Source organism: Rhamphochromis sp. 'chilingali' (assembly GCF_963969265.1).
Source record: "Rhamphochromis sp. 'chilingali' genome assembly, chromosome: 17".
In the NCBI taxonomy this organism is placed as follows: Eukaryota; Metazoa; Chordata; class Actinopteri; order Cichliformes; family Cichlidae; genus Rhamphochromis; species Rhamphochromis sp. 'chilingali'.
Genome location: NC_137944.1, coordinates 12,413,148 through 12,485,236, shown reverse-complemented (window position 1 = coordinate 12,485,236; position 72,089 = coordinate 12,413,148).

Below are 72,089 nucleotides of genomic sequence, written 5' to 3'. Positions count from 1 at the left end.
CACCGCCCTCCGCACGTTATATGACGCGGCTTTGTACGGGTCCATGTCCCCCGTCGTGAGTCCCGTGTTGTAGGCAGCGGTGCGGGATCTCAGAGCGTCGTGGATGGTTTTATCCACCCACGGCTTCTGGTTGGGAAACGTTGTGATAGTCTTTGTCTCCACTGTATCATCTGCTAGTTTCCCGATGAATCCCACAACCGCTTCCGTAAACACGTTGACATCATCATCGCAGCTGTTTCTGAACATGCCCCAGTCTGCGTCATCGAGTGCGTCCTGTAACGCGGCCACCGATTGATCCGTCCAGCGCGCGACCTTCCTCTGAACCGGAACTTCCTGTTTCAGCCTTTGTTTGTATTATGGCATGAGGAAGATGGCGGCATGATCAGATTTGCCAAACAGAGGGCGGGATTGTGCCCTGTAGCCATCCTTGACCGTAGTGTAGCAGTGGTCCAGTGTCCTTTCACCTCTGGTGGGGCAGGTGATGTGTTGATAAAAGTTCGGCGCTGCGCGTTTGAGGTTGGCGCTATTAAAGTCCCCCGTCACAATAAGCGCAGCGTCCCGGTGTTGTGTCTGGTGCTGTGTGAGTGCCTCATGCAGCTCGCATAAGGCGGTGACCATGTCCGCTTGTGGTGGAATATAAACGGCACTTATAATGGCCGATGTAAATTCCCGAGGTAGATAAAAAGGACGACACATGATGGACAGTAGTTCCAGATTTGGTGTTGTCAGAGATTTACAGTTAACAAACAGTCAGGTGAATAAACAACACTGAGACACTTGATAGTTAACGTGCTGCACGGGTGAAACTCAGAGAGCAAACACACCCAGCTGCAGTAATCGTTTACTGCAGGAGCGTGTGAGAGGAACAACGTTCGCACTGTTGCACCAGTTGTTGTTCACCATTAAACACACGCCGCCTCCCCTTGACTTCCCCGAGTCCCGTGTCCTGTCCATGCGGTGAACCGAGAAGAACTCGGCCGGCTGGATGGCGTGGTCCGGCACCGCTGGGTTCAGCCATGTCTCGGTGAAGCAGAGGAGATTGCAGTCCCGAATGTCTCTCTGGAACTTTACCCTGGCCCTGAGGTCGTCAAGCTTGTTCTCCAGTGACTGGACGTTGGCGAGCAGGATGCTAGGCAGAGGTGTGCGGTGTGCACGAGCTCTCAGCCTGTTCCTGACGCCGGCTTGCTTCCCTCTAGGCCGCCGCTGCTTCCCTTTGTTCTCCCTCAAGATCTCACTCGGCCAGCTCGGATCCGGAGTTAAAAACTTCGAATTGTGAGTACATTGTATACCAATAGAAACAAGAGTGTCACTGTCATACCTAATGTACCCAATGGTGATGATTTTGCCGATTTAGAAACGCTGAAAACTAACTTAAAAAACAAAGACAAAGAAAAAGTGGTCGGAGCAGCCGACCTCACCGGCGCCATCTTATCACTTCACTTATTTAAGTTGAAGCATCACTCTGGAGAGACTGGAGAAAGTCCAGTGTGCACACCTAGTACGCAACAGCTATGGACTGTATCAGTTCCAAAAGCATCCCCACTTCTTCACAGTGCTGCATACTGTATCTGCTGTGTCATATCATTGTACAATTCAAATATAACCTCTACCTACCCATCCTCCTTCCACGTAAAATGTATTTATCATGTGCACAGGGAATTATCCAAAAAGTTCAAGAGGTGTCTCAGTCCACAACAAGATGCAGCATCTCCTCAGGTTAGTTTTGGACGTATGTACCAATTAGTGAGGAACAGAAAATCTCCAAAGGAAGTCCAAAGGCAAACATCTCTCTAATGTACAAACGACCTGAACCGAATCTTGTGGATAGGAAAAAAACACAAAATGAAAGTGAGAAAAACCACCACTGCGCAAAATAAAAAAACAAAGTAGCTCCATCAATATAACTTCAAGCTTAATCTTTTGATCACCCACTCATCAATCAACCTGTTTCTAGTAATTTGACACATGCTATAACAGGTTTTCCCAACAAAGGCAGATTGCATGACTCCACCAATAAAATAGGCACCGCATACATATGTATTTTCAACTGATAGTGACACAGTTTCCACTAGGTACCTGTTGATAAGGATGCAACGTGAGAAGTTCCCTTCTCCCTCTTTATTCTTTATTCGTGTATCATGTTACTGTTGCTTGAGTGCACGCACACTTTGAACAAGACAGCTCCATTTCCTCATTGCCGTTTGTGGGGTCCTTCAGTTGAGTGATTAGAAAAAAAAGAAAATCCAGCTTCAGATTACTACTGATTACAGTCTAATTATCACTTGGTAGAAAAAGATACTTCAGCCCATCTTTGCACATAGCATTCGGCGTTGTCGATGCCAAAGTCATCCCATAAATTGAGATACACCTTTCTTAGAGCATGTTGCTTCTCTCTTTACCTTGTGACCAGGTGGCTGTTTTAGTGGAGTGCCTTTTCCAAACTGCATGATTAAAACAAATGGAGAGGGCAAGAGTGATGCAGAAAATGCATCATTCTCTCACTTTCTTTTTCTAAGAGAGAGTGGAGAGTAAGGGTGTTAAGGTGAAAAGCTTAAATGATGGAACCTTTTACTGCCAGGTCCTAAAAATGAGTGGAAAGGAACAAAGAGGCACAGATGAGCTGAAGTTTGATATGGTGCATATAGTACTTGTATGAAAGGAAACTGTAGAAGAGCAGAGTTGGAGTTATTGTGATGCTGAGCCTCAAACCAGTGAGAATGACACATTCTGCATGATGAAACCTTGGAAAAAAAAAAATTAGGAGCAAATGAAAATTTCATGCCCCAGTGCTTCCACAGCAGCCTGGGTTACCTCTTCTATTTCGAGTCCCCATCCTCAAAACATAATGTTCTTAGAGAGGAAAGGGTTTTCTAACATTTTTTTCTCATCCTCTTTTTCTTTGGCTGTAACTCTTTCTCTCTCCTCTTCTGTCGCCACAACACACTGTTACACTCTGATCCTTAATCTCATGCAGAAAAAAGAGAACCATGGCACTCTTACCCCATTTTTCTCTCTACAAGTTTTTGCATGTACTAATTTGTTTCCTGCGCACTAAATCCCTTATAACAGCATTTAAGAGGAATCTAATTTTTTGTTTTGCCACATTTAAATAACTCTGTAAGGAAGCCATTTTAATGCAATTTCATGCTCAAAACAAGAATGTTGAGGGTTGAGTGAATCAGCAATTTGCCGAAAAGTCATGGTTTAACATCAGACTAGAAAGCAGAGAGGTGTCTGAACTGACAAAACAAAGATGGGAGAAAAAGCTGACAGGAACACTAACATGGAAACTACTTTAAAAAAAAGAGTGAACAGGGAAATAAAATCAGCTCACGGGCTTTTTGATGGTAAAAGGATGCATGCTGACACATCACAGTAACAGTGACTTGTTAACTTCCGCTAGTTTCCCAGATTTGCGCTTACAGAAGATGTAAATACCCCAAAACACCCTTAACATTGGCCACAGATAAATTCCTGTTTGTATTTATGAAAAGCATGACCAGTCTTAATTATGTGTATTAAAATAATGAATCATATTTAAAAGACACGATACATATGTTTACATTTCTGACAGTTACAGTAAACCCAGTGATTCCGTAGGAGTGGGCGGGCTTGTACAATCACATTTTCACCCATATATGCAAGGGATTGTATACGCTTAAGCCTCAATGTATGAATGAGTGCACATGGATAAAGCACATATTACAGTACATGTCAGTAGTAAAAGGTCTGAAGCCAGATGAAAGGCTTACAAATCTGCAAGGTCTTTGCTGACAACAGTGGAGGACAATATAGCATGAAAGCACATTGAAAATAAGAGTAACAAGAGAGGACAAACGAGACATCAAATATGTGAACCAAAGCAAACAGGCCACTGCTTAATCCAATCAAAGCCTTGCAAATTGGGGGAAAAAAACCCCACACAGGGATACAGCTTGTATGATTTTGCTGCTTCCTTAAATGCCTGATTTTAAAATGTTCACATTTTAGTAAGGAGTAGGAAACCTTTGGCTAAGAAACACTCCAAATTCAGACTGTCTTTACTCATACCATTCAACAGTGGAATCAGGTCAAGTGCAGCACAGCCACGAGTTTGTCTTTGATTTAACAAGTAAGGCTGGACGATTTTAGTAATGATTGGTCCTTATTGATCACACTGACCTGTTGCCCACCTCAGTTAAGTTCTCTGACCTATTTAGAGCTTTAGCATGCTCTTCCTGTCCGATTCTGTAACTGTTTCTTTGCAAGCAAGAGTGCTATGATTTTAACCAGACAGTGCAACTATTGTATACGTCAGATCCTTTTATGTGTGTTGCTCAGGAGCAGGTCCTCCATTTAGAGGGTTCGTGGTTCCATCTCCAGCTCCTTCAGTCAGTCAGCATGTCAAAGTGTCCTTGGGCAAGATAATGAACCTCAAAACTGCCCATGAAGTGTAGGTGAGTGTGTGGGATAAAAAAAAATGTTTTTTATGTATGTATAAACACACAGTTTTAACAGAGTTTGTGATTGGTGAGTACGGCTTGTAGTGTATTGCGCTTTGAGTGACTGTTTAGACTGCAAAAGTGTTATAAGAGACAGTCCATGCTTTCATTTGAAAGGAAAACTGACAAGACAAAGACGGAGACATGAAATGAAGACTACTGACTGCACAAGAGAAAGTGAAAGGGCTAAAAGACACAATAACAAAAGAGAGAAGCAGAGGAAAAACTGACAGGACGAGACAGACTGCAAGAACAAATCAGTTCAGAGCTCCTCGTTTTCTGTTTAAGGCAAGCAAAATTTCTGCAGTGAGGCAAGCAAGAGACATCAGGGAGTCACACACAGTGATCCACTCAGCTTGAAAATGACCAGTGAGGCAGTCCTGACAGAGCAACACAATGTTGAAAAGAGTGAGTATCAGTCCAAATGCATGTAAGACTGACACAGGGGCACGTGAGAGTCAGAAAAGTACCAAAGAAGCGTTTTTAAAAATGCTGATTTCTCTCACGAGTTGAAAAAAATAATGAAACGAGAGGGTCAACAACTGCAGTTCCTCTAATGGCCACTTGAGGCTCAAGTGAATCAGTCAGCATAATATACACTCCCATTTTCAAATGTGAATGCAACTTTAACAAAAAAGGACACATTTATTTTAGTCATCTTAAGATCACTACAACCAAAGTTATGTTTTTTTATTTATTTATTTTATTGTATTTTCTTCTCTGATTTCCTCACAAAACACAACTGAAGTGTTGGTGGGAAGACGACAGATGAACAGCTGTGAAAGTAGCAAACTATAACAGTAAATAGCAAACATTTATCTACAGTATTAAATGAATTGTGCGATTAAAACACACATTACCCTGCATCTTTTTGTCTCTGATAATACAGAAACAGGAACCCTGGCTTCTTTCACTTCTTTGAAGTGCGTCTCAGTTCAATCCAGCAACTACCCAAAAACACTTCCATGGTGTTGTATTTACTTGCCATTGTGTTTTGTTTCAGCATTTTTCTATTAGCTGGTGCTTTCTTCAGTTGCAGTGTCTTTGAACCTTCAGGACCACTGCTTGACACACCCTAGTGTGCCACACCTGTGTCCAATTGTCTCCCCTCAACCAGTGTATGTTCCATAACTCGTATCCAAATCTAATCCACACTTTGAATATAAAAGTTGCTCTAAACCAGCTGTCCTATGTGGCCCTGCAAACACTGATGTGCTGATGGAAAGCCAATCCTATTCAGTGTTAGACATGGAGGAAACTCTGTACACTTGCAGATATTGCAGAGTTCTGAGTGATTTTTTCAGTGCTGCCTCAGTAATGAAGAGAAACAAAGGGTTTTCATTTGTACATGTTTGGAAGTCAGTTTGTGCATGTGATTGGAAAGTGCCTCCTAATAAATGCTAGTATTAAGAACAAGAAAGAGGAAATAAATGAAAACTCGTGAAGGACATGAGTTTAATCTATCCATCTAATATAGCTAGCAAATCCCCCACCTCCGCCCCACGTAGATTCTGAGTTTGCTTTATCTTGGCCCGCTACTTCTGGATTTGTTTGCGTAGCTGGTCTGAACTGTGCCCAAATCTTGAAACTTTCCAATAAAAGACAAGTGCACAACTGTGGGGATAACGCAAACGTTTTAAAACTTGAGTCGTCAATCATTCCAGTCCAAAAAAAGAAGGACTCACTCTTTCGCACATCACATATAAATCTACTCTGTGGATGATGAAGAAGTGGATTGGGTGCTAAAAAAAAAAAAAAAAAGTTTCTAAGTGTACCGTTCACCATGAAGGAGCAAACTACAAACTCTCATAGCTGCTTTTTAAATCCACAGGGGGTTGAGTGTTTGATGCTCTTCAGATAATTGCTTCAAGATTTCAAGCTTCCTGTAGCTATAAATTAAGCACATTTTGATTAGATGTTTTGGTGGTAAATAATAAGTGGCACAGGGTCCTTAGCTTTCCCAAGAGTTAAGCTATGTGACACCCCTCTGTGAAACAATTTAACAGAAAGAAATAGCTTGGGAAATGTAGATAGATGGAAGGAAACAGAGCATTTCTACAAAGGCAACCAAGCACTGTATCATTACAACATGAAAGGGAGAGTCTTGTTAAAGGTTGCCATCTGCCACATGCCCCAATAGTCTTGTGCTTCTTAATCCCTCCTGCTGGGCTAGTAAATTCCCCTTTAATTAGAATGCAAATACCACTAATAAGGTTAATACACCAAGGCCTGTTTTCCTGTGACCAAGGCATAGACTGAGAAGGAAATTAAATGATCCCAAGAAATTGCCTGTATTTTATTTTATTTTTTTGCAGACGCAGCTGTATGTGTGGATATGTGCGTTCTCTTTACAGCCGTTGTCTACAATCTCCCAAATTGTGTTCTGCCAAAGATTAAAGTGAGATAAAGGTGTAAAGCGAGAGAGCTCAATCAGAGAGAGAGACGGACAGAGAGAGAAAACAAAGCAAATAAGAGGCCAATAGGAAGCAAAGGGAGAATTTGAGCATCAATCATGATTAGAGGCAATAAAACCAACAGTGGCCCATCAGCAATAAAACAGAAGGGGAAGGTTATGCTCATTTTCTTCCCCGTCTGTATATCTGCATACATGTGTGCAAAATAAGCATGTGTGGTTGGGGACTACTTTCTGACATGCCCTCTAATGCTGTTAAAGTTTTCTTGTCTTTGCAGAAAATAAAGCCCATAATAAAGCCCAGGCACCTGAAGTACAATGGGATGCCATATTGGGAGGTAGTGTGTGGGGATGCGGAAGGCTTGGAGAGGAACAGCGTGAACGGTGTTTGATGGGATGAGAGAAAGTTTTTCAGAGATGCTCTAAGGCCCATTAGTGACTGATGAAGGCACAAGTTGCAGCAGAATTGCACCTGTGAAAGTGGTGGCCGGGTAAGCACCAAGGCTGGGCTCACGTAAGGCTCATAGAGTAATTGCAAACAAATTGCTGAAGCAGACTGTAGTGTGCCACAAGGTTACCTTCACCTCCATGAATCTTTAAAGAAGGCATCAATGTTTAAAATATGAGTTCTACAGCGAGTGATTGCCCCTAAATAAATGCAACGCTTTGTCAGCTGAATGTTTTACCAATCAAAACTAATGTCGTCTAGTTGCCAGAGTGCCCCCCGCCTCCCCTTCCTAACCCTCTTGTTTGCTTGACACATTTCACAGATTGATGTGTGTGTTGCGAGATAATACCTTCTAATCGCGGGTCAGATTTATAACCCAGCCAATCTTTTTTTTTTATTTGATATCCCTGTCGTGATTGATAGATATCATCAAAATTAAAGGCTTAACTTTGAGGTCAGGAAGAGTGATTTGCTGTCAGCGCTTCTTTAATACCAAGAAGGGGAGCCGGCAAGTCGTTTCTCTTTGGGGACAGCCAGGAAAAAAAAGATGATGAGGATGAGAAGGAGTAAGAGGAGGAGGAGGAGTGGTAAAGGGGGGAGGGTTGGTGGAGGATGAGAAAGGTGGAGGACTGCATCTTATGAGGTTATTAGGTTTTAATCAATATGGTATATGGCCAGAGGATGATTGGAAAACAAACCTAATCTGGGAAGCAATACATCTCTCATTCATCTCCCAGGCTCTCGCTCTCTCTCTCTGGTGGACCTGCCTGGCTCCTATTGACACTTTATTCCATTCAATACACATCAGAGCGAATGTTGGGTTCCTGTAAATAACAACCACTTAAAAGAGGCAGGCCAACAAGCATCTGTGATATATGAGAATCTTGCAGCTGATGTGAACTTGTGGCCGATGCAAAATATGGAAGCAGCGTTGTGCAGGTAGAGACATTTTAAGCCACATTTTTTGTCATGTTAATAGATTACCAGGTACACACCTATTGCAACAGAGGAGAAAAGACAAGCTGGTTAAAGGTTAATTTTAACACACCACATGATTTACCATGGTCATGCATTTATCCTGTTTTCTTACACATCTGATGCACATATAAGTGTTGCGCATTCCATTTTGACACAATAGCATGTTTTCGAACCCTTTAACCCATTTGTAATGTTTTAAAATCAAATGATGAAATGTATGAGGCACTCTGCTGAAGTACACATCTGGGTATATTGACCTGGCCTGGTACATTATTAGAATATGTGCCAGGCCAGCTTGGGAGACACCCCAGAGCAGATCCAGGGCACACTAAAGGGATTGGGAGCAGCTGGGGTTTCCCCCCAGTAAAAGCTGCAGGAAATTGCAGCTAAAAAAAAGGGAGGGGTACTCATGGCCATTAATGAATTAGGAAAATTATAATAAAGTGGAAGCACAGATTCTAACCCATAGCTTGGAAGATCTATAATTATACCTCCTAAATGAACAGACTCACATAAACACAGAAGCACACATTTGTTGCTATATACCAGTCATAAGCAGTTTTTCAAAGCTGTGGAGTCTGAGACCATACAGGAAACCTCGCTTATTCTTTTACTGTTACTATAGAGATCGGAGAGTGTGGAATAATTGGCTCTTGTCTCGTTAAGGTATCCTGAAGATCATCACAACGCTAAGTTCAAATAACTTCATCAGATTGATTCTCACATTCATTTCAAACCGACAAACACGCACATGCTCATATACACAAATGCCTGAGTGTACAAAGTCACCCATGCATGAAAAAACTGCAGACACTGCTGCATGTACATTAAATCAGTTTTGCAGATGCCATCTTTTAATCAAGAGGCCTTTAGATCACACGGTTGTGTACAAATACATGTACACAACCTGAAAGGGTATCATGTCTGTACTGTACTGTAGATGTCACAGAGAAATTTTGAGTTGAGTGCATAATATACAAGCGACTGCAAGAAATCTGGTGTATGTTTAGGTATGTGTGTTTTTCCTTTTCATACAGTATATTGTTATGTGATTATGAAACACATAGGGACTTTTCCTTCAGTTGTCTGAGTTGACTGTATGTCAAACCTATTCAGACTTGTGTGGTTTTACCATTTACAGCAGTGAAGCAGTATATGTGTGTCCAGTGCCTAAGGGCACCATAGTGAAGGTCACTTAGGTAAGGATGCACATTTTGTAACTTTACCCCTGCTGTTTACCCCCCCCCATACAAAAGTGTGTTACATCAGCTCGATGTTCAGCACAGATGTGGATATGACAGTGCCCTTTCCCTCTCAAACTGCCACCACATCGTGCCTTAGTCTTTCCACATGGTAACAGAACCCAGGAGGGAGATCCTGCAACAGAGCATGACTAAATATTTCAGGATAGCAGATGGTCAGGACTTTGACAGTACTTTTGAAAAAAAAGAAAAAGAAGAATATGTGGACTCTGGATTCATGGCTCCTGGCAAGTTTATTGCAACATTTTTGACCGAGATGATATGCTGAGCAGCCTTGCAGAAGTTACAGAAGATAGCTGACATTTATAGAAAAATTTAGTCCAGTGACATATAATTAAGTTTCACTGAAATGGAAGCCACATACCTGTCAACAATTGAGAGTGCCATTGAGAGCATCCTCACTGGATGCATCACCACCTGGTATGGCAACAGCACCGCCTACAACTGCAAAGCTCTCCAGCGAGTAGTGCGGTGCTCTGAACGGATAATTGGAGGTGAGCTTCCCTCCCTCCAAGACATCTACAGGAAGCGCTGCCTGAGGAAAGCGGGGAGGATCATCAAGGACTCCAGTCACCCCAGCCATAAACTGTTCAGACTGCTTCCATCAGGAAGGAGGTTCTGCAGCATCCGGTCCCGTACCAGCAGACTGAGAGACAGCTTCTTCCATCAGGCCATCAGACTGCTGAACACGTCATAGACACCTCAGCTTCACTACTGGAACTTCAACATTATGCACTCCACACTGTATATAAATGCCACTTGTTTTGCACATATTCAACTCTGTATATTTTATATATTTTATTATTATTATTATTATTATTTTTATTTATTTATTTTTTTTATTTATTTATTTTTTTTACTATTTAATTTGTAAAAATGTGTATACACACACACACACACACACACACACACACACACACACACACACACACACACACACACACACACACACGTAGGAAAATATTTAGTATACACATCCAGAAATGCATACACTATTATATATTGTACATATATTTATTAGTTTCAGGTTGGCCATTCTTGTATTTTGCTCGTTTGTGTTGTTGTGTTTGCACATCTCTGTTGCTTGTGGGGCTCGCACACAAGAATTTCACTCGCATGTGCTGTGCCAGTGTGCCTGCACATGTGATGTGACAATAAAAAGTGATTTGATTTGATTTGAACAATAGGATTTCAAAATAAGGGAAATTTTGCCCTGGGCAGTCCGCCACATATGCCACACTCCATATAAATAAGGTTGCACAGCCCAAATCCCAGTAATCTAATATTCAGTAAGCAATCACTTGCTTTAAAATATTACTTCAACAAGGATTGGGTTAACTAGTTCCATAGCTGGTTTTTTATTCCCTTGTCTCTCAAGCAAAATCCGCTTACAGGCCCTCCAACCCGACCTATGTAAACATTTGGAATACAGTAACACCTGACACCCTTGTTTTCCCACTACAGTGCTCCACATTTTAAAAACAGTGTGCTCCATCTGTTTAAAAAAACATTTTGTTAATTCATTGCTTTTCAATATCAGCAGTCAGGAGATCAGATGCTCAAATTAAAATAAATAATTTAAAAGACAGAAAAAATGGTACAAAAAAGCCACCGAAACATTTGCAGTGTAAAATACAATGAATAATTACATTAGCCAAAAATAGGACTTATTCAATAATAAATTGAGTGTCTATGATGAACGCCATTGTTGCTGGGACTGGTCAAAATAGAGGTTGCTGTTAATAAGCATGAAATTAATTTTGTGTCAAGTTTAGAGTTTATGTGACTGCTCTTCCAAGGCTATACTGAGCCTATTATAATACATGCTCAAGACAGCACTCTTGATCTGCAGTTTAGTGCTTCATTAAATGTAACAATGTAATTTTAATACAGAAAAATCGAAGAGTAAGATTAGACTCAGCTGATTTTTAAATAAGCCTGTTTAGTAGTTTAAGTGGCTTAAATGCTTGAAAAAGCACGTTGTAAGTTATTGTGTATGGCTGCCTTTATTTGTATTATTAGGAAATATTCTTTTTTAACACCAGAAGAGAACCTTTTGGAATAAAATGTAATGTGTTCATTTTTAAAACTTTAAAAAAGGGTAGGATGTACATATATGGAACTTTGGACTGTTGAATCTTGCACAATGAAGATTATTATGAAAAGTTGGGTTTTTACCAATACTCATTTAAGTGTGTGAGTGTTTTAACAAACATGCAACAATAATATGTGATGCTTTTTGGCCTTTGTAAGTTGTAGTCTTGAAGAAAAATGGAAATCATTGCATTTTAGACCAGAAAAGACAACACTGTTGAATTAATTCCTTGTGTTTTGCTCTTGACATGACCTTCCAGCCTTCATAAATGATGTGGGCACTGCTTCACCTTGCAGAAAAATGCAAAGTTTATCCAGTTAACCATGAGTGTTCACCATTCCTAAACTATATTTAGAGTATCACAGACTATTACTGGAGTGGTTTAACTGGATAGTCAATTGTAATGTTTACAGAGCCTTGCCAGACTGCAGTGAGTCATGAGAAAACTGGAGCTAAAATGGGCTCGACTTCCATGACATATGAGGTTTGAATGGAATCACAGCTGGTCAGAAGCATGCAGAGGCATATTACAAACATAAATTAAGTATTCAAATTTAAAAAGGAAAATATTGTTCCATTATGTTTTCATATTTGCCTCTTTGAATTCCAGCTCCTAATCTGGATTGAAGTACACACCCCTACTCGTATTTTGCTGCACTTTGTTGTTCTCTTTATGGGTGCTTAATTTAACTGAAAAATGGAAGCTTTAACAACGACATTGTCTCTTCATATAATCATTATGGAGAAACAAGTAAGAGAGACAATCAGTGTATTAAGGAGCTGGAGCAATGATTTAGAGAAAAAAGAGGAACACAAAAAAGGATGCTTGTACCCAGTCATTGATATGACTCTAAATTACTGAATTTTATCCTTCAGTTCCCTTTCTAGCCCAGTCTGCAGTGACACCAGAACTGGATGTTCAATTGCATTAGAGCCATCAATGGACTATGGATCAGAAGGATAAATTATTAATCAGTTTGTGTCTACTGTTGTGATTGTAAGATTATATCATATATATGTATTGTCTATACATAATCATAAGCATGTTTTTAAGCTATTGATATCAGTGACAAGTGAATTCTTTTTAATTGTATGTCTGGAACTTTAAATGCAAACTCCTTCTCCTCAGAAACAGACACAGACACCAAAGTGGACACCCCAAGAGCTTTCTGTATTTGGAGTAGGCCCAACTCATTAGGGTGATTGTCTGAGATGTGCTTTTGACCACAGATCATGAAGTGCATAATTGGCCCTGGATTTGCAGTGAAGAGGGAGAATATATAGTGAGTGCCTGTCTATGTGTGTGTGTCAGTGTGTGCCTGTTTATGTGGCTGTCTGTCAGAGTAAGTATTTTTGCATGAAAGCAAAAATGAGATGCAAGTAAAAGCAATTTTCAATCATGATCCAAAATTATGTTCCCATATCTGTATAATTTATGGAGCTTAGCTGATAATGTTAGGTCATTTAAAAATTAAAAATAGCCGGGGTCCATGATCTCTACTCTGCATTTTTATTATGAACCAAAGTTTCACATTTGAGCCTGTGAAGAAAATGTTATCATGTATTTGTATGACTAAGTTGCATACTGGGTGCCAAATTTAATGTAAGCTGTATGCTGTGATAGTTTTAGTGGAGAAAATAATGGTTGTATGTGGTTCAGGACAAGAGAAGAATTGCATCGAGTTGTTCAACACTTTTTTCTGTATGATGCTAAAGTTAATAATGCAGTTTCTTCATTGGGAGAGATATATAATGTAGTAGGAGCACACAGGGGGTCAATGAATCATAAATAAGGCTTTGAAGATCAGTAACAGCATGACGGCTTTGTCTGTCAGTTTGCTACTGTATTTTTTCCTCCACCTGCTTTTCCTCATTCCAAAATCCCACACAAACTTAATCTCCATCTTCCACTCGTAAAAAAGAGACTGGATGATGATAGGAGAGGAAAGACGAAGAGATGTGAAAACACTTTGGTTGGTAGGATAGAAGGCGATGCAGAGAGGCAAATGTTTAAGGCTTTGCTTCTCTCTGCACGTTGATACGTTTATGTTCCAATTATCTGCATGAGCGAGGCTAACTGATTGGTCCAATATGACTACAATGGCTAAATAAAAAAACAAAACAATAAGCACTTACATCCTCATTCATAATACTAGAACCTGTGTTTATGTCTCATGTAAAAATCAGTTCCTCCTTAATGCCACTGTTTATGACTGAACATCAATCGCATAAATATCTTAGCACTTACTCTCACTTCACTTTGAACAATGATAAGATTTGTAACAGCAATTAATGCCAATGAGACTATTTATTAGAAGAGCGAGAACTATTTGTGTGTTCTGTTGTGTAGCGTAAAGTGATGTACACATATTGATTCCATTCATTAAGGGGCTGATGGAAAAAAAAATAGGTGACAAGAATCAAAAGCAGATGTTTGCCAGCTGGCAGTGCTGGAGTACCTGAATGCGTTACACATTGCTTGTTATTAAAAATTATTATTCTTTTACTCCCTGTTGAAAGTAATATATTGCACTATAATGTTGAGCCTTATGTTTTCCCAACCCTAATATATTATAAGCATAAATCCCCATCCTTAAAAGAAGACCTGCAAAAGACTCTTTTAATACTTAAGTATTATCATCATCCCCTGATAAAACTGGCTAAGACCCAACCCCCAGTTAGCACATCTAAGAATAATATGATGAAAAGGGAAATATTTCCTCTATTATCTAGTTTTGGCTAGATAGATGGAGGTCACGCAACATACATTCAGCTTGAACATCATTCTGGGTTTGAGGGTCTTTTACTACAAGTTTTGCCCTAACTTGGTGCCTTAGAGATTTGTAGCGCTTCATAGATGTTACTCACACTGTACCTTCACATTATTGTCCCTAGGCACAATTAATTTGAAGTAAGTGGTATATATTCACATTGCAAAAATTTGTAAATTTTAGTTTTCCTCTCTCACGCCATTCTGTATGCATGAAAATGCACATCTGCCCATTATGTTGATAATCAAAGAACTCGTGCAATACAAATAACAACTTAATTGTAAGCAATTACACAAAACAGACAATTAAACTGAAGCAATACAGCTGATTCTGCCAATTGGACATTTTGTTTCCTTCCAGGTAAATATATTCTTTTTGATTCAGGAATGTATTGTCAAACTTCTTTAAACCTGATTTCAGAAAAACAAAAGCACAGTTAAGCACACACATAAACATTGCTGAAGTCACTCTGGACTAAAGTGAATTAGATACTCTGTTTGACCGAGTCCCAGTCACCTGTAGAGAATGAACCACTTTGTAGGCGATCCGCACAATCATAAAACACGATGGTAACGTGTACAGTGACACTAAAACTTTAGTGTAATCACATGAGAGATAATGCATTTAGGACATCGATGTGAAGGGCAACCAGGTCAGCGATTACCTTTAGTAACTAATAAATGTTACATCAACCAAAGCCTATGAAGTCTATTCAGTTGGTACAGCAGCAGCGGATGCTTTGATTCTCCGGTCAAGTAAGATTGATGATGAACATGAAAATATATTTTCAATGATTTTGTAGCCACTAAAACTGCTTTGTGAAAATAAAGCAAAATGCTTGTACAGCAGTTTTTCAGCCTATGGAAAGGGAGGCATTGAATGCCGAGGTCATGTAGTCATGCATGGAGGACTGCCAATATTGGGAGACTTCATTGCTGGAGTGTAAATCATTTAACTGATGCGGATAATCATACTCGAGCTTGTTCATGGACAAGGGGAAAAGAAGAAATGTGAATATGAGAGAGATGGGATAACCAAGATTTTTAACAAAGGGAGTTTGAGGAATTGATTTTGTTAAACATCCACAAAAAAATCAAAACTATAATAAGAATATCTTGAAAAGAAAAAGACATTTTAATCATCGCATATTTGCATATTCTAAGCTGCATTAACCAGTGCATGCAGGAGCATCCAAGACCGTGTAGCCAAAATGACTCATCAATGACAAAACACAACTTTGCCTTCTCAACAGCCCGGTCTTACAAAATATACTCAAATATTGAATCTCTTTATTTCTATGTTCATGGACACCAACTGTCAATGAACTCAAATTTCAATGGGAAAGTATTTCATGGCAGAAGCAGATATTTTTGTAGGAAAATGTCAGTAGGTGCCACCATAGCAACCAGAAAACAAAGTTTTAAAAGATGTGGCAACAACTGTATTTTAACCCAATTTCTTTCATTTGAAAGTAAATATGAGCGCAGAATGATGAAAAATCATATTCAGGGACATGAAATAATGTCGATGAACACACACACACACACACACACATAAAAGTTGTGTCTAGCAACATGAATCAATAGATGTAAAGGTCTTGACTACATCACAAACTGCCGAGACCATGTTGTTCTGACAAACATACCTTATTTCTCTGTACAGCTAAATTAGAAGAGCACACAAGTTATAACCAAATGGGTACTGTACATATACAGTAAGCTTTTCCCCATCTGACAAAATCTTGCATTATAATAGCTGCTTGTAGGGACTATAGTATTACATTTCCTTGATTTTGTGTAGACACTCCCTGCATTTGGGTGCCGTTCAGGGAAAGATTGCAGTGGTATTTAATGCAGAAAATGTCCACTGTGGCTCTGAGGATTAGACTTTCACATTTGATAAAAACATTTTATCCCTAAACGTCAGACTGATTTTGTATCCACACAACACGTCAGTGGAATTCTTTGTCTCCGGTTTGAGACTTGAGAAATGTGGCACAACAACACAGCCTCTTCTGACAACAAGGCTATTGTTTTATTATACAGTGTTGCCTCACCATTTGTATCTTTGTTCACTGTGGATTTAACACTTTTCTTTATTCAGTAAGAAATAGGAATTCCATGGAAATAGAGAGACACTGTCACAGCACATATGAGGCACTGTTTAAAAATGAATTTCTGTAATTTCTTCTTGCTTCTCTAGATCCATGAAGGGAATTCCTAGGACAATAAAAAGGAGCCAGGTAGAAGTCACACACCACATGTTCACATTAGCAACATAAAAGCACATAGTTTAAACGTTTCAGACCGCAGTTAGATAACATGCATATCTTCAGGTCTGAAACCGATTCACTTGCTTTCTTGTGTTGTTTGAGTTCAAAAGCTGACCTTGGTGGTTTGTTTTGAGGCATTTTTAAAGATTATCTTCTTTTTTTTAAAGGGCAGAAATAAAAACAACACACCGACACATGCGCTAATTTTAGCATACACAAGTAACAGCAGATGCAAATACATTCTCCCACGTTGTGATACAATACAGATATCCATGTGGTCAATAAAATGTAAAAAGAAAACACACTTTGGTCTGTTTATACAGTAATGTTTAAGCATTAATTGGTCCTTAATGTTTTATATATTAAGGGCCAAATTAGGTAGTTTTCATAAAAATATTTATTATGCTAACAGAAGGAATCTCTAAGTTCATGTGCAGTCTTGACCTTGAGTTCTTGTCATTGTGGGAAAAGAAAAAGTCAGGAAATCACTAAAGAAATTATGAGATCGTATCAAGAAACCATTAATGTGTGCTATACATTTGGTGTCAAATTCAAGTCCCACATTAAGATACTACACTACTACGTGAAAGTATAACAATGAATGATGAGAGGACGAGTGCAAGGACGTGGCCCAGGGACAACACTCTTGCTGTAAAGCTTTCTAGTTCAGTATGTAAGGTTTTAGTGAATGATGAAACACAGCTTGTCTTCACCTACCCTGAAGTCTTACCAGCTTTCTGTCCGCACTCTAGTGGCTCCTACAAATCATTCATAACCCTGGTGCTAGCCTACAAACTAACCACTGTCTTAATGTCAGATCATGATTCAAACTTGCACTCAGGCCATGCAATCATACACGATAGCTCTGTTGCTCTGCTCTGTCCTGTATTTTCAACCTTGCAGTACTGGAATGATTTTTCTGACCTAAGAACAACCACTTCTTTCTCTGTGTATTAGGGTTGCGCCATTTGCTCCAAAGAAAAAAACTTCATATAGTCTCCCTTCCCGGATTGTAGATGACCGATAGCATCGACACCGGTGCGGGTGGCAGAGGAAGTTAACGTGCAGCCATTATGGTAGTAGTAGTAGTGCTATCCACCCTCCATAAAGCACAGTGTGTAGCCCAAAACTCTGTGTTTCTTTCTTACCTTTGAGCTACTAACAGTGGGAGTTCAATTTTTACTTCCAGAACAAAGAGACTTGCTAATCATGCGTAGTTAACAAAGGTGGAAAGTATCAGCTAAACAGCTTAAACAGTATTAAGTCATTATATTTGCAGACTCTATATTTTTTCCATAGAGCTAGAGTTCCTCTTACTCTTCCGGTATGTTTTTAGATGTTTAAAATGGCGCATCCTGCTCCCCCCCTAAAGTAGTTATCCTTTTTGTGGACTGGTGGAATAAAAATAGTTAAGGCAATTATATAAAAAAAGTCTTTCTCCAAGTACACAGACCCTTTATGCTCCAAAAATCTAACCAAAAGAAAATAAAGAATCAGTCCAGCAATCAAAAATATCCTGATTCCTGTCATTTTATGATGACGGTAGATCAGTCAAATAAATAACTACAATCAAAAATATCATTCCAATAGCTAATAAAGGGATGGAAAGAAGCAGCATTCACTCTTATTCAGCAGACAGCTTCACTGTGGATAGATCAGGTGGACATTGGATGTATTTGTATTCTGCTCTTAGCCAATTTCTTAGCTCATTTAAAAATTTTACAACTACCTGCACAGCAACAAAATTTCAATTCAAAAAGCAACTTACACAAATGCTACTGCAATCTGGCTGGTTGCTCTGGTGGTGTCCTGCAAATGATGTAGGCCACTTAGATTATTTTAGAAATATTTAGTGGAAAAGTCTTTTGTGTTAAGAAGAGATATGATGTGACTCCAAAATTTAGAAATATAGTTTAGTCTGTTAGAAAAAGAGTAGGAAGGAGGAAAAGTTGCAGATTTACAAACTTCTCTGCAGTTTCCTTCCATCTGTCACCCTCCAAAACACCCCAAAGAGACTGTGTCCACTCTCCGACTGCCTAACGTAAAGACACAAAAATCAATAATCAAGAAATCATTAAAAATAAAACACATTTCTATAAAATGTGACTAAAAAATGACATTAACATGGCCTACTAAATATGAAACACCTTCATCCAAATGTCTGTTAAAAAATGATCTAATAACTGATGAACAAACCAATTTTTCTCCATGATACCGGGGTGCCGTCAGTCTAAATAAATCAACCCCCTCCCAGTCATATTAATTGTCATAATACTCGAAGCACAGGTCGAGGAGGAGTGGCAGCAATCTTCCACTCAAGCTCATTAATCAGCACAAGAACTAAACTTTGTTATACCTCCTTTTAAAGCTTTGCTCTTAGCCTGTCATACCTGGTAATGGAAGACACAAAAACCCCACTGCATTTGCTGTTGACTCACCCTTTATTCACCATTTACCTGAATTCAGACGTCTCAAAAACGGACTTATTGGCTGATATGTAGGGGTGCTTGTCTGGATTTAACACCTGGCTCAGATTAACTGCTCGCTCTCTGTCTTCTACTCCAGCTGGCATCCATTTTTAATGTTTGTGTTTTTGTTACTTTATATTTGATTAATTATCTTTTAAGTAAATGTTTTGTGTGAATGCTCCACCTTACCTGGAAGAACATGCAAAATCTCCACACATGCAGGTCCCACTGAAAATGGACTGGGCTGAAAATCTGTGAAAAAGCAATGAGACATGACTCGAAACTTTCACACAATATTGTACATACATGTGTAATACAAGTGTCCCCAGAGTCATAAAAGAATAATGGAAAATTGTTTCTCAATATGCTGCTCCTTTGTCCCAGGAACAGATTATTCTACAGAAAGTTCAAAAATGTACAGAGCTAGTTGCTAAGTGGGAATGTAGGTCAGGATAAAAGACAGTGGACTCTCGTAAATTCCATTCCGATCATTTAAAAACTGCTTTGTCTTTTTATTGCACTTGAACTGGGACATGTGTGTGTGACAGTTTGTATCCTTTTTTTAAATTGTTGTAACAAATCACATCACTCTTAAAAAGACTTTGAATCCTAACGAGTCTTACTTGGCTAAATAAAATATCTAAAATAATTCAAACTAACAAGTGAATAGAGAAATTGTTTGGTTACAATGTAATGTATCCAACATGACTGTTGTGATGTTCCTCCAGCTTTGTAAGCTGGCAAGATTGTTAGTTGTTGATGAGCCAGGCTGGAAAGAGTTGCTGCAGTGATGTTGATTTCAGTTTTTGTGTGCAGAGTTTTTTAACTCTCTTATTTACATTTTTTAAGTTAGCCGGCAGATTTTTTTTGTCACTTTTCTGGCGCTTACTAAACTTGTTTACCCTTAGTGGTGTGTACTAATGAGAAATCTCTCTTTAGCAGCTGCAAGAAAAGAGCTTCTTGCATCAGATCCAAGCAGACAACAAGGGGTCATAGTCCCATCGGTGGGGAATAGAGGCCAAAGCAAGGTCTGGGAACAGCTGACCTGTTCTGCAGGTTAGACCGGGTTGTATTGGGTGATAGTTACAGGAAGTAAGGGACGGATGGTGTGATTGTTTGCCTACAAATTTATCTGGAGTTTGGACTTTATACTTATATACTCATACTGAGGCAATGTGACAATTAGACGTAATTCAAGAGTAATGATACAACATGGCTATTTTTTAGATGCTGTCATTTAAAGAACACACTACACTTAAATGAAATTAAATGAAAAGTAATTCCATCTGTAGTGCAATCACCATAATAACCTTCATGAAGACGATACACACAGCACTGCTATCTAAACACCACATGCATCTGAGAACAATTAATTAATTAATACGATTAATAAAAATTAAGATGAAAGAAGCTACAGAGGTGGTAAAATTTAATGGCAGTAGAATGGAAGTCAAAAATAGAAAAAATAATAGAGTGAAAAGAAATTTACCACCCAGAATATTATGTCTTAAGATCTGGGTTCTACAAAATTGTTTAGACAAACCTGTTTGCCTGGATGGAGGATCAAAATCTATATGAAATTTTGACTTGACTAGCCTGTGCGAGATTTATTTAATTTTATTTATTTATTTGCATAGTTACCAAGGCAGCTCTCTGCTCTATTCTTAAACAGAACAGAGTGTAATATAGCATTTCACTTATTTTGCTTTCTTAGAGGTTTCCACTGAATTTTCACCCGTTAGCTATCGACAGACCAAGAAAGAGTGTGCATGTGTGTGTGTGTGTTTGTGTGTGCAGGTGGGAGTGAGAGAGAGAGAGCGAGCTGCAATCTGTAAAGAGCTGTTTGCGCATCCATTGGTGCTGATTTTGATCAGTTAGTTTGAATACTTTGATTTTAGAGATGCAAATCAAAATGCTTTTTTGTGATTACGGTTTTGTTTGGATTTAAAAGCTAGCATTGGCACCCTCCAGACATGGTATTTTTTTATGTTTTGCATTTCATGTTTTCCAGGACATAATATAGTTCAGTGTATTAACAAAGTCCTGAAGCTGTAGGGAGAGCTAAGCCAAAACTAAAAAGTGTCTTTTTCTCATTGTCATCTTGATTAAGGCTGATGAGCAGTTCCTGTCAATCTGTAACAAAAAAATGCAAAAGCTCTACTGTTGCTGCTTTGCCATCACTTACAGCTACCATGCATTTCTATGTCTGGTTGTAAGACAGAGGCACTAGTTGATACACAAAATTGGTCATCATGTTGATCTAGAATCACAATGAAGATGTATAGATAATCTGAAAAGGATTCACAACACTTAACTAGTTCCACATTTGGCTATGTTATTTACTTTCACCTCAATGTTCCACACAAAATACCCCCAAAGTGAAAAAGTTCACATGAAATCTTTGAAAATGTATCAAAAATGAAGAAAAAAACTATATAATCTACATGACTATTTACAGCCTTTTTCATTACTTTTCTCTGCAATTACAAGTCTTTTTTTAATGTGATGCTACAGGCTTGGTAGCCCTATTATTGGGCAGTTTCTCCCATTCCTCCTTACAAATCCTCCTAAACCTCCATCAGGTTGGATGGAGAACATCGGTGCACAGCCATTTTTATATCTCTCCAGAGATGTGTAGTCATGTTCAAGTCTGGGCTCCACCTGGGCCACTCAAGGACATTCATAGAGTGGTCCCAATGTCTTACCTTTGGTATATTGGCTGTGTTTAGGGTCCTATTGGAAGATGTGCCTTAATCTGATGACTTGCTTCCATCTTGCCACTCTGATTGGTGCAGTGCTGAGGAAATGCTTGTCCTTCTAGAAAGTTCTCTTCTCTCCACAAAACAATCTTGGAGCACTGTCAGAGTGACCATTATGTTCTTGGTCAACTCCCTAACTAAAGACTCTTAATTACAGACTAAGAGTCTGTATGTGAAAAGAGCCCTGTTGGTTTCAAACTTCTTTCATTTACGGATGATGGAGACCACTGTGCTCAATGCGACCTTCGAAGCTTCTGAAATTTTTCTGTACCCTTGTCCAGATCTGTGCCTTGGAGAAACATCTCACAGATGATCAGTGGAAACTGGATGCACCTGAGCTTAACTTTGAGTGTCATATCAAAGTATCTGAATACTTATGTACATGTTATATTTTTGGTGTTTTTTTTTTATTTAAAAAACAAAAATTGCAAGCATTTCAAGCAAACTCTAATCGCTTTGTCATTACAGAGTCATGTGTGTAGAATTTTGAGGTGAAAATAAATTTAATCCAGTTTAGAATAAGACTGTAACATATGGAACAAGTGACTCACTGTGCATACTTTCCAGATGTGCTGTATAAATTGTGAACTTTGAACATGAGCTAGTTCATTTTAATCTGCCTTAACAGAGCTCGCACATATGAAGCCTGAACTTATGGATACTTATATCAGGCAGGCTCTCCACAGCTTAGCACTGCTTCTTATCTTCAAGAGAGGACTGAGTGCTATCTTTATTTGTTGCCTATTTTCCATATAATTTAACACCGTCTCATCTTTTTTTTTTTTTTTTTTTTTTCTGTGTCCCGTTTGGATCTTTAGCCATCAGAATTGTTGTCTTAAGGCCAAGAAAGATGCCAAGCGGATTTATTTTACCAAGTGGATCATCATGGCCTTGCCATATTGGTCCATTTGATTGACCTTTATTATAATTATTTTCAGTTGCTACAAACGGGACAGACATGACTGGGGGATAGGACAGGGAAAAAGAATGAAAGAAAGAGAGGGAGAGAAAGAAAACCAGAGGAGAGAAGAGACAGTGAGAAGGGGGGGAAGAAAGAAAAAACAAAAACAAAAAAACAAACAAAACACCTGGATCACCTGTATGGAGAAAAAAAACAGAAGAGAAAGCAAACAACAAAGAGCAACATAATAAAAAAACAGCACCATCACAATAAACTAGCTAGCAGTAGATAACAGTAGATACTAAATAAAAAACGATATTGTGCAGCACGCAAGATAGACAGCACACAATGTGCTTTGAGGCAGCAGCCAAGAAAGGTGTAGTCCGCGTCTGTGAACACCCGTGTGTACACCTGTGTGCATACCTGTGTGGATCAGCATGCTTGTATTCCAAAGGTTTCTCCATGTAACGATCTGCTAGGGAGTGTGGGGAGCCATAGCCCCGTCCACCAGGGTATGAAGCAGGTATGGAGGAGATCCAGGCCCCAGATATCCAGAGGCCCCAGAGTACAAGGACCTGAGGAGGACCACCAAAGGGGGGGGGACCGTGCCACCCTCCTGGGAAGAGCTGAGTAGAGCCCCAAAGGAGAGGTCACCCCGCAGCTACGGAGCAGAGGCCAGAGGGGGTTGCAGTGGTGTGCCCGCGGGCTCTGCCGGCAGCCAGCTGTGCCAGAGAGGACCGAGCTTCAGGCCCAGAGGCCTGAGGGCATCCCACCCCCCGAAAGAATCCCAGCCGGGCCACAGGTGCCCGGCCCCGCCAAACGGCCACCAGGAGTGAGCCGGTACATACATGAGCGCCCAGCCCCAGACGACAAGGACCACCAACACACCAACGTCTGAGGGCATCAGCCACCGGCAGGGAGTGTGGTGAGGGGAGATAGGCCTCCGTACTTTAGAGGGCCTGAGATGTTCCCAGAGAGCTTGAGTCTAAGACCCAACCTGACATATAGACACAGACGAACAGGCACACGCGGACACAGATGTGCATTCCCACCCCATATGCACAACCAAATACTCGGCACTCACCCAACGTGTAGACAGACACAAATAGACACTGCACAGACAGTCGTACTCCCCAAACATACTCTATATCCCAGGTCCAGGTACCCCCACCCTCAGAGGGGCAAGCCGCACCTAGACCCAGGAGATGGAACCCTTCTCTCTGGGGTGGAGGCAAGCGGACCACCTCCTTATCTGCAGTAGCAGGGAGGCCCCGCATCCCAGACCCCAGTCTGACGGCTAACAGAACCGTGGTGAGTGAAGACCTCAAACCTCCCTACGCCCGCTCATATGTAGTGTTGCTGGGTGCTGTTCTAAAGTGCATTTAAAACTCAGGAGAGCATGGTACTAGCTTACTCTCAGAGAGCAGCATGGCTCTTCCCGAAAACCCTTAGTGTCTAAATGCATTTAAAATTGAAGGTAGGGCACCAGCGCCAGAGGTGGGTTGGAATACACCGACCATCCTCTGGATGCTGTAAAACATGCCCACCCCCAAGGCCCTATATGTATGTGTTATGTGAGAGTGTGAGTAATGTGGATGTCTAGGTTGCAGAATCAAATTGAGGCACAGGCGGCCAGATGGGGACAGAGGGGAGTGCCTCCCCTGCACCCTGATGACATACCTGCACCCCAAGCCCTGTGTGTGTGGGTGGGTGTGGTAGAGCGGGAATAGGGATGCAGCTGAAGATGGGGAGGGAAGAAAGGGAGGGGCAAGCGGCCCCTCCCTGGGGCCAGCTCCCCCGCTGACCCCAGTAGGCACCCCCCACACTCTGGAACCCACCAGGGCAAGGGGGCCCAGGCCCATCCGGACCGGGGCCCGCAGTACCGCCCAGCCCCACAGAGTCCGGGGCAGCCCACCCAACTCCACCCCAGAGAAAACTGCACCCACCCCATCATCCAATCATCTCCCAAACTACACAAGACAATAGACACCCAGGTTGAGTTCATTCTCCACCTCTCCTATATCTCTCCCCCCACCTGCAGAGTGAGCTCCTGTAGTGAGGAGACCACCTGCAAAGATATAACAACCTCCCCACCAGTTAGAGAGCCCCCTAGTTGGGCCGATGCACCAGAGGTCCCCTGCACTGGGGCTGAGCCCCCCTGCACCCACCCGCCCACTGCTCCGGCGACACAACAGCCAGGACCCAAGCCCCCAAGGCCTGGCCAGCACCCCAGACCGGGGGACGGAGCACCCCCAGACTCCTAAGGCTACCAGGCCAGTAACCAACGTCCGCCAGCACAGACCCTCCCCCATCTCCGCTGTACGCAGCCACAAGGAAAACACCATCTAAGAGCCCCAGAGCTCCTAACCAGGTCATGGCCACATCCCCCAGGTTAGGCCCTCTAGGGAAACGTCCCTAGGGACTCCCCAGACGCCCTAAGGCCGTCCCTACCCCCATATCAACCACAATAGCGAAGGCAGGACCAAACCATGACCCCCCACCCCCACTAGGTGATGAAGCCGATCAAAGGAGCCCAAAGGGATTGATCAAATGTGATGGCAGAGGCTATATCGAGACTAATGTGATCTATTAGATGGTTTCTATATTGGTTAGAATTAAGATTATTTTTATTTTTCCAGTTAATGAGGACCATTTTCTTGGCAATGCATAGGGCCGTAAAAACAACTTGGGCTGTGTTTATTTCTGCAGTGACCTCATCCAAGTTGCCCAGCAAGCATACTAAAGGACTAAAGGGGAGGCTGGAATGTTACATTTCAGACACTTTGATAAGTCTTCACATATCTCACGCCAAAATTTCTGAACTGGTGGACAGAACCAAAGAGCGCGGATGTAATTGTCCGGTGTATTTGCTGTGCAGTGCGAGCAGTTGTTGGAAGATGTAAAGCCCATCTTGAACATCCTATGACCAGTATAGTGTACTCTATGTAATATTTTGTATTGTATTAATTGCAAACTGGGATTTCTGATCCATTGAAAGGTTTTTAAGCATATCTGAGACCAAAGGATTGGGTCTAAGTTGATTGATAAATCTGCTTCCCATTTTGCAATAGGAAGGGATATTGATTCATCTATTTTAGAAAGTGTTCTGTAAAATTGTACCACACTTTGTGGTGTTTGTAATTCAGCTTCACTGGGATTAAATTTCTTTTTTACTATGGATTTAATTTGTTGATATTCCAAAAATCGTTTCTTGTTGATCCCATATTGTGTAACTAGTCTGTCAAACGAAATAAAGTCTGTTCCTTCCCACATATGTTCCAAGTATTTAATTCCTTTGCAACTCCAATCTGGAAAGTTTATCATATTATTGTTTTGTAATATGTCCGGATTGTTCCAGATAGGTGTACGTTTGCATGGGATTAATGAAGACTCTGTCATTTTTAGAAACTCCCACCATGCTGTCAGAGAAGAGCTAATATTGATGCTTTTAAAGCATTCATGTCATTTGATGTTTGAGCTGATAAATGGTAGGTCTGAAATTTCTAGGTTATTACATAGTGCCTGTTCTACATCTATCCAAGGTTCATCTAAGAGGGTGTGTTTAAACCATCTAGAGATGAACTGAAGCCTGTTGGCTAAAATATAGTGATTAAAGTTAGGCAGATCTAATCCTCCTTTATCCTTGGTCTTTTGTAGTACTTTTAAGCTGATACGTGGGGGTTTATCTTTCCAAAGGAATTTAGAAATATACGAGTCTAGAGATCTGAACCAATCTTGTGATGGCTTATTTGGGATCATTGAAAATAAATAGTTTATTTTTGGTAAGACCATCATATTTATAGCAACGACCCTTCCCATGAGTGATATGGGTAAAGATTTCCATCTAGCCAGGTCGCCTTCTACTGTCTTTAAAAGTGGGATGTGGTTAAATTTAGTTAATTCTGAAAGTTTAGGAGAGACATTAATACCTAATTATTTTATATTTCCACATTGCAGTGGGGAAGGAGAAGAATTATTAATCGGAAGAACTGTTGATTTCGACCAGTTAATTGAATAATCTGAGACACTTGAGAAGGAATTTATCAATGCAATTACCCCAGAGATATTGGTTTGTGAGTTTTGGAGAAAAAGTAACACATCATCTGCATAAAGGCTGATTTTATGTTCTATATTCTTACATTTTATGCCCTTAATTGCTGTAGCCTGTCTAATTGCTGCTGCTAGTGGCTCAATAAAAATTGCAAACAGTGAAGGGGAGAGTGGGCATCCCTGTCTGGTGCCCCTCAGAAGAGAGAAGCGGGAGGATGTTTGGTCATTTGTTCTGACACAAGCTGTTGGGGAGTTATATAATATTTTTAACCAGTTTATGAAAGAGGGTCCAAAACCAAATTTATGTAAAGTTGCAAATAGAAATTTCCAGTTAACTCTGTCAAATGCTTTTTCTGCATCTAAAGAAAATATTATGGTTTCGATGTTTTTACTGCATGAGTAGTCTATTAAATTAAGTAATCTACGTGTATTTGTTGATGAGTGCTGACCTTTTATAAAACCAGTTTGGTCAGGATGAATTAAAAGGGGGGTTATTTTCTCTAATCTCTTTGAGAGAGCTTTGCAGATTATTTTAAGGTCTACATTAATAAGGGATATTGGACGATAGCTTGAAGGAAATACAGGGTCTTTGCCTGATTTTTGTAAGAGACTGATATTTGCAGAGTTCATATTTGGTGGTAGTCTACCATTTTCTTTGATTTCCTGCAACATCCTGTGAAAAACTGGTGCCAGAATTGTCCAGAATTCTTTGTAAAAATCTGTTGGAAAACCGTCTGGACCTTTTTGGAAGAGTTATGTTGTCGAGAAATTCGTTTTTAGATGGGTTTATTTGTGGTGTATATAAAGTTTCATAGAAATCCCTAAAAATTTTGTTTATTTTTTTAGGATCATATATTGTATTCCCAGATAAATCTTTAACAGCACATATAGTTGTTTTTTCTTTATTGATTTTTAACTGGTTAGCAAGAAATTGTCCGGATTTGTTACCGTGCATAATTTTCCAGGCGAAGTCTTTGTACTAAGAATTTAGTCTTTTTATTAATAATTTCATTTAATTCTAGTTTTGTCTTGCGTATTTTGTTTAATATTTCTTGATCTTGGTGTGACACATAGGCTTTTTCTAAGGATTTGATGTTTTTCTCTAGTTCCTGAATTTTTTTGTTTTCTTCTTTCTTCTTATGTGATGAGAAAGAGATTATTTTACCTCTCATCACGGCTTTCCCTGCTTCCCAGAGGACAGATGCTGATGTTCCAGGAATGTCATTAAAGCCTAAATATAGAGTCCATTCTTTTTTAAAGTATTTGATAAACTCTTCGTCTTTGAGCAGTGATGTATTAAATCTCCAGTTTTTTCTTGGTGTAGTATTATTCATCTGTATTAGTGTTAAAGATACAGGAGCATGATCGCTGACAGCTATAGGATGAATCTCAGTGTCTATAATGTTACTCAGCAGTGAGCTGCTGACCAGAAAATAATCCAGACGAAAGTAGGAGTGATGGACATGTGAGAAGAAAGAATATTCCTTACTGTTGGGTGAAGGGAGCGCCATGTATCGCAAAGACCAAAGTCGCTCATATACTGTTTGATTATATTTGTGGACTGCCAGTTACGCTGAGTTCCTGCTGTATTGAGCCTATCCATTTCTTCATTTAGTCCCAGGTTGAGGTCTCCCCCAAGAACAATTGTGCAATCTAGGTGTTCGGAGAGTGTACTAAAAAAAACGTGGAAGAATGAGGGGTCATCAACATTTGGACCATATATACTTACAATACCTAGCTTTTGGTTAAGTATAGATAGTTTGACGATTAGGAATCTGCCCTCTGGATCTATAACTGTATCGAGTACTGTGAAATTAATATTTTTATGTATTAGAATTGCTATTCCTCTTTGTCTAGAATTATAACAGGCTGAGAACACATTAGGAAACTCAGGTGTTTTAAGTTTATTCAAACCTGTGACAGGCATGTGGGTTTCTTGTAATAAAACAACGTCTGTCTGTAATTTTTTAAGTTGGTTAAGTATTTTTAACCTTTTTTCCCTAAAGCCAGCTCCATGCACATTCCATGTGACAAATCTTAGCATGCCCATAGTTGTGTGTTTGTGGCTAATGATGTACGCTGTGTGTCTCGCTTAGACGGGTGAGGAAAATGGAAACACTTTTTTTTTTTTTTTTTTTTTTGTGAGTAAACAGAAGAAAATGCGCGGCAAGAAGCTCCATAGGTCTGACTATGTGTGTGCATAATAACTAATATGAGCAAATGTGTGCATGTGTCCTATATCTGTGTGTGCTGTGTGGCTGTTGTAAATGTGTTGCCTTTAAACGCATGTGTGTGCGTGATCGTGCAGCGCAAGCATGTATAAATAGACAGTGTCGCTTGTGGATGGATAGGGAAACAGGTGATCGACATAGTGATAAAAAAGAGAAGCAAATAAACCAAAGAGCAAGGTGCGTGACAAGAGAGAGAGAGAGGGAAAAAGAAATAAAAACGGAAACATTCCAATTAAAGCATTGGCAGAGAGTGACGGTGACGTTATACTAAATTAGCAAACTGAAATTACATAGTTAAGCAAAAGTTAATACAAGAGAGTGTGAGTGAAGAGAATAGTGTAGCGGATTCTTATCTGGTGTGCGGTCAATACAGCCATGGAGTGGTGCCAGGGTCACGGTAGAGCTGTCCGTCCACGTAGAGCCGGTCCACGGCGATGACAGCCCAGGAGCCTTTCTGGATAAAACTACGTCGGACTGGGAAGAGGACCCTGCGTCGTTCCAGGATCTCTCTGGGGAACTGATCGTTCACGCTGAAATCTGTTCCTTTCAGCTCTCTGCCGCGACTCTTCACCTGGTCCTTCTGCTTGAAGTGGCCAAATTTGGCTACAATAGGTCATGGTCTCCCGCTTCCTGTCTTCAGAGCCCCTATGCGATGCATTCTATCGAACCCTGTTTTTCACCGTGTCCTCGGGCAGCTTCAGGTGGATTTTAATGATAGGACAGATGTTGTTAGTTATATGACAGTTGGTTAGTTTATTTGGCAATACTGAAGTTTAAAGAAACTTTGTTAAATTCTATGCTACCATTCGCTTTTTTTCCCGCCAAATCTCCGGCGTCTGACGTCACCTACAACATGGGTCGCTTACCTTTCCCCGTCACTTACCTCTCACTTCCATCCCATTTCACCTCTCATCGTCTCATCTTTATGGAAAATATCTTGGGTTTCATCCATTCAGATCTCAATTACAACAGACTTCATTGGATGTAAGAAGGACAAAGAATAAATGGTTGGCTTCTTCCCCTTCATGTACTGGAAGTTTATAGGGCATTATAGATTATGTGTGCAATCTGGCCCTCCATCTGGGTCTGTTGTGCAAAAATCTAAACTCAATCTATCCAATAACCTTCAACTTAGATGAGGAAAAGAAAGGAAGCATGTTTTCTTTTGTAAGTAAATCAGCCTTCTAAAGAAAATGCTTACCAGGAAGGTGACCAATTAGGTAAGCCATACACAAAGCATAAAATCCTGTGGCATGTATCATTTCCAAAACAATCTTAACAACCAAATCTTCGAGACCTTTAAAAAAAAAAAAAGGCAATTTAAGAAGTTATATTTGAACCTGTTAGGAACTTGTAAAGTTAATGAGAAAACTAATCTGTATTTCCTAATTAATATTTTGCCTTATGTTCATATCTGGTCCAAATGTAGGTTTGATGGACATAAAAAACAAAAACAAAAAGCATACAGTATATTTTGGTCCACTTCTATTAAGGTGTTTCTGCTCCAGGTTAACTGATGGCATGGTACAGGCAAGTGTGAAATTAAAAAAAAAAAAAAAGCAAAGAAAAACAAGGGTTGATTGAACTCTATGAGAGAAATAAAATTTAATTTTTCCAAGTGATATTCCTTTATTAGCTATTATGGTTGTGGTTGATTAATAAGGGTACACTTCAGTCCAAAACCGTCTGACTGTATTTTTAAATCCTTCAAACCATTCAGTGATGCAAGAATGGGAGTGTTGACATCCTGGAAGAGTGCATTCTCATCAGTACAGAAATGTTTCACCACAGGATAAATACCATGGGCCAGTCAAGTCTCAGGGTAAATTAATCATCAGGTACTAGTCTAGGAAAGGAAAGAGAGAAAAACAAGCAAAAGAATAGAATCTGTTATCATTTTCCAAACTCTTATAAACATTCATTGTCTTCCACTTATCCAAAGTTGGGTTGTGGTGGCAGTGGGCTAAGCGGGGTATTCCAGATGTCCTTCTCCCCAGCCACACTTTTCAGTTCCTCCTGAGGGATCCCGAGGCGTTCCCGGGTGAGAAAGTTGAACCACCTCAACAGGCTCCATTCGACACGCAGGAGCAGCAGCTCTACTCTGAGATCAATACAGCTTAACCACACTATTTGTCAATGAAAACCAGTCAAGTATTTAGCGGAAGGAAGGCAGAAGAGGCAACATACCCATTCAAACTAAACTTTAAATTGATTTTTAAAGGATATCTTTGCTCAAGAGGTGAGGCCTTCAACTTAGTTCTTTTAATTTGTCACTTGTCTGCAGATAAAACGCCTATTCATGTGAGATGAGCTATCTATGTAACATTATTAAAAAAATTTAACTAAAATCAACATTAAATAGACATGAAGTAAAAAATGATTTTCCAATTGGATTCCTTTATTATTCACTCTCTAATCAGGGAATACAAACAGAAAGTAATTTGAAGCAAAAAGGCAAAGCATTCATTCCTGCTTGTCCCTGATTCGAGAATGAAACAGCTTCTGTCTGCCCACAAATGATAAGCTATTGATCAGGGTTACATCTCTGTCACTTGGGCTATTGGACTTTTGATGAAGGTTGGCATAGATCACAGGAAGTGATTTTTATGACAGGCACCACATTTCGACAACAGCCTTTGCTTGCCTTGCTGAAAAACTTTTAGTAGCAGTGAGAGCAATGAAGATAAAAGAATAAATGTTTTAACAGTATGACAAAAAAAGACTGTGCCTGCTGGAACATATAGACGAGCATTATTGTTTAACATTCATGACAGCAACAGGGACATCAGCACTGGGAGTGTTTCCTCCCTTTGGCATTGCCCTCCCTCCATTCAGCTTGTTAAAGGCAGCCTTGTGTAAGCACCCCACCAGCCTGTTAGGGGAGGGATAATGAAGTAATCCATAGTCATTACTCAACCATCACCCTTGGTGTGCACAGGCCGCCATGGACCACTTAGCTGGAGGTGTGTCAGTGAGTGTGTGTGGAGGAAGGCAGCCAGCGAAGGCATTAGCGCTGAGGGTTAGAGAAGGTTGGTGTGGGACACAGGGACAGCATCCAGAGGGTCTGTTGAGAAGAGGTTGAAGGACGGGGAGCCTGGCAGAGTGTAAGTAGGCCTGCTGTGGTATTCTTTAATTAAAACTGAAGGATAATTTGAGCATTTATTGATCTCCATCCTATAGCTGGGGAAAAAGGTTCCTCTCTGTTGATATAACCTACTGCCCCTGGAAGGGAGGCATGGGTGAGGAAGGTGTGAGAGGAAGGGAGGATAGTTCAGGAGGACAATAGAAAAAGGTGTGGCAGCCAGGCAAAGGAGGCTTTATGTTGCTATAAAGTTCAATGTTATCATCCTAACCAGGCGTTCAGGGACCAAACCTTGGAATAAGCAAGGCGGCACACGCTACATTCCCAAAGATGTTGATTTAAGACTATTTGTTTTGCCTGTCTATTTATTTTGCACGATGGCACAATTTACAAGAGGCGAGCAGAGGGAGGCGTGCAGGCCCGATGCAACATCAAACCCAACAGCATGACACACAGCCAGACCCAAAGCCAATTCCCAGGTATTAGAGTGCTTTAAGTTTTATGATCCCCTATCACAGACCCTAATATAATTACCCTGCAAGGGCACTCTGTCTTTCAGCTACAGGGGGTGAAATGGGATGCTTGAAGAAAGGGGGTGTAGCGGTAGAAGGGATGGTAATGGTGGCAGTGGTGGGTGGATGAGGGGCTACTTGGGAGTGAGAGAAGGCACAGAGGATTAGAGATGTATCCATTATTGTTTTTTTTTCTTGTAATGCATAACTGCTCACCAACAGTAAGTAAGTAACACACATTGCAATAAGACAAAACAGTGGTAGTCCAGTATCATATGGGCAGTGACCCTAGCCATGTTGTAATTAATTAATTGCCCTATTATTTAAATTAAGGAGTAACACCCCATGTGAAGTAGAGTCAACAAAGCACCTAAGAGTCTGTAATTAAGAGTCTATCCTCAAGGTCGGCCACGGGCATATCTGTAAGGATGAAGACTGTGGGTAGTATATGTGTGTGTGTGTGCGTGCAGCTTGTACTGCCCTCCATTTTATCATCCTACATGTTGTTATATGAGACTAGTATGATTAGCTCCTGTCACAGTGACCCATAAGTCATTCATTCCCTGACACCTCAATCTCTACTCGCTCTGAATTCATAGTGCACAACACTGAGTGTGCGTTCTCCTGGTCATGCCTCTCACCTGATGAATCCTTCTGCACAGACTCTGATGCTGTGTCTCTGCATAAATTGGAGGTAGATAGTATAAGATCACTTTTATAGCCATAAAAAAATGAACCAAATGAGATTTATAATCTGTAGTCACTGCTGACAATGTCACAAACCCTTTTTTTGATTAAAAAATAAATAAATAAAACTTGTTTTTCATCCTCACTGATCATATTTGGCTAGAGAAGGCTGATAAAAGGCAAAAAAAAAAAAAAACCCAACAAAACAACAAGAAGCAAGGCAGCAATTCTCCAGCGTTAGACACCACAATCTACTCTGGGTATACCAGCCAATAAACAGGACTAGAAAAAAAGCTGATAATCCATCAGAGAAAGAGGAAAAGAGACTGGCAAGAGAAGTTGATGATAGAACTGAGATGGATAGACCCTTAAAAAATTGTCTATTGGTTTTATAATAGCTGCTCTTGCTTAGCTGTGTGAAAATACCATTTCTAATTTGGAATATATCTGCATTATGCTCTCAAAAACAATTTTCTGTAACAAAGCCATTTTCATCTTTGAAAAGTGTAGCTCAGTTTCCCGCACCTACTCTGAAAAGACAGCCATCTGATAATGTTGCAACGCTTTGGGGTAAAATATTGCTAAGAAGTGGAAAACAAGAGAAGAGTTCTGAAAATAACCTCTTAGAAAATCAAAGCAGCGTGGAGTGAAGAAAAGGACTATGTGACAACCCTGAATCACATCAGGAATTAACTTGTGTGCATTTTGTACATATGAGATTTCTCTCAGCACAAATGCAAAAGTTGCATTTGCACCCTAGCCCTCTACACACAGAATTTGAAAATGCATACATTCAAACAAAGCCACCAAGCACAGCAAGACCTGGTTCTGTCAGTGTCACTGAGTCAAGTATTATATCAAAGAAAATAAGATCTGAGTCATCTGTTCCATGGTGAGCCTTTGTTTTAACTTCAGAGTGGAAGTGATGGGTGTGAGACAACAGCAGTGAGGCTGCTCTCTGCAGAGACACTAATCCTCGTGATGGCATTATCAGCCACACATCAGCCTACTATACAGTAGGCAGGCACGAGTGTAGGACGCGCTCTGTGCTGTGACAGCTGGGGTCTTTATGCTCGGGAGGGAGGAACAGCTCATTACTGAAGATGTTTTTCAGTGTTTTGATGGGTAAATAGAAAAACTGCTATCAAAAGCCGGCACTGACAGCCACCACATTGCCTCCCACTTAATCTGGATATGCATGAATGAGAAAAAGGATAATATCATCAGCATACTGTCATATCTTCTCTTTTTTTTGTAAAAGGAAGTGAAAATAGCAGCTGCCTCTTTTTCAATCAGTGATTTGTATATCAATGGGCAGCTGTCAATGGGGGCACTTTGAAGTGGCAGTTGGGAGATAAAGATTATAATTAGCCCCTTGCTGTGAGTTGGTGAAAAGAGCTGCAGGTAAGGAGAGGTTGATAGTGTCTTTTGCTGCTCCCTCCTACTCTTTTGCAACACATTTCAAAGACTGAGATGAAAAACCAGTGGGTGTAAAAGTCAATTGCCTCCCCAAAAAAAACTTGTGGAGGATGGATGCAATCTGACTGCGGCGTGGTGATTGCGTTTTATTGTCCAAGTGCTTCGGGCTTAATGTGTCGCTGTATCATCATTTGGCAACTCACCCTTATACCCTTTGCAGATGCTTCTAGCCAGTTCACTGCTCATCGATCCATCAAATGATTGTTGTTTGCCTTTTATTTGGCAAGAGATATAGGCGACGGTATTATGTTGGTTTTTTTTCCTCTTTACATTGGAGTGAGGGGGAAAATATTGCATTCCACTTAATTAAACACTGAAGGATGAGTGGACTGTTAGCATTGGGTGAATCTTTCATCAATCTGTTGCTGCAGCGCTGTCAGTAAATTGTATCAAAGCATATACTGTAAATATGTAAAAAGATTCTGATGTGTCTAACAAATCTAACATTTGTTTTAAACATGTGCTACGCAACTTCTTGACAGATTAAACACTGTTTCGCTATCAATGTGTGTGGATGACTGGTCGTGTAAAGCGCTTTGGGGTCCTTAGGGACTAGAAAAGTGCTATACAAATACAGGCCATTTACCATTTACCATTTAAGTAATTTAGCTACATTAGAGCTAAACTAATTAAACCTAATTTAGTTAAACTTTACAACTGTAGACTGAAATCAAATATAAAATTGTTTTATCATCTAGCATAGTGCACAATCCTAACGTCATATAATTATACTAGTGCTTCACAGCTGAGAGTAACATAAGCAGCATGGTTAGCTAGCTTAACATTGGATGATACTCAGGTATACAGTATATACACTGGTGTCTTATTCCCTATACAACATATATGACATACAGTATATACAGCAACATTCCAGGCGGCGACCTAAAACCCCTTTGGGGTTGTGTCAGGAAGGCCATCTGGTATAACTCTGCCAAATCAAACATGAGGCGCTACCCACTGTTTCGGTCTCTTGTGATAAGGTAACAGCTGAAAGTAGCTTCTTTTTCTGCTTATCATGTTTTATGACAGACTCATGCACATCTTATTACCATTTTGCCAACGGTAGCTCACATGCAGATTGCAAACAAGTGATGGACATAAATGCAAGCCATGCTGACTGCAGATCACATAATGTCCGAGTGTTAATGACAGTTATTTTGTGAAGCTGTGCAGGGCTCCCATAACTACATTTTTTATTGCATGGACACCTATATAATTGTTATTGCAAAAATGTTTAAAGGTAATACAAATATTATCATTTGTATTATTATCTCAGGTGAACTGTCTGTGAAGGTTCTCAGTCATCCAGGTCATCGTAGTCAAAGGTGACTCAGGAGAGTTTTCTCCAAGCACGACATCCCAGTGTATTTCAGACCCAGCAACACGCTCAGACAAAAACTGGTTCACCCGAAATACAAAACGCCAAAACACAGACTTAACAATGTGGTGTATGCTGTACAGTGCAGCGAGGAATGCCCAGACCTCTACATTGGAGCGACCAAACAGCCACTTCACAAGAGCATGGCACAACACAGAAGAGCCACCTCCACAGGACAAGACTCAGCAGTCCATCTGCATCTTAAGGATAAAGGACACTCTTTCGAGGATGCCAATGTTCACATTTTGGACAGAGAGGACAGATGGTTTGAAAGAGGAGTGAAAGAAGCCATCTATGTCCACTGTGAGCGACCATCTTTGAACAGAGGCGGGGGTCACCAACTCTCTGCCATCTATAATCCAGTTTTGAGATCCCTTCCCAGATGCCTTAACGCCCACTCACATCCTGGGCCATCTGATCTCAGGAATTCGCATGATAAGGTGGGGCCAGGTTTCACAATGAACTCACCCGAAACTCTGGCTGATTGGGACCCACACCCAGTTTCACACCTTGGCTCAGGCGATTAGAGGATCATCAGGGGGTCCTTTTGTCCCTCTGTGGGGGGATACTCCCAATAGGTTTATATCTGGGACTCTCCACCATTTGACCTTAGAACTGAAGAAGCTTCTTGGATGAGAGGTGAAACGTCTTCAAGTAACTTAAAGAAGTCCAGACGCTTTTCTTTGCAAGCTCCTTTGATCTCAGGTGAACCAACAAATTGCGTAACATCTTGGACAGGCTCTTCAGAACATGGCAAATGACTCATACTTGGATCATTATCTCTGCTGTCATCAATACAGCATTGAGACTACTCTTGTGGTATGCTAAAATGAGACTTGATTAGGGTCATCTTGACCGGATAACTTGAAATTTCAGTTTGTATACCAGTGCCAAAAGGCCAAAGACTCCTGTTTTTTCTATAATATGTTTGATTAAGTCATCTCATCAGCTTTTACAGAATGTATCAGTTTTAGAGAGCTTAAGTTTGTCAAGTTCCTCATGTCTTAAATTATTTTCAATAACAGATAGTGAGTGTTCGAGGGTTAGGAGACTAAGTGCTTTGCAAGCGTTCTTGTGTTTTTTTAAATTTCTTCTGTGGCAACACAGTTGAGGACAGACCAGGCTTGACGCCTTGAATTTTCTTCTTTGCTGGATGACGGACACCCCATTTGCCAGATGCAAATAAAGTACTGTGTCAGGGCTCCTAACTCAACACAGCTCTTTATTTCTTTACAAAGTGCAGCTTTTCAGCTGAAGTGTTAATAGATGGGTAGGTCTCGGCAGAGAAAGTGATAGTCTTGAGGATAAGAATGAGTAATGCGTCTAACGGTAAGTTCCACTCAGAGGGTGCACATGAACTTTAACTCACACACTGAGAGGTTGACTTATGAAGTGGTAACTCATTTTAGAAATGCTAACTCCCAGCAAATGTGAACCGATTTACACCGATTCATGCAAACAGTGTGCTGTACGGAAAACTACAGATTAAAAGAAAATTAATTTAAAAAAAACTGCAGATGAAACAAAACAGTGTTTTTCTGTTGAATAATCAAATAACTTAAATATGGCATAATCTTTTTCACAAAAGGGACACAATGGAGGTTTATAGCCTAACTTAAGAAACAGTTAACCACAGCAGAATTTTTAAGCTCTCAAATGATTTGTCACGATACTAAATTGTAGAGACGGCACAGTAGTAAGAAAGAATTCATGTCCATTTGCAAGGCAAATTTCTCCTCTGGAGAAACATCCACATGTATAGTAAAGGAAACCTTTTTTCATATATTGAAAGTGAGAAATGACACACCTAAAGACAGCTGGAGGCTTTGAACAAAGCCTTAACCACATGTTGTAGGGTTTTGACAATATGAGGAACCATTCACGTAAGAAATGGATGCACTATTATGGTATATCCAAGCATATTATAATGTCATCTTTGTTGAAATCTTTCCCTGCTAGTGTTCATTATTTTGAATGTGTACACTCTATACCCACTGCCATTTTATTTAGTCAATTATTTAACTTTTCATATCATTTTTCTTGTTTCATTTATAATAATTTAATGTTCCACTACTTGCATGATAATATGCCAATGACTTTAGTCAAACAGTGTGGCCTGGAGCCTTTACACCTTGGCCTTTTTTCCAAGCTGTACGATAAGCAGTTTGAGGCTACAGAAAAAAAAACAACAACATTCTAATACTGTTGATTTCATATTTGTAAACTGAGCTACACATGTCCAGAGGAAACTGGGAGAAGGGAAATGGAGCGAGTCTGTAATCTATTAAGCATTGTAGCTAGTGTGAAAGTTGGGAAAACGGGGTCTTTGTGAGATGAGACCATTTTTTCCTTGTTGTGAAGTAGTTCTTAATCAAAGAGAAACAGGCTTAATGATGGCCGTCTGTGCCTACAGTTTTGGCCACGATCCCTTAAAGAACAAGCTCTTGGCAGATGCCATTATGAGTGGGATTGTGTGTGTGTTTTCTCTCAAGTCTTGCGATTCACCACATTAACAGAAGACCCACACTCGTTTCTTGTTAATGTGACAGCTGTGACATATTGTTTATGCATTGCTTGAAAAAGGCAGAGCAATACTCGTAGCACGTAAGTGAATTCTTCGTGTGATGTGTTGCCTCTATAGAAACACTCTCATTCCTGCACAATCCACTCTGTGAAGCATATTTTTACAGTTTTAATTAAAAAGATGATACTGATTTGAACTCTTATTCTGAATGCATTTGCCACATCAAAACTCAGGAGTTGGCAAAAAAATTAAAGACGAATAAACACAATCCATATATGAGGCCTGTTTCTCTACTGTAGCTTTGTGATTTAGGCCGCTCAGACAGGTGCAGTTTTACATGGAGCTCATGCATGGCTTTGCTTTAATGGTTAAAAATATGTATCTATTATTTAGATGAAATCTAAATTATATTAATCTTCTAATTTTAGCGTGTATGTTTGGTATTGTGTATGTATATTTGTGTGTGTAATCCAGTTCACAGAGTACAATGTAATCTTTGCTCATTATTTTTCCAAATGAATGCATGTTTGCCACCGACAAACGCAGTCATCCTCATGAACAAACTTAAAAAATGATCTTGATGGACTGTTTAATACTCTGAATGATTAGATTATTTATCACGTGGCATAACATCTATTCTAACGCAGGCTTGTTTGGCAAATAACATTTCCATAAGCGCCTGTGGTTTCCTCCCTGTTGCTTAGACAGATGTGTATTGTAAAAATGTGTTTTCATTTGAATATAATTTGACGTGGCAGAAACGATAAATACACACAGGTTTGTGAATTTGAGGACCTTTGGCTGAAATCAACTTATATTTTTCTCTTATGGCGTGCATGCTTTAAGTCTGACAGCTGAATATAGTTGACTACATATTATAATGCGGCTTTGGATGTTGGCTGTTGTTTGGCTGGGGTCGATGCCTTAGTACACACATATGAAGTCAGTCAGTCTCACAGAGCATCAGCCAGCACAATTTCTATGAGTTATGTTTCACTTGAGGGAGAGAGATAGGGTGACATGACTAAAACCCTGCCTTGCTCCCTGAAGGCGGCACATGTCAACCATCTTCTGTCAGCAGCCAAAAGGTTTTAATGGAACTGTGTTCTGGGATTTGCACATGTCGTCGGTCTTGTTCAAGAGAAGGAGAGTGTCGAGGGGGGGGAAGAGAGAAAAGAGACCTCTTTGAGTGTCAAGCCGATGAAAGGCGACACGGCGTCCGCCAACAAAATAGCTTCTTCAGTCTTCTTATCCTTCCCTGCCAACACACACAGATCCAAACTCAAATCGTCAGCTTCTCTTCCCGAGATGTTCTCTGTAAGCTCGAGATAGGCTTGGGTGTTTGGTGATTGAACAGCCGGGTGCCTATTCTGAACTGGGCATCTTCATTTAACAGGCATAACACCTACTGCTACAGAATGCAGTTCAGTTTTTTGCACTCGCTTGGCTCTACTACAGTTTTTTTTTTTTTTTTTTTCAAATTTCAGATACGCTCCTCAAATCAAGTATTCATCAAAATATCTAACTGGGGGAACATTTACAACTGATTGCCAACCATTTTATCAAAGTAACATTATTTAAAATGCCGAGAACAAAATTAGCTTCCAAATGGAAGCACAGCCAGTTTTCCATCTGTTTATATTGTTTTAATGGCATTTGCTAAAGCCTGCCCCACTGACATGTGTGCCATTAAATGTGAATGATAAAACTTCCCCCTGAAAAACAACAAGCAGCTTGGCACATTTTTATGTATGTTCTGATTTTAACACTGAACATTTTAGAATATTTTTAAATAAAATCAGATACCACTGTTTTCTTTTGGAAATCCCCCTATGCTATACGGATAAGTGATTAATTTATTCATTTATTAAAGATAAAAGATTTTTTTTAATAAATTCAAACTTTTCTGCTCAATAATGATGGCATAAAAAGGCATTGCAAATGGAAAAAGAAAGAGTTGATGAAAGTCACTAAAAAGACATAACCCAGCCAGATTTATGACAGATTGTCATGAATCTTAAAAGGATTATGCAGGTCAGAAAAAAAGAGGTGAAATTACTGTAAAACTCAGTGTGCCTTTCTCCTATTTTTCCCCCTCTCCTTTCTCACTTGGCTTTTAGCATGCTGATTTCTCAGCAGCCATTGACCACACATGACCCTGGATTTAGTATCGCTTCATGAAACCTGTGGGAGAGTTGAGTCTCGCATTCATTTGTGCGACTCTACAGCTGTTACCGCAAAGCACTACATGTGGCTAATTACAAAGTGATTTCTCTTCAGGACTGTCCCACATTTGTCATCAGACATATCCCCCCAAGTGGCTCTCCCTAGAAAATGCCTTTGATTTTATTATAAAGAGAAAGCAAGTTAATGACAATTAACTCAGTATGATTACCTTTTTTTTTAAACACCCAGGGGACATGCCTGCAGTGGTGTGTATCACGCTATGGTGGCATTTAAATGTGATGCCTCATGGTTATAAACTACATCTTGGCAGGACTGTGTTGCATTTAAGGCTGCAGCTAATAATTATTATTATCTTCTATTGTCAGTGATATATTGATTATTCCATAAGTCACCAAAATGTCAGTATTTTTTTTAAATGCCTAATTTGAAGACAGGAAATCAACTTACAGCAACATACTATTGTCATCACAGAGTATTCTTGACATACTATTACATATAATGCAATAGCATGGCTAGTATAAGCTTAAACCTATACAGACGCCCTTTTACTAAGTGCTAGAAGGAAGTCTGTAATTAGTCGTTCTCTAGGATTGGTGTATTCAACAGGATTTTACTTAGAAGTGTGTTTAGGGATGATTGGGTAACTAAAATCTGTCTTAAACATAAATATAGAGCAAAAAAATACAGCTTCAGGCATTTATTTCAAGCACAGATTGAGTTTTTAAATCACCCTTTGAAATGCAGACCTGAAGCCTGTACTCAGAAATCTCCAGAGGGAATAAGCTGTGTCACAGTTTGTCTCTGTTCTGTTTTGAAATTTCTCACGCCCTTCACTTCTGGCTTTGTTTAATTTCCTGCCCCCCCTGCACCACCTTGATTACTATCATTTCTGTTGAATTATCCAGTCAGCCCTCTTGGTATAGTTGCACTTCTCTGCTTGTCTTCCTTCCCTGTAAGATTGTCTCTGAGTGTGTTGTAGCCAAGCTTTCAAGCAATTTCTTACATTTTTAGCTCGTCAAGCCAAAAGCCTGTTGAGCTTATGCCTTGGCGTGACATCTAATGTCCGGCCATGAGAATCACCACTCCTGCCAAACTATTTGTCATATTCTAGTGAAACGTACATGCAGTGATCACCTAATGCATCTTCACCAAAACTGGGATCAAACTCACAGTTGTCAATCTTTTGGACTTTTTCATTTTTACAGCATAACTCTCATGAAACACCAAATGATTGATGGCTTGAAATATCACTTTGCTACACATGTTGCATTAGATTGCAGTATCCTGTTAGATGATGATTGTGTAATGAATATGGAGAATATGATCTTGTTAGTCAACACCCACATCAGGAAGGCAGGGTTGGGGCTCTCCTATCACCCCTATGTAGTCAAACTTAAGCACTTTGATTTGGTTTTGAACAAGATTGATTTTCCTTGAATTTGACTTTATGATTTCTCTTTGAATTTTTATTTAAGTTCAATACAACCAAAAGTCGTGCAATATAACCAGCAAATTGCAAGGAAGTGTATCACTTTCTTTTCTGTACTTCAGACATATAACTTATAATAATCCATAAATTGCGAAGGATCATGAGCATGGTTAGACTGCTACGTCACTGATGCTGTCAAGCTATTTTATCAGCATAAAAGCAATTTCACTATTATTTAAATGTTTTTACGGTGTCACAAAACCTCGTCAGGTTAAAACTGCGCGCTCCAATGATGGTTCGTCCCTCTTCCAGTCATGGAAAGTGACTTTTTCAACCATTTATTTTGAATATTATCAGTTTGTTAAATGCTAATTAGTTGTTATTATTCCCAGTGAGCCGCATGGTTTCATAAAATTAACAAATGTAGTCATAAGGAAAGGTTATGGTGATATAAGTGAAAAGACTGTTAATATGATTATGCATATTTCCTTAAATCTTTATTTACTATTTACTTAGGATCTGTGGCCAATTTTAGCTTTATGAACTGATTATAAAAGATGGACATAACCATTATGATGACACCCTTTAGTTCGGGGACACTCATTTTGAAGCCTTAAATTCAGCAGTAATTTTTGTCGTCTTGTTTTGTTGTGCCTAAATTTAAACCCTGCTTTTTTCATATTTTAGTCCAAAGTGAATACAAATTTCTGAAATAAGCAATATTGAAGGTTACCACCTAAGATCATAAACCGGTTAGGGAAGTGTAATGAGATCATAGACTAAGGAAGATAGTTTTCTTCTTAAATAATGTGGAGTAAATTAAGGAGGTGCAATTAAAAACAGCACAGGTTTATGGTACTTCTGCGTTGGATTCATTTTTCAGATTTAGAAGTTACATTAAATCTTAACCTACAGTAAATAAACACTTTCAACTACATATTAGAAATCTTCATTTCCTACCTTACTGAGGTCATGTATTTACAATACCACAGTAGCTTCTTATATAATACAGCTTCTGTTTACTGTGATCAAAGCTTAAGAAAACATATATTTTACCTTTTATGCCCACATGTAGGTATTTTGGTAACCGTAGCGTTTTCAATCCATTTGAACCTTTCCTTAACATATAAACAGCATTTTCAAGTCACTGAAAATTAACCCTCTGAAAAAAATCTTTTCAGGATTATGATTTTCAGAAACTCTTTCTATTGAGAAATTGAGATTGTGTCTTGCAATGTCAAGAAAAAAGTCTTTGAAATCCCTTTTTTCTGCCATTTCTGGCTTTCCTGTTTTTTTTAAATGCTCTGGATTGTCCTCCAAAGAGTATTTTGCATTTTCATGTGGATGGCGATATTTTTCACAATCCTTGTTTAAAAAATGTGTGTGTGTGTGTGTGTGTGTGTGTGTGTGGACATTTCCTTAGCATTCTAGCAGGGACAGAAAAATATTTATAGCAGTGATTTTAATTTTAACAGCCATCTAATGGCGTGTCTACTTGACATCTCTTTAACCTCTGCACTAACTGATTAAGCTACACAGACTAGAAGATGGATCCAATTGAACCTTCCCAAAACACATCAGGTCAACATTTACTTTTGTACATTGTAATGACTTTTGCGGCAGATACTTTCTGTGCCCAGTGAGGAAACTGTTCGCACTTTCAAAACATCCAACCGATGTCCCTCAGAAATCACACAGTATCAAATTCAAAATGTTGTAATGAAGCGTTTCGAGGAATTGTCATTACTATCTGTTGTAGTTGCAATCTAATATGAACCTCCAAAACATGAAAGATGATACTGACTGGCCAGTGCTCAATATAAATGATATCATCAAATTTTCATCTCCGTCCACTTTGAACCAGAGCGCACACATACTTAAAGCTGCAGCACAAAACCTCCTTCAAACTCAAAGACGCTTGCCCAACTTAATGTCATAATCCTTTCCATTTCATCAGAGCTGCATAACTACCACCGTGACGGCCCAACTCGCTTACCCAGTGGAGAGAACACCCAACCATCCAGTCTCATCAGGTCTATTTATCAGAATGATCTCTCTAAAGTCATCTCTCCCCATCCCATCGGCCTACTTAAAGCCATGTCATATTAGTGCCCATAGATAGTCTACCTCATTCACATCACAACATCACTGTGCTTATTCACTCATTATAGAGTTAAGGGCATCAACTCTGTCTTTACTGGGATTAATATAACCGGATACTTTGTCAACATGTATGAATATCTCCTCTGAAGAAACTTATCTTCCATTACATAACGCATTTATGAAGCAGTGCTACTTTTTTTTGCTACTGACAAATGGCATACAAATGATTTTGCATTTGTATGCCTTCTATTTCTGATATAACTGTCAGAATAGTTTCTTAAAAGCTCCCTCGTGCATAATTTAAGCTCATTTAATGATGGTTGATTGTCACTCTGGCAGTTTGACTAAATGTTTCTGAATTCTGTGTTACATTTCAGAGAGACTTTTAATCCATATGCAGCCCATGTGACTTGTTCTGTGTCCCTTAACGATACCCGCTACCTCTTCCTTTCCTGTTATCCAGACATTCCTAAATGCATATCCAAAGTCTTTTTTTTTCTTTACCCAATCCACCTAATTACTGTCCCAAAGGGTTTTAGTCCTCGGATGAATTACAGTTTTCTCCACTTGCTTTGGAAACATGCTTTTCCAAGTAGCAGGGGATAAGGCACCATGGTTGACTTAGAAAAGAGATCATACAGTGAGTGATCCTGCTAAATCCAGCAATGGGGGGGATGTGAGGCCAGAATATTCTCTGTTGCTGTTCTCATGGGAAGAATTTCTACCTTACATATAGTAGAATATTGATTCACAGTAACATGCATCTAGGGTCATTTGTTATTCTATTTGTTTTCCATTAAGAAACATAATAAAGGACTCAAAGTACGGGGTAGTATTTACACACTAATGGTCCTTATTACTCTTCAGCAAGTCAGTGAGAGGTACAATAAATACTGTACAATTGGATATTTTTCTACATGCAAGTGGAGATGATTGAATATCAGCTAAATACTAAGAATAAGGGTCAGCGCGTGCAAGGAGACAGGATGTTGGCTAATCGAATGCTCAGTGGGTGTTTTTACCATTACCCTGGTGTACCATCATCAGCAAATGACAGGATAAGGGTACTTCAAATAAGTGTTGGGATAATAATATTTTAGAAAAACCCTCTAAAGATGGAATACTTTCTGCCCTATGAGAAATAAAACAAATGAAATGTGTGTTAGACACTAAATATGCTAATGCATTTTTCCTAAATCAGTTCTTTGTTCCTTAACATTTGGACTCCAGTACAGCTGCATTTGCACTTGAATGGCTTGAATTACAGAAATCCTTCCAATCAGGCAGATTTGCAGCATTTTAACTGACACGAGCACTTCAGAAAACCTCCTCTCAGCAGGTTTGTCTTTTTAATTAAAGCCCCCCCTGCCGTTGCCCTGCTAGGTACCCATTTTGTTGCCATAGGAGCAGAATGTATCCCACATTTATGTTTCTATTATTTCTCATGCTGATTTTTAATCATTTTTGTTGTTCTTGTTTTGAGATGTGTCAGAGTTTTGAAGATTAGTGGAGATACCCTGAATATTCAGTATTGAAGGGGTACTAGTTAAATATTTGATTGTGACATCAAAGCATAGATCCTGTCATGGGCTCTAGTTTTTCATTGTCATAATTTGAACCACAGGTTCTGCACTGTTTGAAATTTCCTGATTCCAGTTTTTATTTCCTGGCTATTACTGTACATTGTGAGCATTAGCATTTTTGTTCATGCTATCTTTAACACTGTCAGTAGTTGGGTTCTTAATCTGTGTTTATCCCTCAGCTCCTTTGTGTATCCTTGTCTTGAACATTTCGTTTAGTGTTTTTATTCATGTTTATATGACTTATTTTCTGTTTTACTCTAAGGTTTTTTTTTTTTGTGTCCGTGAAATCTTTGTTTCCTGTCTGTCCTTTCACGATCTTCTGTTAATATCTGCTGTTGATTGTGTGTGTGTGTGTGTGTGTACATGGCCCTGTCTTCCTTTTGGTCTTTGTGTCGTCTGTGTTGTAGTGTCTACGTTCCTGGTTCCGGATGCTTGAGTTCTCCTCCTTTCTTACTTTTTGTGTTTTGGGGCTTTTCCACTGTGTTTGGATGTACAGCACGCTTTAAGTTTGCACCCTCTGCTTCCTGCATTCTCAGTCTACTAATGATCTCTTCACAAAGCTATATCGTGACACCTACTTGTCTAATAAACACACACATTTTGTTAAAACTCCAATCTATCAGTTTGTTACACAGACTGAGATAATCCTGATGTAACAACATCAAAAGACTTTTCTCTAAATTGACACAACTCCTGCCAAGCCACTGAAGGAATTAGTCTGCTTTACAACAAGTGTGTTGTTAAATCTCGCTTACAGCTTTTCACTTTTTCTAAATGAAAATCTACAAATGAAATCAGTCAGCAGTAATAAAAGTAAAAAATACATATACATATTGTCAGTTGTATGTGGTAAATCTCAAGCTTTTAATGGCATGCTATTAATTATATATATTATATATATATATTATACATTATATATTAATTATCTTTTTTACAAATGTCTTGAGCAACCCCTGATTGATTAAATATCAGGGGTGGATAAAAATGCTACCAAAATGGGAAAGGCTGCAACAATTTATTGAAATGTGTAAAAGTAAATGTAAATACTCTAGATAAGGTAAGTGCAGAATTTGTACAATTCTAACAAGCTTGAAAGTCAATTTTTGGTGTAACTGCCTTTTGCAGTTTCTTCAAATGGACGCACTACATGCCATGCTGAAATATTCCCAGTTTGGGAATAATTCCTGTTTGGGAATCACCTTAAAAACATTGCCTGTCAAATTGTGCATATTTTGTAGATTCACAGTAATGGGAAAAGCTTTGATTAAACTTTGATTGAAGGTGGCTCTTATGTGTTAGCATATAGTAGCATACACATTTTGGACCAGGCTGTAAACAATGCTTATTATCAAAATCATGACATCACATTTTGCAGGAGAGAAAAAAGCAAAATACTATAAAGCAGCCAAAGCAAGCAACATAAAGAATCTTTTTGGACTGATGAAATTAATAATAATCCGATTGCACAAAGTCCAAAGGTTATATTAAAGCTATAATAAAATAACTATATATACACAGAAGAGTGAACAGCAGTAAAGAGAAATAATCAACCAATGAAAACATGGTGGGGTAGGAAGTAACAGTCTTGTTTACCTTCCAGTATTGTATTCCTTGCCTAACCCTAAACTTGAAGACGGCAACAGGGGAACGCAAAAAGTAAGTAAAAATTAAGGTTCCAGAGACTTGAAGAATCAGACACACTGTCCTGGCAGAAAATGGTGGATCTTGTTGATCTTGCTTTTTCCCCCCTTCCTTTTGTTCCTCCTTGGGGTAGCTGTGGTTCAGGAGCTAAACTGAGTCCTCTACTAATTGCTGGTGGTTTGATCCCTGGCTGTCAAAGTGTCTTTAGGCAAGGTACTGAACCAACATTGCTCCCAAATTGTGTGCATGACTAGAAAAAGCACTTAACAGCACAGAATAAAAGCACTGTGTGAATGTGTGAGTGTGTGTTTGAATGTAGCTTATACTAAAAACACACTGAGCTTGCAGTTAGAGTAGAAAAGCACTCTATTTAATATGTCATCAGTCTGTAAACACATTTACTGGAGATAGCAACTTTCAGTCAGTGTGGGGAATTTAAATTCTATACATGGTGCGCAAGAAATGCTTCCAAAATAATGTGATTCTACTTGTGATTCCTATACTACTGGCAGAATTCTGCTGTAGAGAGGGTCACCATCCTTTGCACCTGCTCAGGCTAATCATCAACTCAGAGACTAAGGGGTGAGAGGGCTGAGGGCAGAGAGCACACAAGCATGTGCCAACCTGAACCACCCACTTCACCTTCCACCTACGTGTCTTCCTTACCCCTCCTGTCCTCTCTAACACACCCAGTGCCCTTTCTCCTCTTCCGTCCTGATTTGATGCTGTTCTCTGCGGAGGACGAGCCTTTCTGCTGCAGGTGCCCTGGAGTAGAAAAATCATCAGAAATTCAAATGACTCGTCTCCGAAATGCACCGCAGAGTTGTCGCTCCCCTACTTTTACTAACTTTCTGTAATATAGCATGTGAATGCTTTGTTCCACTGGTATTCCCTTTACTCTGCTGTTCGTCTCACTCAATTTCTTTGCGCATGCATCCACAGAGGTACATGCAAATGTGAATTAATTAGTATTAGCAATATTTATAGCTCCTCAGAAAAGCCTGAATAAAGTAATTTAAAAAATGTTCAACTTCAAGTAAAAGCACAGAAACATCACGGGCACACCAAAAGTAAAGGTGCTAATTCTTAAATAGCAGCCTACGGTTCTAAAGATAGATAAAGTCAGTGGTACATATTTATCTATCAAAAAATAGATAACAAAAATAGACAGACGTCACTACTGCTATATTACTACATTTTGCAGTATTTTACTGTTCTTCTAAATCAGAATCAGAATCAGAATACTTTATTAATCCCAAAGGAAATTAGGGATGAAATCACGGCTCAGCAGTGGTGGTGTTATGTCTTTGTATTTCTTCTATTCCTGGTGAACTCTGCTGTCACTCCAGTCCCTATTTGAACCCAGCCAATCAGCATTTGATCAATGCATAGCACCATCCAGGTTGAGAAATAAGCAGTTGGAGTCCTGCAAGGCAGCACATTTGCAGTGACTGAAAACCCTCTCTGTATACTGTTTGTAGGGAAATACATAAGGAAATGGGCACAACTACAATACCATAGATGCCGTATGTGAAAGTAACTTTCAGATACACTGTGGTAGCCAAATGAGTTTTAACTCATAATTTGGGCAAAAGATAAAACTGAGGGGCTCTAAGATTATTATTGAAGCAGGAGAAAACAGAAAAAAATAAAGTGTTATAAAAAACAGAAATAAAGACTTTTATACTCTGCCGGTCTAAGTGAGTCTGATTAATCAGAATTTTGTCTCCAAATTGCAACAATAATGGGTATTTAAATGAAGCTAACTAAGAAGTATAACTTTAAGAATGACAAATCATTTTTATTTGGGGCTTAAAGGTTGAAAACTGTGAGCTTGAAAACTAATATATTGAAATTTCGAATTGTATCGAATGTTTTAGGTCACATTTTAATTTGAAAAAACTCTTTGTATCACTGTCATATAAGTGCACTGAGGGGGAAAAAATCCCCTATCCCTCATGTTTTGGGGTAAAATGGAAACACCCATCTAAAGCAGATTTAACTCTTTTCTTTTTTTACTGCAGCTTCCTCTATGACAATTTAACAGAGATCTGTGAGGCATGAAACTTTATTGGACGCATAAACTTGCTGCAAGAGGTTGAAGATATTGGAAAGCTGTCATGGGAAACTGCCCTCTTTACTGAGCTTTCACTACTTTCCCCTGAATACTCAAGCACTAACATGAATTATGCAGATAAGCAGTGAAGAGATAATAGAAGAAAAATCTGTTATGCTGGTGGGCCTTGTATAGACTGACAGATTATGGCTTGCAACTACTCTGTCTGTGTAAAGCACTTTCGAATTCCCCCTCATTCACCTAAACAAAAGACCGTGCTATTTCTCTTGTAAAACAATGGCGGACAGAGAGCTTGGATTTATTATGGAAACCAACACCTAGCTGTGTCAATCAGTGTCACTGGAATTTGAAAAGTCCTCCAATATACTCAAAAGACTATTCTTGCAATTGAAATATGTAAAAACCATGGCTTTATTCTTTCAAAATGAATAAATAAATAAATAATCATCAAACTAACTGTGCTTGTCATAACCTGAATGCTGGGATTTCATTTGACCTAATTTTGTTTTTTTGTTTTTTAGTGTAGAAATAAAATAGTGTCTTGTGTTTACTTTTTTAAACAGAACATAATAACAGAGCCTTTTTTTCTTATAATGTTAGAAATGAGGGGGTATGGTGCTGAATACAATCAACATTGTAGTAAGATGTGAAAATAAACCTTCAGAATCAAGACAATATTGTTATTGAAGTATTTTTTCTAACTCCTTCGTCTCCTATTCAGCCTCCAGTAATTGTCCAGGCAGATATCGGAAGAGTAATTATTGCTATTTGTTGAATATTGACTCCACATTGACAGCGTGATATTAAAAAACAAAACGACTACCAGCTTGGTTTGCACTTTTATTTTGCTCCCTGTACATGAACAAATACTGTGGAAACAAACAGACCATTTGTTCAAATTAGACGTGCTTTGATCACTGTATTTTGTAGACTTTGAATGAAGAGCGGTATCTGGCGATGCTGGTGCATCCTGACAGTGTTACTAAACATCAAATGGGCATTATGAGGACAGTGAGCTACGCTGTTCTTTGAAAGACTGCTGAAACTGACAAGTACACAACACAAGCCAAGCAACTTTGAAATAAAACGCATCTCATTATCTTCCCTGCACTGAAAATATCCACCTGAAAAGCCTGCACTCAAAAGTTGCTGGGTTTCATCCAGTTGTCCCCACTGAACAAAAACACATTGATCATGAAAGGCGGTCAAGGCTCTGCTACCTGCGCCAGCAGTTCTTTTATCACACACTCTGCTGTGAGGAAGTTCACGGATCATAAATGTGCAACATCTTAATGCACCCTGTAGCACGCATCGTTCGTGCACAGAGAGGCTACCTTTGAGGCATTCGTGGCGAGCCGGTGCAGGCCTTGACAACAGGAACATAACTTCAACACAGTTACACCATCTCACACACTTCACATGCACTGACGATGCAATAACCAGCAGCTGATGGAAGATATGTCCACACCACAAATAGACTGGAAGTGGATTATTAAAAAGGAAAACAGTCATCTTGTGAATGAAGAGTGCAATAAAGGAAAAAAGAAACAAAATGCATACCTTTTTCCTACATTTCACAACAAAGACCACAGTGTGGGCTTTGGTAGGTTGCCAGAATTCTCCTGAGGGCTTTAAAAGCTAATATCCTGCAGGGATAGAGAGGTTCACTGTGAAATAAAGTGGCTGCTAAACTAGCCTGCAAATTCTTGCCCAGTGGGCAACAAAAGTGTTACAGTCAAGGGAAAAGTAATGCATCTCTGCTCACAAAGGGAAGGCAAAATGAAAGGAAGTGATGTTGAAAATGCATAGTATAGAGTTTTTGTACCCAACGCCGCGGAATTGGAGAATCAATTACTGTGACACATAATTTTCCATTTTTAATACTTTTTTGTTAACTTTCTTTTTGTCAACAGCACATTTACTTTTAGACTTTGACAGTACCCTATGTTATATATTGTAGGTGTAATGTAACTTTTTGTATAGTGGTGCTAGTTATGCTGCCCTTCCAGTAGCGCACACATACATACAGTGGGGCAAAAAAGTATTTAGTCAGCCACCGATTGTGCAAGTTCCCCCACTTAAAATGATGACAGAGGTCAGTAATTTGCACCAGAGGTACACTTCAACTGTGAGAGACAGAATGTGAAAGAAAAATCCATGAATTCACATGGTAGGATTTGTAAAGAATTTATTCATAAATTAGGGTGGAAAATAAGTATTTGGTCACCTCAAACAAGGAAAATCTCTGGCTCTCACAGACCTGTAACGTCTTCTGTAAGAAGCTTTTCTGTCCCCCACTCGTTACCTGTATGAATGGCACCTGTTTGAACTCATCATCTGTATAAAAGACACCTGTCCACAGCCTCAAACAGTCAGACTCCAAACTCCGCCATGGCCAAGACCAAAGAGCTTTCGAAGGACACCAGGAAAAGTATTGTAGACCTGCACCACTGGGAAGAGTGAATCTACAATAGGCAAGCAGCTTGGTGTGAAAAAATCAACTGTGGGAGCAATCATCAGAAAATGGAAGACATACAAGACCACTGATAATCTCCCTCGATCTGGGGCTCCACACAAGATCTCATCCCGTGGGGTCAAAATGATCATGAGAACGGTGAGCAAAGATCCCAGAACCACACGGGGGGACCTGGTGAATGACCTGCAGAGAGCTGGGACCAAAGTAACAAAGGTCACCATCAGTAACACACTACAACGGCAGGGAATCAAATCCCGCAGTGCCAGACGTGTTCCGCTGCTGAAGCCAGTGCATGTCCAGGCCCGTCTGAAGTTTGCCAGAGAGCACATGGATGATACAGCAGAGGATTGGGAGAATGTCATGTGGTCAGATGAAACCAAAGTAGAACTTTTTGGTATAAACTCAACTCGTCGTGTTTGGAGGAAGAAGAATACTGAGTTGCATCCCAAGAACACCATACCTACTGTGAAGCATGGGGGTGGAAACATCATGCTATGGGGCTGTTTTTCTGCCAAGGGGACAGGACGACTGATCCGTGTTAAGGACAGAATGAATGGGGCCATGTATCGTGAGATTTTGAGCCAAAACCTCCTTCCATCAGTGAGAACTTTGAAGATGAAACGAGGCTGGGTCTTCCAACATGACAATGATCCAAAACACACCGCCCGGGCAACAAAGGAGTGGCTCCGTAAGAAGCATTTGAAAGTCCTGGAGTGGCCTAGCCAGTCTCCAGACCTCAACCCCATAGAAAATCTGTGGCGGGAGTTGAAAGTCCGTGTTGCTCGGCGACAGCCCCAAAACATCACTGCTCTCGAGAAGATCTGCATGGAGGAGTGGGCCAAAATACCAGCTACTGTGTGTGCAAACCTGGTAAAGACCTATAGTAAACGTTTGACCTCTGTTATTGCCAACAAAGGTTATGTTACAAAGTATTGAGTTGTATTTTTGTTATTGACCAAATACTTATTTTCCACCCTGATTTACGAATAAATTCTTTACAAATCCTACCATGTGGATTCATGGATTTTTTTTCACATTCTGTCTCTCACAGTTGAAGTGTACCTCTGGTGCAAATTACTGACCTCTGTCATCATTTTAAGTGGGGGAACTTGCACAATCGGTGGCTGACTAAATACTTTTTTGCCCCACTGTATACTGTAGCTCGGGTGGTAGAGCAGGTCATCTACTGATCGGAAGGTTGGTGGTTCGATTCCTGGCTTCCCCTAGTCTGCATGCCAAATATTCTTGGGCAAGATACTAACCCCAAATTGCTCTCCGATGCATCCATCGGAGTATGAATGTGTGTGAATGTTAGCTATAAAGCACTTAGAAAAATGTGCTTGTGCGAATGGGTGAATGCACAAGTTGTGTAAAGCACTTTGAGTGCTCAGATGTGTAGAAAAGCACTATATAAGAACCAGTCCATTTACCATAAAACAACAACAACAAAGCAAAAAAACCCCATAGCATAGCGGATGAAGTTTTCACTTCAAAATGAAAATGACAAATTAAAAAGCCTGATTGAGTCACGACAACGGGAGGAGCAGTTTAAACCACTGTTAATAACTACGCTGATTTGTCTCTGCAACAAAACTGGAAACACTCAGGAGCTGTAGGCAACACTGAACAAGCAAATATTTATTAAAACTGTCTCAACATGCAGAAATTACGTACAACATCAGTAGTGTTATACAGCGACTCCCTATTAACAGTATTAATTCAACATTTTTATTTGAGGCTTGTTCTATACAGCAAATATTGGCTTTCTGAATGGTAAATGGCCTGTATTTATATAGCGCTTTACTAGTCCCTAAGGACCCCAAAGCGCTTTACATATCCAGTCACCCACCCATTCACACACACATTCACACACTGGTGATGGCAAGCTACATTGTAGCCACAGCCACCCTGGGGCGCACTGACAGAGGCGAGGCTGCCGGACACTGGCGCCACCGGGCCCTCTGACCACCACGACAAAATGTCATGCAGTCAATGGAAGTGCATATGACACTGATATTGGTCTGTGGATGGCTATTAGGCGATTGTATTTGGCCTGAATGCAGCTAATATTTTCACTGGACTCGTTTAAATGATTTTCTGGTTTGGTGCAAAATATAGATTGATAGTAAATGTCACACCTTATCTCATCCACACTTGTAGCATCGCTATAACACAGTATGTATCTTCAAATCACTCAGAGACGCTGTAGATTATTACAAGGGTGCAGAGACAAAAATTGAGTCATGATGGGAGTAATTGCTATAATATTACACAATATAGGAGGGAGCCCTGAACTCGAGAGATTGGCCATGAGGGGATGACATTTAAAAAGTGCCTTCAGAGAGGACCCATTGCCTCTCGCAGTGGGAAGCCTTGTAGACATCCTTGGCTGCTTTAATGATGCTTATTCATCTTTACCTACTCACCCACCATGTCAGAGACATGCGACAATTATTCAAAAGGCACACGTTCATTCTCAGACACACAGATATATATTTTTCCACAATGGACTTGATTTCAGTAATGCATTAAAATCTTTAGAGAACAGATAAATATAACCATCTACAACTCACATGAAAAAATATGATTTAAGGGTATTGGAGAATTCTCGATACATTTCTGCATGAATATGATCTGCAGCATCATCAGATTCCAATTAAACCTAAAAGTAAAACAGAAAGAATCAGTCAAAAAATGAGAAAAAGATATTAGACTTTTGTGAACCAATATTACTGTACATATCTCTGAGGGGTTTTCAATAAAGCCCATTCCTCCGTACAGAACAAAGCTGCAGCTCCAGTGTAGGTTTCCTCACCAACATTTCCTTTGGATTAAGGTCAGAGCTTTGACTTTGATGTTCCAGAACATTAAGTTTATTCTTTTTTTTTAACTATTCCTTGGTGAAACTACACAGCAAATCCAGCATGTCCAAATTAACACTGTCGGATTTGATTTCAACACTATTAAAGTGTCTATATGGGTCCACACCAGAGAGTGTTAATTTAACTCTTTTTGGAGAGTTGGTACGTTAACTCTGATTTAGTGTTAAACACCAAATCTGTCTGGAGTTGATAATTTAACACTTGGTGTTAAGAGTTTATATATTAACTCTCAAAGAGTATTTTAGTTTAACTACGTAAGAGTTATCTTCTAATTCATTCTAAAAAGCGGGAATTTTACTGTTCTGAACTTCTAGAAATTTCTTTTGGAAATAAACATTTACTAAAAAGACGCAATGGTTTTTGAAAAACATTTATTCTGAACTGTGCACCACAATTTCAAAACATTTTCTGAAAGATGTAACAGTATACATGTTCTCACTTTCATTAGAATTTTGTTTATCAAAAGGTCTGACATGGTAAATGCAAATAACAGCATTCTCATCAGTTATTTCTTCAATACAATATGCATGTCCTTCATTCATCCCTTTGTGGAACTTCAACGCACTTCTGCTCTCCCCCATATTCCATCTTCACAAGCATATCCTGTGCGGAGATTGAATAAAAATTAGTTGACACTAATTAATGGCACAAATAATCCAGTAAACAATTGCAGCACAGTAAAAAAAAAAAAAGGAATCCTCTTTGAGCCATTACTTGTGTAAAGTATTTTCCCAAAAGACAAGGACGCAGGCAACAGGTAATACTGAACTAAATGTAAAACCTCAACCTTTTTCATTTTTACCTAAACCGTGTGCACAAAACTCTGGAGGGATCTATGCTAACGTAGAATCCAGTCAGGACGTCAGCTACTGCTGTTTGCTCGTTTTTTTTTTATGGGCGATCGTTTTCAGGCTTCAAGTAGCACCATTATACCAACATTTCACATTCTAGACATTGTTTTAGGTGTATTTGACCAAAAGTTTGACTGAAAATTCACATGCAAGCTTTTTTCAAGGCTGTGGTATTTGCCTGCAAACAATACCTTTCAGCTAGCTAAAACAGAATATTATGCTATCACCGAGCAACATGGCTAATGCCTTTCACACAGCTTTGTCTCAACTCCAAAGAGCCACAGAAGTAAAAGCTCATAATAATAATTGAAACAATCTTTGAAAAAATGACTTACCAAGCATGGCAAACAACTCAAATATGTAGAGCAAAATGTTCTGAAACGGCTTCACTTCAGCTTCGATTGGAGCCGTGCTGGGGGCGGAGTCTGTGAATTTACTCTGTTGGTGTCATAGCCCCTGTAGGAGTTCAGAGTTAAGAGGTCAGGAGTTAATGTTTCCATTGTAACACCTCCAGATTTGACATAGAAACACTCATTTTTAACACTCAATTTTAACTACTATCATTTTACACCTCAGAGTTACATTAAAAGAATGTGACTCTGCTTAGAGTAAAATTAACTCTACTTTTGCAAGAAGACTATTAACACCAAAACATTTAACACTTTTGAATTTGCTGTGTACTTCTGTTCTTTGCATCGCTGCAGCTTGACCAACTTTCTTTTATCCAGTTCAAGGGCAGATTTCTATTTACTTTCTGAATTTTGTTAGTGTATAGAATTATTTGCTCCATCAATGATTAAAAGGCCTCCTGCCCTACATGCAGCAAAAACAGGCCCAAACCAACATGAGGTTGTTGGTGCTGGAATGTGCTGGTTTCCTTTCTCCAAACATAACTGCGGATGGACGAGATTGCTCTCTTTTTTAGTTCTTGCAGCTTTGCCATGCAGGACGCCATTGTCCAGGGTTCTCCTAATGGCTGAACTCATAAACACCGGACAATATGAAAGTGACTTGTTAGGCTATAAATTATTGGGTTTCTTTTGAGAAAGGCCCTTAGAAATCTCCTATGACACAGTACTCTTCTACAAACCTGACCTGTCATCCTATAGATTTGAATCCCTTTCAAAATAAAACTCGCAACTATACAATTATGCACCATTTTTCTAAATAAACGAAATGACCAACTATAATATTTTGCCCTATTTGTTTAACTAGGTGTTTTATCTTCTTGGTTGTTTTATATAGAAAGAAAGAGAGTGTGAAAGGTTTGCATTCTTTAAAGCAAGACTTCAAAGTTCTTTTATTCTGTTGCACTTAGGCTACCTTTGGAGTTTTTCCAACACACTCTGCCTTTACATGAGTAGGATACAAGTTTTACTTCAGTGGCTTTGAGAGCAGGAAGATAAGTGGAGATGTGCAGTACTTTATTTCCATGTAAGGATCCTGTTTCCACTTGACTGGCCTTTCATCACACAGCATGTGACTCAGACAATGAAGCAACAGGAAGAGGGAGCAGTGAATAGAATGCATCAGAAAGGAGATGAAGCACAGTCTTGGGATGACAGGTAACGAGACAACATAACAATAAAACCCACCATCAAAAGCCCGAGGTGCCAACACCCTTCATGTTCGGGATGGAACGAGGGTGGATAAAAGAGAAGAAGAAAAAAGAACAGTGGGGGAAAAAAACAACTCATCAATAAGTTGCTGCCATCCTCTTCTCTATTTATTTATTTCCTGAAATCAGTCAGATCAGCGAAATCTTCAGGAGGAAAAAAAAGATTAATGTCTTGCTTCCTAAGCGTCTTCATTTATTCCACATTGTCATTTTATTACGACAGCAAATTTGAATCCTTACATTAACAAAAGCTCATCTGACACCCCAATACGGCAGAAAAATGGCAATCTTCAAAGCTCTGCCACTCCTACATACCCCCACGTCCAACTTTCTGTGTGTTAGGAGGAAAAATATGAATGCAGAAAGTTGAGGGAGTGAGGGCGGCGGCTTATTATGACTCCCACTGGAGGATGTTCAAAAGAGCTGTGCTCTGACACCCGATGTTCTGGGTTTGTTGCTTGCTGTTTTAATCTAGCCTAAAGATATATGTTTATCAAAGTGAATTTTCAGTGTCTGTTTTCAAGGCTTTGCCGAAGCTTTCAAATCTCCCAGAATTCAAAGGAGCAGGGCAGAAAATGAAATGATGAAAACATCACCAGCTCAAATTTAACCAGATGTAGAAAGACAGAAAAACAACAAAACACTACAGTAATGTGATGATTGTGTGGCTGTATATTGATATAAAAGTCAGTATGCAAGACTGTGTAGGAAGAAAAACATTGCTATGAGTCATGAAAAATACTTTTGTGTCTAGATGAAAGACGTTTCTTTTATTATCTCTTATTTACCTCAAAACAGGTACAAAAAAGAGTTAGTTTAGGATTTCAGTGGGTCCATCCATCCATCCATCCATCCATCCATCCATCTTCATCCGCTTTGTCCGGGGCCGGGTCGCGGGGGCAGCAGCCTAAGCAAAGAGGCCCAGACCTCCCTCTCCCCAGCCACCTCCTCCAGCTTATCCGGGGGAATACCAAGGCGTTCCCAGGCCAGCCGAGAGATATAATCTCTCCAGCGTGTCCTGGGTCTGCCCCGGGGCCTCCTCCCGGTGGGACATGCCTGGAACACCTCACCCAGGAGGCGCCCAGGGGGCATCCTTGTCAGATGCCCGAACCACCTCAGCTGGCTCCTTTCAATGTGGAGCAGCAGCTGCTCTACTCTGAGCCCCTCCCGGATGGCCGAACTTCTCACCCTATCTCTAAGGGAGAGGCCAGCCACCCTTCGGAGGAAGCTCATTTCTGCCGCTTGTATCCGCGATCTCGTTCTTTCGGTCACTACCCACAGCTCGTGGCCATAGGTGAGGGTAGGGACGTAGATCGACCGGTAAATTGAGAGCTTCGCAGTGGGTGATTAGGCAATTTAAAAAGGGCTGCAACATTTTTTGTTTTTTTGTGTGGCAGTGTTTCACTGTTCATTGGTTACTAACTTTGTCTGCTGTTTTGTATTAGATGGGTATCATACAACGTTGCTATCAGAGCATTCTTGCTAAGAACAGCAGCCTGCTGTGTCTGGAAAAGTGGTCGATAAAGAGCAGAAATGCAGTGGAAGCAAAATTTCACGAAGAAGTGAAAGCTGCAGTTTGTTGAGAATTTTATGTGGTTTTATCACTCTAAGTGTCACCTTACACCACAGCAATTCATTGTTAATAACAATTGATTGGCGCTTCTTTAAGTGTTCCCATTCTTTTATATTGCATCACACCTTGTTTTCCACTTCATTGGAAAAAAAAAAGGTGTTGAACCCATTCTGCCTTGGTACCTTTTGGGAACCACCTCACAATTTATGTTGACAGAGTTAAAAATTGATCATTACATAGTGTAGAAGAAGTTGGGTTCATTTCCATCCATTCATCCATCCATTCATCCATCCATCCATCCATCCATCCATCCATCCATCCATCCATCGGCATTCCTAAACCAGATCATCATCTCTCTAGTAAGTTCTGGGTCTACCTTGGGTTCTGCTCCTAACTGGCCCAGAAGGCCTCCAAAGAGTAGCACCCAGGATATAAACACAGTTGTCTAAATCATCTCAATTGGCTCTTTTCAACATTTAGGAGTGTGGCAGCTCTACTATGAGCTCAGCTCTACTCCCCATCCTATCACAACGTCTAAGTCAAGCCACCCAATAGATGACATTTTGCTGCTTATATTCTTAACCTTACTTTGTTGATCATTGCCCAGATTTCACAACCATATGTGCACACTGGCTAAGAAATCAAAAACATTGCTTTTCAGCTTAGCTGTCTTCACCATAACAGTCTGGTATGTTGCCTGCATTACTGTTGACAAATCTGCTGGTCCAGCTCACACACCTTCCTATCACCTGTAAAAAGGATTCAAAGACACCTGTACTCACTTGCCTGAGGCAGCCACTCGTCCTCAACCCAGATGCAGAATTAAACGATTTTCCATCAGAGAACCATGGCCTTAGACATGGAGGTGCTGACTCTCATCCCAGTGATTTCACACTGCTCCATTGGATGCTGAAAGTCAACTCATACTCCCACAGTATAGACTACAGGTGCTGCCAGGGAAAATAGTCATGAGCTTTTTATAAATCTATAAAACATACACAGAATAGATGGTAAAACTCTCTTGAGAATGGGCTAATGTTGACTCCTCCCTTATCCTCAAGTGGTCACCACTGCATGTTTGGCTGGGCAGATTTTGATGCAACTGGTCAAAAATATTAATACATGGTCAGATATATATACATGCACCCTCATTAATATTTGGTTGAATGTCTCTTAGCAAGTTGTATCACAACCAGATGTTTTGGTACACATCAACAAATTTCTGGTATCTTTCCGGCTGGATATTTGAGCACTATTCTTAGCAGATTTACTACAGTTCTTTAAGCATAGTCCACACATTTTCAGTAGGGTTGTCAAGCTTTGAGACGACCATTTCAGACGTTTAATGGCAGCGTACTCTATCCATTCCACAACTAGTGATGCATGTTTTAGGGTCATTCTCCTGTTAAAAAACTGTCTCCAGGTTTAAAACATCTGGCATTTGATTGGAGTTGAAGTTAAAGACTTTGGTAGTCCTACTTCTTTATTATTTCATCCACGTTGTGTAATGTAACAGTACTATTAGCAACAAAACAGTGCCAGAGCATGATGCTAACACAAGCATGCTTAACCCTTTAAGACCTACCATAGAACCATAGGCTTTTAAGGCCTACAAGTAAAAACCTACATTTTCCGCGAAAATGACGTCACTTCCGGTTTCGGGCAGGTAATGGCGGACATGCAATCGTTAGCGCTGATGTCTGTTTCAATGTGGGAAGTGTTACGAACAGTTGATCGGATCGGGAAAGCGTGTTTCTGGAATGTTTTTGTTCCTGCAAGTGCTTTTTATGCAGTTTTTCAAGCTATATGTGGAAGGAAACCGTGACCTAGGGCAAGCTGATGGCATAAGATGTAAGTACAACTCCTCCGGTTTCATATGCAAAAAAAATTATTCCGCTAGCTTATGCGGTTCCGGTTCTACAGGGATTTAAAAATAGTTACGCAAAACGGAGCATGCCCGCTCCGACTGGCTTTAAAGGGTTAACAGTTGGTTTCAGTGGCTCACCTTTACTCCCCCCAACCTTCCTCTTTGCCATGGCCAAAGGGTTCAATTTAACCCTAAAACCTTTTTCAAGAAGGTATTTTGCTTGTCCATAAATGGTACATTTCAGGCAAGACTGAAGGTATCAATGTTAGTGTTCCAGCAGTGTTGCAGTTCATGGCAGAGTAAATTTCTGGTGGTTCCTGGGTTGCTCCTGAACATCCTAACTGTTGTTCTCTCATTTGAGGTTAAACGTTTAGGTCTTCTTTCAGACCCTGGCATAATGATAAAGCATTCAAACAACCTGTGCTTACATTAAACTAATGAACTTAGAATTTGCAGCTCTCCAAGCGCTAGGAGACTTTCCCAGCTTGTATAAATTTACAGTTCACCTTCTTATATCTTCAGAGTTGTAGCTTCCACCTTTCAAAACAAAAGCCAATAAAGCATTTTCTTTTTAATGGCCAGCAAAAGGTTACTTCTCTCTTTGCTCTTGTTGTTCATGAACTCAACTGTTAGTTCCAGGTCAGTGAGAAATTAGGTTTATCCAAGGTATATTGCTTGTGTGTGACATGAAAAAAGCTAAATCCATCTTTTGTCAGCCACTTTGCTACAATTAAAATCCCCGTCCGCTCTTTTTTCCCCTCATTGTCTCTACAGGAGTTGCTACAGGATTCCCAAGAATATTCATACCTGCAGCTTTGACATTTAAGCACCATGGACAGTGACCTTACAGATGCTTACACGTGCAAGTACCCAGAACAGCTTCCGAGTTGTTGATTGTCACGCTGTAGGGAGTTTATACCTTACAAATACATGTTGCCACCAATTCTTTGTGCACAGCTGTGTATGATTCTCTAATCACCATTTCCTTTACTCAATTCCTTAGTTCAAAGACTGTTTTGTTACAGCCCACTAGCAGCAGAGATTTAAAATCTTTTAACAATTATTCATCTGTCGGAACAAACAAGCCAAGCAGTTTTCCTACTACTACATAACCTAGTCTATCTGGCACTTCCTTGAGTAAAGGTGCTAAACCGCAATTAGTCTTGTATAGTACATTATGAAGCGAGAAATCACTCTGGCACTTTCCATACATTTAGAGTTTTACTTCTTGAGTCTTTTTTTATTGAATTTATTCAAATAAGTCCCTGCTTGATTCTGCAGTGATTTCCTCGGCAGACATAAACATGATTTTCTTTCAAAAAATAATTAGCCAGTGGTTAAACAATACCTCACAAAGCAACACATGTTATTTGCAGACTTCCCAGGTGGTTCCCTGTTTTGTTTGATTAAATATTATTTCTTGATTTTGTACTTATGATCTATAATGAGATTCATGTTGTTGAGTTTGAAATGTGGAGTTCAAAAGAGAGAAAACGTTGAGAGCATGCGAAAGTAATGTGGAAAAAAATCCTATCCCCTGTCCTTGAAACACAACCTTTTTCTTTTAGAAGCATTACAAGGAAAAACACTTGAAAAATACTGATTGTTTTACCGTGATTTGGCATGTTTAGTTCAAAATTATACTTAGAATGCTTGTGGTTCAAAGCAGTTGTCAACAAGCTAAAAGTGATGCGTTAAGATAAGCTGACAATCTATGAGATGCTGTTTAGATTCACCTGTTTCCTTGTTGCTTTTATTGCAAGAAGGGATCCCCAAATAGTTTGTTTGTTTAGTTGATTATTTTTGTGGTGTGCTCTTTCTGCCATAGTGTCAGTTTTTCTACTTTTATCCACACACTCCTATAATTGGAACAGCTAGTGTAAACACTGCGTCTTTTGCAACAGAAGAAAATTCTCTGAAAATGTAAAATCTCATATTTTCAGTTGAATGGATGAATCAGCATAGTGCGCTGCATCACATGACAACACAATAGGTCTGTAAATGTAAAAAAAATATTTCCATGTTTCTAAATGCCATTTTCTGTCAGTGTTTGGTTTGCACATGAAAGGTCTGCTTTGCCTGAGGCCTGGTTCACTGTGGAGTCTCTGAGGCTTTTTTAACCTCGCCTATTTTTCACAGCAAGACGCGTCACAGAAAAGCTGTTGGAGTCGACGCGTCGATAATGTCATTAGTAATTTAACAGAGAGAAAGAGAGGACCATGAGGAAATGCGCACTACGTTTTTGTTTTTGTTTTTTTTTTTAAGTTTAAACTACAGTCAAGTCAGTGCATTGACTACAAACTGTTACATTTCTTATGGAAATTACAAAGACATCAGGTTCACTCTTGTGTAGAGATGCACAAATTTGAATTCCCCTGGTTCTTCCATGTTTCCTGACAGGAACTGACAGGAAATACATGCCCCCCCCCCCCCCCCCCCCCAAACTGCACAAACAAGTTACATAGTGTCCTCTTTTTTTACACAACTTTCAAAACAAAGTGCTCTACTACTGGAAAGAAGCACGAATAAATAACTTAAATTAAGTTGCTACACCCACCTTTCCAAACAAAAGCAGGTGCAGCAGAATTATAGAACAAACCAAAGGTCAGCTATTTCCATCATTTTCTAGTATATTTATAAGTTCACCAGATATCAGGGCACACACCAGTTTCTCCTTTTCCTACTCATCTCCAGCTTTTTTTTTTTTCTTGTAACTGCTGTGACTCTTTTCTCATACTGAGGCTGCTAGCTTGTGATTGGCTCTGAGCTCCGGATGACTTTAGTTATAGCCACTTTAACTTTGTGGATGAAGCATCATCTCAATATGAAGGAGAAAAAGTTAGCACACATTATAGCAGACAAGTTCAAATCTCATAAACGCTCCTACTTCTATTTATGTATGTTTTGGCACATGAGTTAATCATTATAATGATTCTTGAGTCACTCTTTCAGAAGAAAAAACGGCCATGAGAAAGTAATTTTCTGTAATTGTAAATAATGTTAAAGAAGTGTTGCCACAAAGAGTTAAGTGGCACTAACAATGAGCAGGATGTACCAGAGTCGAGTGTGGGAACCTCTTATTGTGTTGCTCCAGCCACTTGACTAATGCCTCTACAGACAAAATAGATCAGTAAGAAGCTACCATAGCAACAGGGAACCACCCCGTCCTCATGAAGCCCTCGGGACCAAGACAGAAAAAGATGAGGAAGGAGGGGTAATTTGAGAGAGAAGATACAGCATAGCAGGGAAATTTTAATGAGTAAGTTTTAATTGGCACATTTGTTTGAGAAAGAGAATTTTAGAGTACTAATGAAAGAATCAACCAAAATAATGTTGCCTTCGCATGCACACTCGGAGTAAGAGGAACTAAGAATGGGTGGTGGGAGGCTAGAAAAAAAAAGGCAAAACCTGCTAGGAAGGCTGTGAGGAAAAAAGAAGAGTGGGATGGAAGAGACGACAGCAGCCGCTCCTCATGGGCAGTGATAATGAAGTGAGATGCTATCTAATTATATCCTGCTTACCAAATCGATTTGAGCCAAAACCAACAGCAAGTGCAACAGGCGAGAAATCTATTCCCAGCACTGTGTGCTGCATAAAGGAATCACACAGGAAAATTGAAATCATCAATGACCGTCAGAGAAAGCGGATGGTGGTGTAGCTACTGGCATCCCAGTAGTGATCAGAGTCTTATCCACACATCTGCTAGACACCAATCTTGTGCACAAACCTGGAAGCACTCCCAGTTCCTCACACTGAGAGGATTTGAGCATAGTAGCAAAACAAAACCACTGCTAATCCATTACCTCACAGCAAGTTTCTTAGCATTTGACTTTCTTTGAAAGTCTGAAGAACAAAACTAAACTAAAAAAGAGTAAGCCACTAGGGTTTTCTATAGCCCAGAATGTGTGGGAAAAAAGCTTTAATATAATTAAAGACCAAAAACAAAAAGAAGTCAGTGGCTATGCTTCTCTGACAAGACAAATTCCCACAAACCAAACTCTTCCTGGAAATATGGTGTCAATTAGCAGCTGTGGAGCCTATCCACCTGTCAGGTCTGTTGTCACACGAGGATTAATATATTCAGTGGTGGGCTGAGGAAACAGCCACTTCAGAAAATCCCCAAGATGTTCTGTTTAGGTTAATAGAGTCAGTTCCATGTGGTAAACATGTATCAAACATGAAATGCAGTCTGTCCCTTCTATGTTTTGCCAAAAAAGCCACAGCGAGCTGCTGCAGCTGCTTGTGTACTGACTTTGATGATTTATTCATTTCCTTCGTAGGCTGTAAATGTGTCTTTTATAGCTACAGCACATGAACTCCATGGCTCATGGTGCAGAAGTATGTGAAAAAGAAAGGTAGCGAGGGAGTAGCCAGGTAGTGTTTGCACAACATGGTTGCTCTGCTTTTGCTCAGGTAAATCAACAATCGTACATCTATATCTATAATGTGTAGATCTAAGTAATAAAGGAAATGTATTTCACTGGTTTAGTACTAAAATTCCTTTCAGTTTAGAAGTATCAAATGACATATTTTTGTAGAATACTGTAGTGTCTCACTTGTTCATTTGTTTTAATACAATATGTCACAAGAAATCAAGAACCTGGTCAAAAATGCACTTTAAAGGTAGCAAACAGCAGGTGATTTGGGAACTTAGCAACACTTCACAGGGGCATAACACTAAAAGCTTTTCTTTATTTTTTAGGTGCAATAACATATTAGAAAAGAAAGAAAAAACTTCTTCACTGATACACAAATGCAAAAAGACCACAACTGGACACAGTAATACTAACATACATATTTTTCTGGAGGCTACAGAAGCTGTCAGGATTCAAAAGCGTTCACACTCACTTATTAGTTGCCAGACGCTGCAGAGTCATCAGTCTGTGTGGCGAAAGATGTTTTTGTTTCATCAAGAGACTTTCTGTCTGCCCACTGAAATGCCACTGAGCAGTCATTAGGGCCACATTAACACACGTTAGTGTTTGCAGAAGAGGGCGTAGCAGTGGTTGTGGTGGTGAGCAAAAGACCAGTACGAGGCAGAAAAGGTAAGTGCAGATAGAAGGAAATGGACAAAAGCTGCCCTGTGTGAGCAATGAAAAAGGTGAAGGGTAAGAGATGGGGCAGGGAGGTGATAGATGAAGGGAAAAGAAGAGCCCGCGCTGACAGCAGACGCCTGATGAAAAGTGTTCGGTGCAACTGTGCACCGGTTAATGAAAGGGAAACAGCAGCATGCTTTCCTATCATTAGCCCTCATTAGCCTCCCTCTCTGGGGGGTATGCTGTGAATGCACTAAGGAGGCGGTTGGAAGGAGGAAGACGCACGACAGACAAAGAAGGAGGTGTTTAATGAAAGGGAAAAACAAAAGGCGAGGGTGGAGTTTGAAGTTGAAAGGTGATTCACATCTGTCAGTGCGCACAAAAGTTGCTGCTTTGACTTCACTGCCTACACACACACACATAAGCCTATCCATCTATATATCCAATATATACACACTATACTGTATAAGGTCCTGTAAAGTGACTAATTGTCTCCTGAAACACTATTAGTTGCATGATTACCAGGTTCCTCTTTAGTTAATTACACAGACTGCTCTTGCTTGACCTCTGCCAGCATGATACAGTACATTACTTCACTTCTCCAACTCCCACTCCCTCGTTCCCCACCATCTATTTCCCCCCTTGTTTTCCCATCTTTTTAAAAGTTCAGTCTAGAAAGTGTAATCCCAGTATACCTGTATTCAAAACCACCTAGAAAATTTGAGTGGGGTCTTTTTTTGTTGCTGTTGCTTTTTGAGTTTTTGTTTTTAATCCCCAAAGACAGAATCAGCACAACCTCCTCAGTGAACTAAATGGACTTTGCCACTTGTGTGGTTTCTGTTTCACAGGCTTATAAGCTAAAATGTACTGCACAAATAAGCTATTTTAGGTTTACCAGCGGTATAAACCAAATAAAATTCAAATTTGCAATAAGAAACTGTGGTTTTGTCAAGATGCAATCACCAGCATCTGATGAAAACCCAACGTTATTTATTCATAGCTGAGTGGAAATTAGCTAAGTGAGTTCTTGAGCATTTCCTTCCTATTTAACCATCACAAAAAGTAAGTATAAGTTTAAAAGTTTAGTGCATTTGTCAAGCACACTTCCCTGAACCCTATTGTGCTGGCAAGAGTAAGACTATAAACACAAAAATGTTGGATGAGTGAATTTCCTGAGACAGATACCTTGGAATTGGGTGTCCTGATACTAAATCCTCTTTTGTTGGCCCATCCTTCAAACTGATTCAATTTGTTTCACAAGGGCCAAGCGATCATTCCTGCACAGTGCCAGACATAGCTAGATGCATCTAGGATAATAAGAAAAAAAAGAAAAAAAAAGAAAAAACCCAAAAAACCTTTAAACATAAAAAGGTTAGAATGATGCATCTGCTGAAAGAGTTAATGTGAAGATCATCCTTTCCTCCATTCTGTCTATACTGCCCTAATGGTTGCCTAATGTGATTTGATTCAGATCAAAGTGCTATGTAGGCTAAACATGAAGTGCACTTGTCCTTAGGTATTGGAAATGGCTGTTTGACTTGAGCCCTTCTGTGAGAAGAAAAAAGGACCTCCACATTAAGAAGGCACTTCTGGAGGTGGCACAAGTACATCACTGCTCATTGGTAACATTTATTGTTCGACTATATTATCACTGTATATACAGGACCACACTAGTAATATATATAAAAGGAATGATTACAATGTATGTATAGCTTCATAAACAAAAGACATATTATCAATGTCATATATATACGGTAATTTGTATTTAATATTGGAGCTGTTCGTTGACCTGAGTGGATGTGTGCCAATCATGATGACAATGCAGGATCAAGTGAATAAGGCCCTAGTGACACAGGCTTATAGGCTTATGGCAATCACCTGCTGCAACCAGCTAAACCTCCTGTGATTCAAAGAGACAGATCTGTCCCTTTGAATCAAACACTACAAACACTGTCCTGGGACAATCTCCAACCAAAGCAATCACATTGAGGTTTTTGGTGAATTACTGACTTTGCAGTTGATGTCACCGAGTAAGACCCTGCTACTTTCAGGAAACAGGTAATTGTATCATGTCCAATATGCAGGACAGTTCTCAAGCAATGTACACATGATGTCATGTGAGGAACCTCTATATGGTTAATTCAATTATCTACCTTTCACCCTTCAATCCAGTAGGGATAATTAGGTAAGCAACGGTAAAAGCAGACAAGCAGACACTTGGCCAATGGCTCTAAACAATGTGTTGCTGTGTGCTTGTGACAAATACACTGAATGGGCTTTCAAAGGATTACGATCACTACAAAAAAAAAGGGGGGGGGAGGCGTGGCTTGTAAAGGGGATCCAGTAACAGTAAAGTTATTCAAAGTAAGTTTTAGTTAAAGTATTTGATTAATTACATGTAGATGAGTAATTCCAAAACAATACAAGAGTGCACAGAGCACATTTTTTCAGCTTCTTGTGACATGTGAGGTATGGGTTTTCTGTGCTCGGTTTATAGTCTGCACTGTAAATGGTGCATGTACAGGATGTTCTCAGGATGCCGCACTATTATTAAGGCCCATACAATGTGAAACGTTAAATAAGACTTGCAAATCACGAATTATGCCAACTCTTTCAAACAAGTGCAAAAACCTCAGTAGTTTACCCTTTACCAAAATGTTCAGCATTCCAAATTTATATAGCACAACTTATCAGAAGTGGAAGAGCTAAACTCAGTCAGAACAACCTGTTCCCATCAATCAAACATGCACACAAAAAAGCAGCATGTTTTTTCTTTTTTCTTTTTTCTGCAGAAAGACCAAAATCCTGTTTACAAAATGTTCATGAATTCAAGGGTTTAGAGTTTGAGCTAGAACAGATGGCTGAATATATTTCAAGTTGTTCTTCCGCAACCAGCCTCTGATACTGCACTATTAGAATGGGCATATTATTAATATTTGAGGCATTGTTTGGACTTCCACCTGAGATCAGTTTCATCTTATCGGCAGACTGTCTGGTGTCTCTTGTGTGTTATGAAAATGTCAGCACATTTTGGTGGAGCGTGCTTTAATATTTAAAAAGGAAGTGCTGATTTGATTGGCCGTGATTGATGCCAGCTTCAGACACTCCCACAGATGCTTGATTCAACCTCTTCTAGTGCCCTAGTGACACATTATTACCAAAGAAAATCTGCCTGAGTCTGCACTTTGACTCACAAAACAGGGTCCAAACTGTTTAATAAGATCAGTCTTTCAAGCCATTGAATAAACACTACCTTCACTTGGTTGCTAATGAAATTGGTAGCCATTTAGAGGTCAGTTTATGTGATCTGCCATTTCTTTAGTCTGCTTTCTAAGCTGCAAACAGGAAAAAAGAGGTCCTTGCCTTTTATTTACCACTTCTTTTTTGACTCATTCTGCCAATCTCTCTCCTTCTCTAAGCCGTCTTCCCCTTACAAGCTTAGTGGCTTTGGCTTCAGCCGCAGCTCTGTGTGATTTTATCACATAAAAAGAGGAGAGATTTTCGCCTTCTAGTTTTCACAGGTCTTAGGTATAACAAGGTAGGAAGTGAAGGAGGGAAGCACAGGGGGCTATGGGCAGGTAGTGACTTTGTAAGGAGACAGGCAAATAAGATGTGGATCTTGAGAAGAGTCAAATTGGGTGGAGTAAAAATGTGAGAGGGGCCAGTTTCATGAAGATGGGTCAAAAATGGACTTGGTGTGTGGGCTAAAGTTACCTGAAGAATGCAATTAGCATGTGTTGCTGTATCTGTGAACAAGGTTATGGAAGAGAGACAAGCGAGATAGAGATGGTAAATCCCTGCAGGTACGTAAAACCACTGGAGAACGTTGCCTGGAGGAGAGAAGATGAAAAAGAAGGTGATTGACATTCACTTTAATCCACAATTCATCACATGTCATCCAATTTGTATGCCTAAAACATGAAAATAGTTACAGAGTAGTGAGCAGACAATGAGAGTGGACAGTGGGGAGCAGAGAAAGGAAGAGACAATGAAATAGAGAAGGAGGATGACACAGAGAGAATTTTCCCAGACTAGATGACATACAGCGAAAAATTGCAGGAGACTAAAGAATTTCGAGACTAAAAAAAATAGCATGAAGAGAGGAAAAACAAAAAGTTGCAAACAGGAGGTGGGAAATAACTCATCCAGGTGGGTGAATTACAAAAAAACAAAACAAAAAAAAAAACACACACAACAGCAGACTAGTTGTTATATTGCTGCTAAAGACCAGAGTAGCTCACTATGCCTGGTAATTATTCTGCTGCTAATGACGCTAACACTGTCTTTGCAACTCCACTGTGTTTAATTTTGCACATCAGAGAACAAAAAGGAAGCATTGCGCTCATGCTGCAAATAAGCCACCGAGGAAAACAAAAGCATAAGCCTATAGCAGATGAATGCTTCTTCTCAAGGAGAGAGAAACTAAAGCAGTACTCAAAGGTGAAAACTGATGGTGCACCAAACTCCACTGTCATATCAGTAATTGGAAAATCGTATAGTTGGCGTAAATAATACATTTCATGGGTTCTTGGTTCCCACGCCACAAACAACATGCTCATAAATAGCACAACAAGCCTTCAACCTCTGCTGGCAAACAGGTCACTATCTCTAATGGTAGCTCTTTTTTGGCCCATGAATGTTTTACCTGAACTTTTACATACACATTTCCACTATTATTTTTTCATAAGCTATGGTTTTCCTCTCTCCAGTGCGCTAGGCTTTTATATTTATAGTCAAGAAAACTCTTTATTTAAAAGCTCAAATGGTGAGAAGTCACCTTACGGAGTGAGGAATAAAGGGTAAATAGTCCATGCTGTGAGTGAGTTGTCAAGCTGTGATTTTTTTTGCTTTTTTTATTATTTTTTATTCGTCTACTGCCAAATAAGGTAAAACCCAACCTTCAAGGGTTGCTCTATTTCTTTCAGCTGAATGGGCAGGGTTAGTTTACAATGCAAAAACTCTCCACTCTCTCTCACTCCTTCAGTTGTGACCCTTGTTGCAGATGCTTTTTCTCTAATTAAAAGTAGAAAGAAGCTGCCAAGCAACTGTGGTGAAACTGCGGAACACCGTTCTTTCCAAGCGTGTGCACGCACGCACACACAAGCATGGATGCACACGCCCATTCAGACGTGCGCAACAGATTGCACATTGACACTCTCAAACAAATCTGTTTCCAGGAGATGTTGCCCCTGACAAATCACTTCATCCGACCTGTCTGCATACCCTATGTGCACGGTATTTCCTACAGAGAAGACTGATAAGATTTGAATTCCATCACAGCTTCCTCCTTGCCTCAGGCAGCATAGCCATGGTGAATTTTGTGCTGTTTTATCTCGTTAGCAGGCTAGCTGTATCTGTAAGCAGTGCTTTACAAGCAAGACTTGTACTGCAGAGTACAGTAACTATAATAGAAACAAAAATACACATAGTCTATGCAGCCAATCAGTGTCTTCCAAAAGCAGAAATCAGAAAGAAAAAGAAGCAAATAATAACAGTCTGAGCTATTATACTAAAACACTCCTCTACAGTTGGAATATGACTGGAAATAACAACATATCTCTCTTCAAAGTCACTCTATTTGGAGGGAAGTTTTTTGATCACTGCATAGGAAGCTTTCTCAGCTGCAATAGAATCTGTGCAATTAACTGAAAGCTGTGTAGATAATGATATGAGATTTAGGCTTTCTTATTTCAAGGTAAACAATTTTGGCATATTCGTCAATCACAATTCTTCAGTGACCAAAATTAGGTGATCCATATCATTCATGTTAGAAAGCAAGTATAAAACATATCAGGCACATGATTATATTATTTTCTATTCTTTTTCTATTCTATTAATACTGATATATACAGTAGCCCTTATAACTGCACTGTATCTTCAACAGTTTAAATTGACACATGCAGAAGTATTTAGAAAAAACAAACATGGCAAAAAAATGGACTAAATAAAAAAGCAGGGTGCAAACAACACAGAAA